We start from the raw sequence: 72,089 nt of genomic DNA, 5'->3' as shown, positions 1-72,089 counted from the left end.
CTCCCGCCTCACCCAAGGCGGGAGAAGTCATTGGATGATTTTCCCCCTCAAAAAAAAAAAAAAAAAAAAAAAAGGTATTTGAAGTAAACGCAGAGTAATTTGGAGCCCTAAAATGTGGCTTTCTCTGTGTGTAATAAAATGAACAGCAATCTTTTATGTTGGTAATGTCATAGAAATTCTGAGAAAAAAATTCTTTGAAGAATTTTTCTTCATAAATTCTAGTGTGAGTAATAGAAATATCTTTGGCGGATTATTTACATATTTTTTGCTATAAACCTGTTGCTTTTTATTCAGTAATATAATATATTTTATTCGCTTTACTTTTTGTATCATTTTTATAGGCGTGATATTGGTGGCAACAAAGCCTACGCCCGCTTGTAGCCTGAGTTCACTGCCTGAGCCTGATACACTATAGCTGGTACAAGTGTGTTGCGGACCATATATTCGAAAAGGAGGGTTTTCCAAGAACGGGGGCGGGTGAGCCATCCGGAAATGACTACATACATATTTACAAGACGAACGGTAGGTTTTTTTTGAGGGGGAAAAATTATCCAATGACTTCTCTCGCCTTGGGCGAGGCGAGCGTGTCAGACACTTACTGACTAAAAACCACCCCGTTCCTACTTCTGCTTTTCGAACCGGAGCCCCAGTAAACCCGCTAGGTAGTCCGCAGCTCCGGAAACGTAGTAGGTTAGGTTACCGCTTTACGCTGTATTTCAAGTTGAAATTAGTTGAAATTTTCGTCACAAACATTATACCTACTCACTTACAATAACTTAAACTGTATCGAACAAATAGTGAGAGTTTCAATTCCCAAGTTGCAAATTCTCAGCAGTATCTCGTGTACTGGTACTGGCTTAGTTCCCGATTGATCAATAGGCTCTCCGTCTGACATGGGATTTAACAACGAAGGATTTAGCATAAAAGGTGCAAGCGAAGGACAGCTTGTCGCAAATTGTAAACCGGGCTCAGATACGTAGATTCATAGTAATATTTGAGGTTAGCAGATATGTGTTGATAAGTATAAATTTTGTTACATGCACAATAATAGCACATATCCATCATAAAAATGGTTAGCAGGCCACAACTGTGCGCTTCTCGCACAACTTTCTGCTTCGCACAGCATGAGCTGTGGAATGAGCTGTCGTCTGCGGTATTTCCGAAGCAATACGACCTTCAAAAGGCCGGCAACGCACCTGTGACTCCTCTGGCGTTGCGGGTGTCCATGGGCGGCGCTGATCGCTTACCATCAGGTGACTCGTTTGCTCGTTTGCCTCCTATTCCATAAAAAAATATATTATATTAATCAGTCAGTTGTTAGTTACAGTAGAAAAAAATCATGTAATGCCGTACTAGTCGAATAAACATTGATAGCGACTCAGAAATGACTGGTGAAAAGCGAGTGTTGGAGGTGCACAATATGCCCATGCACATTTAGTACCGCTCTGTACAAGTGCACTGCGAGTTGTCGACTGCACGGTTGGCGCGGTGGCTGGGCAACCAGCTGCCGAGTAAAGTGTATCAGATTTGATACCCTCACAAATCAACTCTATGTGTGATTCACAAATCAAATGCGTCATGTGTATGTGAACTTGTATGGCTTGTAACTTGTAAACGCACCCAGGACATAGGAGAAAATCCTAAAGCGGGCAACGTTTTTTTTAAGGAAATAAAAGCTTATATGTACCTATATTATTTCAAAGATAAAAAGACGTGACGTTATATTTGTAAAAACAAGGCACTATCTACCTATAGTCCATCATTCAAAAAAAAATAAAGAAATAAAAAAGGTAGGCCTTTCAACAATAAAATAAGGTTCCTACATTTTTAGGCAGCACTGTCTTTCCTTATTTCCACTAATGTAAACGTGATGGATGGACGAAAGAAACGTCACTATCTTTAGTTAGAGCTGTTCGCGTTGGGAGCTGCTGGAAAAACGACCTAAAAGACATTAGTCACAGTTTGATATCGGTCATGCGTGCAAGAACTTACATAACTGTGTGCCTACCATATTTTTTTGTTGATATTTTTGCGTTGCCAACGTCCTAAGTATAACATAGCTTAATGTTATTAAGTAATCTAGTCGTTTTAATTTCTTCATTCCTAAATGTCATAACGTTCGTTTTCCACAATAACCTACCTCAAAAACATTTGCAAGTGTGGGAGAGCCATGCTTCGGCACGAATGGGTCGGCTCGACCGGAGTGATAACACGGCCTCACAGAAAACCGACGTGAAACAACGCTTGCGTTGTAGTCTTTGTGTGAGTGAAGTTACCGGAGGCCCAATAACCCCCTTTCCAATACCCGAATCCCCAACAATCCTCAAATTCCTAAACCCCAAAAAGCCGGCAACGCACTTGTAACGCCTCAAGTGTTTCAAGTGTTCAGGGGCGGCGGTGATTGCTTAAAAATACATTTTTTATATTTCCCGTAGTTCTGGCTACGTGATAGTGTACCTAAACGCCCTAGAATCGAACCCGTGAAATCTAACTCGATAGTCGTGTTTGCAACTATTAGGGTGCTTTTCCTCCAGAGATTTGCTATGTAGCTATGCTGCGATCGTCGTGTAATCGAGGCCTACCTGTCAGACAGGTATGTTACGTTCCCCGGTCACCAGGGCGAGTGGAACCGGCGAGAAATGTCGCGCGGTGTTCCACAGGGTTCGGTTTTGGGGCCGCTCCTGTGGAACATCGGTTACGACTGGGTGTTGCGCACCGACCTCCCGAATGGCGTCAGCGTAATCTGCTACGCCGACGACACGCTGGTGCTAGCGCACGGGAGGTCGCACCAGGCGGCGGCCAATTTAATGGCGAGAGCGGTTGCGACGGTCGTTGCAAGGATCCGGCAATTGGGACTCGAGGTGGCGCTCCACAAGTCCGAGGCCATGTGCTTTCATGGCCGCGGGAACGCGCCACCTCCAGGTGGGTCCCATATAACGGCAGGAGGGGTTACCATCGGCGTCGAGACGACGATGAAGTACCTAGGACTCGTCCTCGACAGTCGATGGAACTTCGTGGAACACTTCCGACGTTTGGCTCCTAAGTTGGAACGGACGGGGGCTGCGCTTAAGCGGCTCCTGCCCAACCTCGGGGGGCCAAATGCCTCCTGCCGGAGGTTGTATGCGGGGATCGTGCGGTCCATGGCCCTCTACGGCGCCCCAGTGTGGGCGCCGAACTTGATGCGGCGGCCAACTCGGACGCTGCTCACGTCCCAGAGGGTCATGGCCATCCGGGTGATCCGTGGATATCGCACGATCTCCGGTGAGGCGGCGAACCTCCTTGCCGGATTACCGCCGTGGGATTTGGAGGCGAAAGTGCTCGCGCGCGTCTATAGTCTGCGCGCCGACGCGCGTCGCCGGGGTGAAACTCCGCTGCCGCGCCAGATTAGTGCGTGGCGGGACGAGCTCCGGCGCGATCTCATGGCGGATTGGCAGCAACGACTGTCGCAACCGAGGGCTGGGCTCGCTGTCATTGCAGCGGTAAGTCCCCTCTTTGAGGAGTGGCTAGAGAGGCGCCATGGCGTCCTCACCTACCGCCTGACGCAGGTGCTTACCGGACATGGAAGTTTCGGTAGGTTCCTGTTTTTGATTGGGCGGGAGGAAACGCCCGGGTGTCATCACTGCGAAGACCGCCCGGAGGACACGGTGGAACACACGGTTGCGGTCTGCCCTGCGTGGGCTGAGCACCGCCGTGCCCTCAGGGAAGTGATCGGCGACGGCGACCTCTCGCGTCCGGCTTTGGTTCAGGCCATGGTGCGGAGCGAGGGGGACTGGGATGCCGTCTCCTCCTTCTGCGAAGCAGTCATGCTAGTTAAGGAGGAGGCGGGACGCGTGAGGGAACGAACTTCCTCACGCCCCAGCCGACGCGAAAGACACTCCGGGCGTCGGGGATCGCGTGACGATCTCCGGCCACCGTAAGTGCGGGTCTGCGGACGGCGAGCAAGGGTAGCTCGCCGCCCGACCAGAACCAGACCCGTGCGTGCGGCGCGTTGCGTTCCGCGCGCGCCTCAAAGAGCCATCAGACCACCACAGATGGGGCCCAGTAGGGCTGATGCTTAATCCGGAGCTGCGGACAACCTAGCGGGTTTACCGGGGCTCCGGCTCGACAAGCAGGAGTAGGAACGGGGTGGTTTTTAGTCAGTAAGAGTCTGACACTCCCTCTCGCTTTGCCCTGGCGAGAGAAGTCATTGGATGATTTTCCCCCTGAAAAAAAAAAAAAAAATAGCTATGCTGCGAGGAAGTAATAGCTAAGCTGTGGAACCGCGAAACTATGTGACCGTTTCCACTGATACTAAGCTATGTAGCTGTGCGAGGAAGATGCGCAGCTCAAGTATGCGATGTATCGATAGTAGGAAAGCCATCCATAGCGCACACCCATAGCACGCATCTTTCCATATAAAAAAAATATCTTAGTTGAATCCGTTTTCACCAGTGCTAAGCTATGTCTACCGATGAACATGATTGGTGGATGACTGGATGCCAACCGCAAACAGCAACGTAGCATAGCACATCTGCGCTCGAAAAGCACCCTTAACTAAGTTTAGGTAACCTAACCACTTCAGTCGATCCTTTCAACTTAGGACGACCAACGAAGTTAGAAAAAATCGTCAATAACAGCTCCCACTTATGTAGATGTTGAAATAGGACTAGGACCAACCATTACCTATCCACTGTCTAGGTACTTCACCAAAAGTAAGTAAGTGGTTAGATACTTTATAGGGTTTCTACTTACCAGGGCGGCCATTACGTCGGAACGGTACCTACTCATACATTATTATCTTTCACGAAACATAAGAGTCAATTAAGAGATTGAAGTGGAATGAACTACGACTCGTCATTACCTAATGCACCTTCGCAATGCTTTTAAATCCAACACGTTTAGTTATACGTGAGTACAAAGGTTGAATGGATACCGCTAGGGATATTTCTTTAGCGCCAAGAATAAAAGCATTGAGATTATGATAGCGTGAGTGAGTCCCGTGCATAGAGTGGTAGAGAGTTAAGTAACTGGCTTTTGTTTAATTTCTGTATAAAAGTTTACCGAAATTTAGAGATGGTATTACGTTTGGGCAAATAATACAATAACTTAAACGTATTGAGAGCACTGTATGAAGCACTTGTAAAGTCATTTAGAGTGTGTGTAAATAAATAAATTCTTTGCAATTTGAATCTTTGAGTACTCATTAATGTGTATAATAAATACTCATTTCGCAGCTGTCTAACTTTAGGTATACCACTTGAGTAGCTAACATTTTTTAAATTCCAAGATGGATATTCCTTATCGACGAAACGGTCTGTCAGACTCTCACTGACTAAAATCCACCCCGCGAGTGTCTCGTCTGGTCGTCTCACATGTAGGTAGAGTCTGGAGTAGCTAACACTAGGTCGTATTATCATTAGTTACTGATTGAAACCATAAAACAATGACACTACCCTATCCAAGAAAATAAACCAAGACGTAAACTGTTCAACCAGACTACAAATAAAAACTACAAAACATAGTCAGTCCAATAAATAATGCCTAGGCATCTGCCCTCTCACAATTTTTACCTATCTAAGAAGATACGGGTAAAAAAACCAATGAAATTCAAGATGGGTAAGTATTGGCATAAAAATTTATTGTCCCATTTCTGTAGCAAATAAATCGCAGCTGGCACAAAGCATTCGCCCAGTCCAATTTATGTCGATATTGTCGCGAAAATATTTCATTTAGTTTGTTCAGTACACGTCGCGACTCGCGAGCCTGGGGCGAAGCAAGCGCGGACCAAAGGAAGGATCCTAAATGAATTCAGATATTTTCCGTTTTATACTAGTGTCCGTAAGTAGCTATGTCTTGCTTTAAGATTTGAATTCTAGCTTTGCTTTGAAAATAAATAGTATTTTTACCGAATTTTAAACATAAATAAAGAAATCATCTCAATCTAAAAATTATCAGATTTTGTTTTCATCTGAAATTATTTTATTAACTTTTTACAGGTATTCTATGACAACCATACTGAAAAAGAAAGAAAATCTGCTATTTTGTCTGTGGTTCAATTGCCGTTCATTCGTTCAACTCATTCAATCATTCATTCGCTCGCGTCACTGCGTCAGTGGCGCCGACGTTGACGTTTTGTTTGTGTCAAAATGAGATGCGGAATTATTTATAACCTTGCCTCATAATTTTGTTTTTGAAATAAAATGTGTAAAACCAATTAAAGTTAATCATATTTTCATTCTAAGATCTGCGATGATGTGAAAGTCGTTCGTGAAAAATAGGGATACTTTGATCTAACTAAGCCAGAAATTACAACATGGAGGCCAAGAAAATATCGTTTGGTTTTATGAAAACCAAAAAAGTTGATAAGCCAATTACGCCGGTTGTGAATGAAGATAAAAGGGAATATATAGAATGTGTGGAAGAACAATCAATTAAAGTCATTGGGTATGTAAAACTTTTAAACTGCTAAAATAACCTGTAATGGGGTAACAACGTTTGTTGATGCAAATGTGCCATTTTACATAATAAAGTAGCAAAGCATTCCGTACTGTTTATCTGATCTATTTAACTATTGTAAGCGCCCAGTTAAATATCAATTACCGTGCCCTTAGCGCGCGGCTACAAATCGAAAATGATATCTACACTAAATAAGGAGGAGCAATCGTGTGAATAGAATGAAAGTATCATGCATGTTCTCTGTCGCAGCAATACGACATGAGCGGCAGGAACACGGAAATATGTGTCGCATATATGCAACACAGACAGTTAATAAGTTAATATTGAAGCGCTAGTGGCTTTCGTTTTGTTAGTTTGTAATGTTATTAGGGTTGGCTTTTTCTACTCTTTCACATCAAATAATTTTATCTTTTATGGTAACTATCAATAATTTGTATCTAGTCTGAGGTTGGCCTAACAATCCTTGTCTTTTCATCCGCAGAGGAGAAACAGCAACAGAAGACTTACCATTAGTAATCCCGATGAAGCCAAACACACTTATCACAGCGGAAAAACTGAAGAAGATAGCCGAAGAAGTTGAAAGTGCCGTGCAAGAGCCGGAAATAAAAGAAGAACCAGTTATTAAAATTGAGAATGTCGCTGAAAATGAGACCCTAGAGCAGATGGCTGTTAGAGAGCTGATGCAGGAAGCTAAGAAAGAAGTAAAAGTAGAAGTTCCTGATAATTTGGCTATACCTACACCTGCTAAACCTGTCTTGGATGGAGAGAAAGAGGTGAGGGTCATATAGTTTTACTGTAGTATTCTTAATACTTATGTAAAAATTACATAATTCTATATTCTGCCCGTCTACCAAATTTCTTTGTACAATTGGGTTATAAAAAAAAATACAATCACAATAATATTATAAATGTAAAAATGTGTTTGCTTGGTCACTAATCAACTGACACTCCTGAACATATTTTGATAAAATGATTTGTATTTGATTTGTCTTGGGTGATAGGATACTTATTATCAGCGAAGCCACTGGTAGAACCTAGTAAAATATGATGTTAAAACTTAATAGAAACTAATACTTCATTATTCAATTTATATTATCATTATAAAAATAAAAAAGAGATGTTGGTATTAAAAAAATTCTAATGGCATTTGACCGTCTTCATGATGTTTTTTTTTTTAACTTTTAACACAATTTATTAACAAATCAATTTGTATGTTTACAGTCAACCTTGGATGATTACGAGTCAGTGCCTATTCAACAGTTTGGGATGGCAATGCTAAGAGGAATGGGATGGACACCAAGCAAAGATGGGTATGTACAGCTTTCCTATGAGTACTTTATTTTTTATTTAATCTTCTTAAAATCAATCCAATATTCTAAAAGTGCTATAGTCCAGCAGAGGACTTTCATGGGCTGTTGAATGATGATCTTTGATGTAAATACAGGGTGACTTTGAATTCGACGTATTCCTCTCGGGAGGTGATAATACAACTAATTTCCTACAAAAATAGCCCTGAGGTCCTTGGGCGGAAAGTAGCTAGTTCCTGAGATATTCAACATTTTTGGTTTTGGTAAAAAAATCCCGAATTGATTACAAAAACATCAATAAATAAAAAAATACTGGTTGGATTTTAGTTATTTTTGTTTTAAACAGTTGCCAATACATCAGTTATCATTTATAAATACTAATAATGGCAGAAATATCATTCGTTTTAAAATAGCAAGTGATTTTCTATGCAATTTTGTTTTGTTTCACTAATTTGGTCAATAGATAATTGGATTTATTTCGAAAAAAATATATGACACTAAGCGTACAAACTATTAGAAAAACTTCCTTGGTTTATTAGCTACCCAGAAACGTAAAATTATTTACAATATTCCCAAAAACAAATGAATTAATTGATGATAAGTAGAGTGTGAAGAGAAAAGCGCAATTTCAAAAACATCTTAATTTACAAAATGTTGTTCAAAATTATCTTCCCTACGACGAATACATGCCCGAACACACTTCCTTATCCCTATGATGTTCACTCTTGGGCTAAATATGCGTTTTATTTCGTCACTATGTTTTGGAGAAGAATTTCGATATTCTGCCTATTCCCTCTACATAAACAAGGGACTACATGTAAAAATCAACCAGCGTTAGATTCTGGACACCGCGCTTGCCATGTAGTTGGACCCCAATGCCAATATAACGCCTGGGAACCAAGGTATCCAACCATTGCCCCACAGTAGTTCGATAGTGCGCTGGATAAACTATCACAATATCCATTATTAGCCCCAAAAAAGTCAACGAAATCCGAAAAAAGCAAACCATCGTTAGCGCATCGCGGTTTTAATTCAAATGTTTGCAGGGGTATCATAATTAATTATTTGATTGGACCCTACTTTTCATCCAACAATTTAAATGGTGAGAATTACGAAAAAAAATTAAGGAATGTGCTAGGGTCATTGTTTTAAATTTGAATTTAGAAACAAGATGAATGAACTTATTCTACTTATTGAATTAATTTATTAATTTGATTGACGAATTAATTCCACACGACGATTGTCAAGTGCATTATCGAACTACTGTGCGGCAATGGTCGAAAACATTGATTCTCAGGCATTGAATTAGTAGGGCGGTCCAACTACATGGCATGCACAATGACCAAAACCTAACGCCGGTTGATTTTTACATGAAGTCCCTTGTTTATACAGAAGGAATTGGCCGTGTATCGTAATTCTTCTCCGAAACAGATTTGAAGATAATTACGAAATAAAACGCATATTCAGCCCAAGAGTGAACTACATAGGGATAAGGAAGTGTGTTTGAGCATGTATACGTCGTAGGGAAGATCATTTTGAACAAAATTTTGCAAATTAAGATGTTTTTGAAATTGCGCTTTTCTCTTTACACTCTACTTATCATCAATTAATTTATTTGTTTTTGGGAATATTGTAAATAATTTTACGTTTCTGGGTAGCTAATAAACCAAGGAAGTTTTTCTAATAGTTTGTACGCTTAGTGTCATATATTTTTTTCGAAATAAATCCAGTTATCTATTGACCAAATTAGTGAAACAAAACAAAATTTCATAGGAAATTACTTGCTATTTTAAAACGAATGATATTTCTGCCATTATTAGTATTTATAAATGATAACTGATGTATTGACAACTGATTAAAACTAAAATAACTAAAATCCAACCAGTATTTTTTTAATTATTGATGTTTTTGTAATCAATTCGGGATATTTTTACCAAAACCAAAAATGTTGAATATCTCAGAAACTAGCCACTTTCCGCCCAAGGACCTCAGGGCTATTTTTGTAGGAAATTAGTTGTATTATCACCTCCCGAGAGGAATACGTCGAATTCAAAGTCACCCTGTATACTGCACTGTGCGGTATCCAGGCAACTGGCTGCCACACAATGTGTCACGGGTTTGATTCATGCAGAGATCTACTCTCTGTGTGATCCAAAAATTGTTGTTTCGGGCCTGGAACTGTCATGTGTATGTGAACTTGTTTGTCAATGCACCCATGACACAGAAGAAAAAGCTACTGTGGGGCAACAATCAGAAAAAAAGATGATATAATAAAAAAGACATATATTATTAATTGTGGAAGAAAATGGAGGAGGCTTATACCCAAAAGGGATCCATTTAATATAGGATAAGATTACTAACAAAAATTAAATGTACTAATTATAATGGAATTAAAAGCTTTATAAAAAAAAATAAAAATGTTAATTTACTAAGTAGTTAATATTTTTTTTTATAATTTTTAGGTCCAAATACAAACAACCAGAACTCCGTCCAAAAGGCCTTGGCTTAGGAGCTGATAAAGTGGTGAAAGACAATCAGAAGAAACAGGCAAAGGATAAGAAAGAAGAAGAACTAGTTATTGTTAAGAACTCCTTTGTTAAAATTACTACTGGGAAGTACAGCGGATATTATGGCAAGGTAATTAAATATTAGTTAATTTTTTTACTGATTATTCTAAATTGGCGACCCGCCCCAGCTTCGCATGGGTGCAATGGTGATATATTATGCATGTATTGTACATAATATAAACCTACCTCATGAATCACTCTATTTATTTAAATCCGTTGCATAGTTTTAAAGAATTAAGCATACAAAGGGACATATGGATAGAGAAAAAGCGACTGTTTCTTACTATCTGACCGTGTCATTAGTTGCACAATGATACTTATGAGTATGCATCTAGCAAATAACTCAAATTATCCTAACAACTACACAAATAAACAATAAACCATAAATAATCCAATACATGCCACGAAAATCATAATACAACAAACTGATTACCTAATCTAATATATATTTTCATCTGGCTATTTGTTGTATTTCAGGTAGTAAGCCTAGATGAGGACAATGGGAGAGTGATGGTAGACATTACAGTGAAGAAGGAGACAGTAAGCCTCAGTGAATTCATGATGCAAGCTGTGTCTAAGTCGGAATACGACCGAGAATCCAAAGTTATAAGTAAGTATCTTCATATAAACATATTTTTGTAATAACTATCGAGAGACATACTAAAAATCACGGTTTACTCACGTATGTTAATGAAGAAAAGCTCTAGTGCTCGAAAGTAGTAGTACTATTCTCCATTAATATCCCTGACTAAACCGTGATTCTTAGTTTATATACATAAACATACTTCCTAGACAATTTACTCGATCCAAGTATAAAAATTCTTCAAATAGAAACTCTAGTCAGATAATTTCTTTCACAGATGCAATTGAAGGTGTCACTAACAACTTCAGATGCACTTTTCATACAAACCCCGCCTCTTGAATGGCCCGCAAGACAACACTTTGACAACCCATACATTTTATTCATTACTCTAATATAAATTTATTCGATACAATTCTAGACGCAGATTCGTATGAAGAATACAAAAAGAGCGAAAAGGTATCGCAAAAGCCACCAAAACAGGAGGAAAGGAGTTCTACCAGCCAGAGAAGTAATGAAATTAGTACGAGAAATGACAGAGAAGCAAGTAATAACGATTACAGAAGAAATAGAGAAGAAAAATCATCAAACGGCAGAAGTAGAGACAAGATTAGAGAAAGAAGGAATTCTTCTAGCAGTGAAGACAGGTCGAGACGTAAGCAGAAAAAAGACAGAAGGAGATATAGCAGTAATGATTCGTTAAGCTCTTCTGAAGATGAGAGGAGAAGAAGTAAGCATAAGTCTAAGGGCAGAAGGCAAAGAAGTAGCTCAGATGACTCGCCTAAGAGAAGTTCTGAAGTTAAACGAGATATTGACAAGAAACGAAAAGGGAAGAAAAAGAAGAGAGACAGAGATCGGTCTCCGAATTATAAGAAACATAGAAAGTAATAAAGTGTAATATACTTTTTTAATTTCTTTTTTATTTCAAAGGCCTTTTAACTCTTATTTTGTAGTAATGTTATGAAACCCATGTTCCTAGTAGGGCGTGAACCTTTTATTATATCAACTAGCTACTTCGTGTTCAGCCGCTCTGGTCGGCTCCTAATTTTATCATAGCGTGATTTTTATAGCCTTCCTCGTTAAATACACTATCCAAATATTTTTTCAAATCGGATCAGCCAATAGTATTGGTAGATATACCAATAGTATTGGTAGCACACGAATTTGATCCAAGTTCAGTAAAGTGACATCTGTGTTTATTAATATCAAACACTTAGCTTTGTAATTTTGTAGTTCACCACCACTGAAACCTTGCAGTTGATCATTTTCAGTGGAAAGATGGCGTTGTACAAACATAATATTTACACAGATGGCGTTAAAATCGTTTTACATATACCTACCTATAGTTTAAAGTTGGTTTGTACCAACTCCCAACGTAGCTTGATTCACACACACACCCAGTGCGTTTGGCTTAAGGGTCATACGCTTCATATAGATAGGTACTGAGGCACCGGCACGCATCAGGTCTTGGGGTGGTTAAAGGTACGCGTCCATAGGCCCGCATCGTACGCATCGCACGCAACGGATTTTAGTTTCTCTTGTATAGAAATCGTACAACTGCGTCCATTGATCCGCATCGTATGCACCGCATCAGCAATGCGTACTGATGTAGTCATACGGAATCGGGAATGCTATGCGAATAATAGTCTGTCAGTCTGTGCCGCCATGAAGGTAGGTGCTCGTTCCAAAGTATTATATCCTTTATCACTGCCTAAATGTTTGACAAGGAACTCGATTACTTTCAAGTCACTCTAGGCGCCCATTTCATTAGCAGCAAAATGCAAAAAATGTTACTTAACAGGGAACTATTATAATATCTACTCATACCATCAACGTCCACAGTATCTACCTATGTATTTAGCGTCTTTATTCTAAGTATATGTAAGTAATCACATACCTACCCATGTACTAATGAAGAAGGAAATTCCACCGCAGTCGATACACTGCAGTGAGCAGAAAATGCGTACTCGTTACCACGCAACAGGCGTTGACACGTGAGTGACATGAACGCATCCTAGCGTGGGTCGATAGGTTCCCGCTCGGTTATCATAATTACCATGTACCTATGTACAATCGATTAATTGTAATCATGACCCACTAAATGACAAATTAAAACTTTCTGCCTCGCAAAACAAAATTGTTGTGGAATGAGCTGTCGTCGTCGGTATTTCCCAACCGATACGACCTTCAAACTTCCAAGAAAAGAGCACCTGTGACTCCTCTGGTGTTGCAGGTGTACACGGGCGGCGCTGATCGCTTACCATCTGGTGACACGTCTGCTCTTCAAACGATGCGTTTTAAAGGAGAAGGGGACTTCTCCATACATTTCTGGGCCCAGGTGTTAACTGAATCAAACTAGCCTTATTTGTAAGAGGATACAATAACAAGGCCTCACTGAAAATTTGGTGAAAATTGGCTATCCAGGAATCAAGTTATATGTACCTATTGTAGTAAAAGTGAGGTTATGTTATAACATTGCAGTTTTTTGTGTTTTTTACGAAATACTTTTGAATAGTTTTGGTTGTGTTATGGTTTTAAGCAAGGAGCGTGTGTGACGTGTCGAAGATTTGACACGTTTGGCTCTCCAGTGCCCCGAACAGTCGCTACAGTCGAAGACAAGTTTTTACATTCAATATTCTGTACTTAGGGCCTATGCACACCACGTTTTATAAACGTTTTTCTCCTACAGTGCAGTTTGTTGTCGTTTGTATCGATACAAACGCGCGGCACCAGCGCGTGTGTATCGATAACACGCGCGTTTGCATCGCTTCCGCATCGCTACACACGCGTGTCTGTATCGCTACACACGCGCGTCAGGTGTGCAAAGGTCTACAGGCCGCGTCTAACTATCGCGTCTGTAGCGATACAGACGCGATACGCACGCAAGTATCGCGTCAGTATCGCTAAAAACGCGCGTCGACGGCGCGTTTAAAAAACGTGGTGCAAACATAGGCCCTTAGAAGCAGTAGGCACTAATCTTTTAAAAACTAAAAAACGGACAGGAGGATATATAAATAAAACACCAATTATGTATAAAATATGTATTATTCATCTTCAATAAATTAGGAGAATGTCATCTAAGAATTGTGTAGGGGGCGGGGTACGTATATTTTCTTGGTATCTTTCCCAACTGAGATACCATATGACGCGAGATGCACGCCACTGACGAATAACTGATAAAATCGCCTCATCTTCCAAGACTCTTCTGCCAATAGAGTTACTGCGACCAGTCGCAATCGTACAATCTACACAGCGATCCATGTCGTCAATATCCGATTGATAGGCTTAAACAGTTGTCCAAAATAGAGAGTAAGGTAATTTAGAGATGCAAGATCCGTCAAAAGTCCTTTATAAAGCCGAGGTCGTGGGGTTTAACAATAAAACATGGAAAATACGTGCGCACTCAGAACGAAACACAACGAACGAGTGTCATCTGTCAATCGATGACTGACTGATATCAGACAGAAGTGTTGTAAGAAGTTTAAATCACAGAGTACTTATACGCATAAATGATTAAATAATCATTAATGATTTATAACTTAATTTAAGTTTTCTCGCTTCCCAGATAGAAACAAGGTACCATATTTTGTGATTTCCCTTAGAAAAATATGATGGTTTTTTTAATATACATTTCAACTAGTTAACTGCTGGGCCCAAAAGTCCCCTTCTCCTTTAGGTACCATTGGAACATGTTAACGTGAATAAAATTTTTCAAGAAGAAAACCTAAAAATTAGTGTCAACATACAAACTTGCCAATTGTACCTATTACCTATGAAGGTACCTTACCTCCACATGTAGATAATGTACTAAGAACCTACCCTACCTATTCTAAGTAGGTAGATACGCTCCGATGCATAATTCATTCGTCGACACAACGTTGCTGTACCTACTGCTCGTTAATTGAACTGTCACTTGCATCGATGTTAAACTTCGTGTAAACGCAGTTGAGTTGAACATTTTCACCCCCTTTTTTAATTTAGGTATTCAGTGAGGATAATCGAAGTTGTTTTGTTATTTAAAGAGTCTAGAGAACTTTTGCCCACGTCTTTGTATTTTTTAAAGAAATTTATCAAAATCCTTTCTTAGGGTACCTATGCCTATGGCACAGTAGCTCTATGCATGCAAAGTCTCATCCCGATCGGTAAAGATCGGTATAAAATTGGCAAAGTTTCATACAAACTTTCATCCCCTATTTTATCCCCTTACGCGTAGTATTGATCAAAATCTTTTCTACATCATAACAACTACGTGCGTGCCAAATTTCCCGAGCTGTCCAGTGGTTTGGACTGTGCGTTGATAGATCACTGTCAGTCAGTCACCTTTGAGTTATATTTAGATAGATGAAATATTTTTTCCCTCCCTAATCCCCAAATCCTTACCCCCAAAAGGTCATCAACGCACTTGTTCTTAAACCCTTTGGTGTTTCGGTTGTTTATGGGCAACGCCGATTGCTTACAGGTGATCCGACCTAGGTACGTAGGTTCTCATTTTACCACAAAAATGAATATCAGTATTTCAGTCATAAAGGCATTAGGTACGTGCCGTAATGTGCACCTCTGCCTACACCTTCGCGGATAAAAGGCGTGACGGTACGAAGATTTCAGTAAATTCTCGACATTTTCTCACGTTTTCCAATCACGATTTTTACCTGCCCTCCCTGTGATTGGCTCTCTCGCTACCTCCAAGGCTTCGAAGCTGTCTATATTAAAATATTGATTGCCGCTCAAAATATCTTTTAGTTCCATGAATACCTACCTAGCTGTTTAATATACCAACACAGGTACCTATATTTTTAGCTTAGAAACAATATTTCTACAATATACAACGTCACGCCTTTTATCACCGAAGGGGTTGGCAGAGGTGCACATTACGGTACGCAATGCCGCTAAACAATGTACACCCACTTTTCACCATTTGTGTTATAAGTCCCATGTAGTGAGCCTATTGATTGCCATATACCGGGCACAATTCCAGACTCCATGCTATTACCACAGAATAATAAGTAGGTACACTATTACAGAGAAATTTTCGAAGATCCGAAAAAAACCCAGTAGTTCTTTGCCTGACCCAGGAATCGATCCCAAGACTTGCGACCACTCGACCACCGAGACACTCATTCTATACTTACCTACCGTTTTAGCTAAAAAACAAAACTTCTACAATATTTTCCTACAAAAAATCCAATTATATTATCAAAACAACACAATTACAAATGCCATTAGCATGTACCGTTCGTATTTTACCTTTAAAACAACTTTGTACATACCTATCGAGTTTGCAACATAATTAGGTTACGGTCTGGCTCAGGCGAGGCAAAATATACCTTACTTGACTGGTCTGACCCAATTGATGGACCTCGTGGTGTCGTGTCAAGCCGACTGGCCCGATGAAAATAATAATTATTTTGCGGAAAACATCTCAGCCTTGTTAATGGAAAATGATGTTAATTACCTTATTGGTAAGGTTTAAGTGCGATAACACCTCGTTTTGGTCGCTTTTGTTGTTGTAATGCATGAATAAATCAAGTTAGTAAACATAAGATTTATGTACTTTTATTCTACGTAGGTACTTAATAAACTAAACTTTGCTAGCTACTCACAAGTGGCCCTATTCATTTCTATCCTTTTGAAGGAGGGGATCATCCAATGACTTATATCCCCCGTTTTGGGTGAAGCAGACTTTAAAACCCACCCTGTTCCTACTCCTGGTCTTTGAGCCGGAGCCCCGGTTACCCCGCTTGATAGTCCGCATTAATTTTCTTTTTACATAGGCCATAGTAAATAGGTACCTAAATGAACATCTAAAAAAATCCCTCTAATACACCTACCTTATTACTTTTACTAAGTAAAATCTCGTCATAACATCAGATACAAGTTCTCAAGACTACACTAAGCTAGCTTCGCCTAGGAACGCTTAAAATTTCTCTCCAATATTATTTATCTCGTGAATAAAATACGAAGAACGTTGCAAGCTCGGTTTATCCGAGAAGCAACATTTTAAAATCCCCTTCAGTTTACATTATAAATGCAATTTTCTATCAAGAATTCCGCTTGGATTCCTCGCTTCTAAGTACGTGGTTTATCTTGCTCTGGACTTTGAAGGCACGTTCCAATTAAATAAATAAAATCCAATAAATATGATAGAAGAGTTGTTAGTGTACATAAAGCAAATTTTTTCACTAGAGGACTGACCGACAGACAGACTTTATCAATATTATAATATTTGCTTTGACGTTCAAAAGTGCCTTCCTGGTCTATTTAAAATAAATAATTTTGGTTTTGACTTTGAAAGGAATTTCGCCATAATCCCTTACGTTTAGTCGGTGCGCGTCCACAGGTCCGCATCGTACGCATCGCACGCACCGCACGCAACGGATTTAAGTTTGTCTTGTATAGAAACTCATACAACTGCGTCCACTGATTCGCATCGTACGGACCGCATCATCGGCAATGCCTACATGCGATGCGTACTGATGACGTCATACGGAATGCGTACGATGCGGGCCTGTAGACGCTTACCTTTAGAGAGCGGAATTAGGTCTAGGAAAATTTATAGAATCCTGATGTAGGGCAAGTGACCCGGTTGTGGCCATCGACCCCTTTGTGGCCATTTGGGCCTTTAAACATTTATTACTAAGGCATGGACAAATAAATTACTGTGTGATGTACAGTATTTAAAATATTGAATATTGTAGATACTGATACCGTTGACAGCTTTGATGTGTCAAACTTCACTTCGATGCAACAAGTCATTCTTTTTAGTTGAGGGTGAAATTGTTAAGATCTTAACAAAAAGGCTAAGGCTCGCGGGTGAGAATTTGGTTTTTATTTTTTAAATCTTTGCTTATTGTTTGGATGTTTATGTTAATACTACATGAAGAATATATTGTCTAAGTGGAACTAAAGTTATTTTGTCGCCATATGTTTCTGAAGTGAGATTATTAGAAGGTGGCCACTAATGGAGACAAAATTATGAATTTCTCCATCTTTGGCCACATGGCTGGCCAAAAATTTTGTACATAGACGCCCCACTTCTAGTCATTTATCGTAATTTATTTATTATTTTTCCTTGGCTTTACATATCAACAAATACATATTTTTCATTTTCAGAGATGCAATAAATTGCCTTCACACAAAGGGGAGGTCAGTTTACTTTGCAGCTTTTACCAACGTCATATAAGTGTTTTCTCTTTATTTGTAAGTTAAATTGAAGTGAAGTAATAATATTAAATATTTTCCAAACTAAATGAAAACCATTGTTTCTAAAATGTCAAATATAATTAATAAATTTTGATTACTTTTATTGTATTTTTTGATGGCCAGAACTGGCACACGACCGTGGCCAGAAATGGCACGAATCTGGCCAAAAATGGCACAAACTCCCTTTTTTTTTTTTTTATACAGTTATTTTTCTATTGGACGTTCTTTTAAAAAAGGGGTTTCTTAGGCAAGGTTAATACATGTTAAATGACTTTTTACAAGAAATATGTTCGTGATAACAAAAACTATAAGTTAAGAAAGCCTCAAAGTCGACAAAATTCTTAAAGTGGCCACAACCGGGTCACTTACGATATCCTCTAAATATCTATGGCACCCATATATCGGTAATAATGGGCCACCTGTATATCGCTACACGGGTTATTATATCAGTGCTTGAGCATAGTTTTCGGGACCTGTGTTGGTTTAAGTATTAAATAATTTCTTTTACTTTCGTGTGAGTGATATCTACCTAGTATCTAATAGAGTAAGTGAAGCTGTAATAATGAAATCATGATTCCAAATTAGGTAATCTTTGGTTTAGATTATCAAGTTCAAGTATATTCTACTAGAATATCTATTACCTACGTATTATCATCTAAATTTATGGTAAAAAAACTTTCATGAAACTTATTTAACATCGACATAAAATTTTACTTTTGACTGCACGGTTGGCGTGGTGGCAGGACAACCGGCTGCCGTGCAACGTGTAGCGGGTTCGATTCAACTCTTTGTGCTCATCTCCCGCACGGAGCAATTTTTTGTGTGATCCACAAATTGTTTTTTCGAGTCTGAGTGTCATGTGTATGTGAACTTGTATGTTTGATGACCCAGGAGAAAAACCTAGATTTTGGACAACGTTTGAAATAAAATAAAAAATCAACAGCTTTGTAGATAACAAAGTCCACTGTTTAAAAATAAATAAATACCTAAGTACCAAATTACAACCTTCAGTAATTAGTTATATTTTATATCAAACTTATCAGTAACTGTCAGTCATGAGAGTTTTATAGTTTAGTTGACAAATTAGTAGCCACTTATTTACTCAGTAATGGAAATTAAAAATGAAATTTACAAACTTTCTGACTCATTATAATTAGCACGATTGATGTCATTTCCGAGGCTTTTAATCAAATAAATAGGTAGACCTACCTTTTTTACTATTTTTGTTAGCACAGTGACTAGTGAGTGATCGAGGTGAATGTGTAGGTGTGAAAATGAATTAATTTGTCGTAAGTACGTACTCAGTGTAGCTAAGTATTACCTAGAATTTAATTATTTCGGTGTATTTAAAGCATACAATTTTATTTTTATTTTCTTCTCCTCTAATAATATCTTCTAATTTATTTCGTTGCGGGATCCAAGACAGTCATTCATGTCCCTGAGACGCGCCGGACTTCAATGTTCCGGTGTTTTCATGGTTGTATCTACTGTAGATCCTGGCTTACAGGCGTTGCAGCAATATGGGAGGTTATGGCGGACTTGTCCCAAAAAAAGGCCTCCCCTAGATTTTGCCATGCTTTCCTGTCCTGAGCCCTTCTACTCCAAGTTACCCCTACTGCTTGCCGGATATCATATTCCCATCTTAGACGTTGTTTCCCTACTATCGATATATCGCATACTCCAGCTCCGCGTCTTCCTCACACAGCTACATAGCTTAGTATCAATGGAAATGGTTTTGTAGTTTTACAGCTAAGCTATTACATCTTCGTAGCACATATCTGGTGGAAAAACACCCTAAAACGTACTATATGTATATTTGTATAACAGAAAAAGTGGTTGGAGGCAGGTAATATTTTATGACACCTAATCTATAAAAATATCTACTCTGCAACATGTAACATAACGTATCTTCACGTCTTTATAGGTAACTATATATAAACCCAGCTACTATGAATTAACATCCACATACGTGGATGTGACTGTATACACCAATTAGCGTAAACACTCAAAATACAGTAACCTCTAGTACATAATATCGCTCAAAATTATAATACTCCACTTGGTTAGTTCATTGACCTGTCAGAATCGTGACTCGGAAACATTGTCATAATTGGCCTCCGATATACGTAAGTAAAATAATATAAACAGCATTAATTTACACTATAATGTTAAGAAAAATATGAAATACTAGCAAACTCGGCGAAGTCTGTTTTACCACCAATGATTTTCCCTGTTTTCCTGCTTTATGTACTCTTGATTTTTTCCTGAATTTTCTATAAACCTCACGGAGACCGAGACCTTTTTAACGAATGCAAAACCGTGAAAATCGGTTCATGCATTCTGCAATTATAGCAGGAAGGAAAACCCGACTATTTTTTATATGATAGAATAAAATAAATATCGTCACGCCTTTATCTCCGAAAAGGTAGGTATAGGTGCCCATTATCCAATATTGAACTGAGAATCCGAAAATAGACGATACTCCCAATGTTTATTGAATTATGAAATAAAAAAGTTCTTTAAGATCCTTAGATGGAAGCCGTTTCTGATTAAGTTTCATCGGCCGACCTCAATCTATTTGAAAACTCAAGGAAATTATTTTATTAGTTTAAAGTTAAAATTGTGTACCTTACCTGGACATTTTCGTTTTATAAATAAAGATAACGAAGAAGTTAGAAGTTTCTTCTAAATAAAACGGGTGAATAAAAAACAGTGTTTTACGAGAAAATAAATGTAACACAACTAAAGTTCCTACCGTTTACAACCTAATATTTACAACTAAGTCGTAAATGTCAGGTCGCACGCAGAAAACCGCCTAATGACTACTTTCCCCCCACAAACCTCTTATCATGCCCAATTTATTATCACTGAAGGAAATTATGTGGGTGTGGGAAAGTATTAAACTTGCCTCTACTACACATTGGCATAGTTTAGTGTTTTAATATAAAACTAGTATTTCTCCACATTGCTTACGTCACTTGTCATACTGCGTGTTCTGCATTATAATCACTCTAATCAAATCACTTGAATTCAATCATAGAAATCAATATGGTCTACAAAGTGTGGGAGAGTCATGCTTCGGAGTGGTACCACAGCCTCACAGAAAATCGACGCGAAACAACGCTTGCGTTGTGTGAGTGATGTTACTGGAGGCCCAATTACCCCCTTCCCATTCTTCCGATTCCCAGATTCCCCAACAATTCTTAAATCCAAAATGCCGGCAACGCATTTGTAACGCCTCTGGTGTTTCGTGTGTTCATGGGCGGCGACGATTGCTTACCATCAGGTGATCGTTTCGTCTGCTCGTTTACCAGCTTATACCATAAAAAAGAATGAACAGAGAGTGCACCTGTGTGTGGGCACACTTGTGCAGTATAATATCTCCTGCTAGGCTAATATACGTTTTTTAATAACTTAAGGAGTTTTGTTTTTAGATGTGTAATGCTTATTTCAAGATTTGTAATTTGTAAAAATAATACTATACTACTTATACACGTCACGTAAGAAAGCATACTTCTTGTTATGTTCGCTACGAACCTTTCGTGCGTGATAATCCAATGCTACGATACCTGGCGTAGCCTTGCGTAGCCGCGTAGCTCTGTGCTACGTAGCTACGTCATCAGGCTGTACGATAAGGGTGCACGAGCAATCGATTAGTAACGAGTAATTGGCGTGTAACGTGACTTGAAACATAACAGGGGAAAAAATATTATTACATCAATACGTTACCCTTCTTGTCCAGAAGTAGGAACGGGGTGGTTTTTAGTCAGTAAGAGTCCCAACACTCCATCTCACCTCACCCAAGGCGGGAGAAGACATTGGATGATTTTTTCTGCTCAAAAAAAACTCTTCTCGTACAGTGTGCACCTTCTATCTGCTCTTGGGGAATATTAGACAAGAAGTTATGTTGTATAATCTAAAAATACAAACAAAAATCGTTTTAAAAAATCGCTTTTATTTTTAGAAGAAAATTTTCTGTAGAATCACACCGGAAGTAAGGTTTTACAGGCAGGATATCACATTGAACATTTATCTTTTATTTAAACACTTAACGTTACTCGTGAACATTTAACTACAGAAACTTTTACACTGAAAATATAATTATTTCATATATTTCATAATCTTTTTCCAAAAGACTACAACTGCATTTCATATTTGTTCGTTTCATGAAATACCTTTTTTATTCTCTCTCAAGTTAGACAAGTAAGATTATATTTATTATACATATACATACAAAAAGGTTCTTAAAACTATTGCACGAAAATATAATAAAATATCATGAAGCAAGTACGAAGAGGAGATGTCTTAATGTGATTGTGCACTGTGACATAAAAAAGCGGCTCTGCCCAATGATATTATAAGTAAATAAAAAGGTGTATATAGGTTATAAGCGCTCTGAAAATGGCACATTAAAATGTGGACAATTGGCAATGTTTTTGTAGTAGTTATGGGACTGTTAGATGGAAAATAGAGAGGGGCGTGGTTTGAGCGAGTAGTGTCCCGCGCTCTCCGTAAAGAGTCATGCATTATGTTTAAGGGAAATCCAGTTATGAGATCTCCTCTTTTTATTTGCTTCATGTAAAAAATATATGACCTACTAATTTGCGCTTATTTCGTTATTGTGCATTTGCAATTAAAAATTATTGAAACATTCGTTATGATGAAAATATTTGCGCCACTAGAAGCGCTAGTGTACCTAAGTCTATTGACCAATAGAATATTTATTATTAACATCAAGTCATTAGTCAGTCAACTTGTAACAATTAAGCTGATTGGACTAACAGGATCTTAAGTGACACCAGCGCCATCTAGGGAGCGCAAAATTGGAAACCCTCATTGAATAAAAATAAAATCTCCATAGCAAGATCTGAAACTGTTCATAAATAAAATATTTAGTATAAAATTCCACTGTAGAAAATATTTCATATAAGTACATACATAGAAATATACATAAAGTATTACAATATAAGTAGATAGTATAAAAGTTACATATTATTAAGTGGTACAGGTAAAAATACATTTTATACAAATCCTTTTTTCCATTCAATAGTGATGTATATTACCGATATTGAAAAAGAAAACAATAGATTTCCAAAATAAAATATCATACAAGGGTGATATACATACATAGAAACATTTAGTATTTAATATACAAATAGCGAAGACGTGTTTCACATACATAAAAGTTTAAAACAACTGCAAGCCAAATGTTGTGATCAATTTTTGATATATTTAGTGAATGCTAAAAGAAAGTAAAACGATTTAAAAGTAACTATAATTTGACCAACAGGACATTTTACTTCACTAACGCCATCTACTGAACGCAGAAATGTTATACTTCATTACAAGCAACTCAAAAATTAAAACAGATACAGCAAAACATTGCTAATTATTGTTTCCTATTACTATTATAATTATGAAATAATAATTTTGCACGTCTTCGCCATTTAAAAGTATCCGAAATACAGCTCGTAAGATAAGTATTCAGATATTTTATTAATTTTATTACTAAAATACACCTTATGAACTATAAGCGTAATCACACCGATCACATAACACCATGTTACACCGTTTTAAGGATACTAAATAGGAAGACTAAGGTTTTAGGATGAGGCATGGGCCTAGCCAGGATTTTGGGGTATAAAATACCATAACTGATATGATTATAGTGCCAGTAGTTTGATTTTCAACTACATAATTTCGCCATTTTGTTTAAAAGTCTGTTCGTTTATTTTACTTAACATAATACTGATGTATCGAACAATATTGGCGCCAAAATACTTTTGACATTACCTACACCTGTCAATTTAAGTCTTCCTGATTGGTCGACGATACTGGCTCGGTGCTGCCATCTGTAGTTTTGCTTTTAAATTCTACAGAGTAACAAATCCTGGCTCTGCCCATTGAAGAAATTAACAGTGTTCCTACATCGTGAATTTTTGAAAAACAACTACTATGATACGTTTGGTTTTCTTTATTAGATATTGATATTATTTTAGGTTCTTCCTAAAATTATATATTTTCATCTCATTATTTTGAGAACAGACACAAAAATAATGACGTAGGTAGAATTAATTATACAGAATCACTGGAACTCTGGTTTCAAATTTATTAAGGAAAACACACACGGTATTGTTTTTTTTTTTGATTAAGTATTATAATTACATGCTAAACATCTTTGGTCAACTACACATCGGATAGAAGGAGTCACAGGTAAGATACGTTGACTATTTTGTCGAAATTATGAAAACAGAATAATAATAACATTTAATTCTATGATATTGTATTTATAACACTTATTGACACTACGATATAATAATAAACCTACAAAGTTTGAGTGTTATATAATTACAATTTGTGAAATAAAGTACTAAATCTTAAAGAATAAAAAGAAAATCTAACCTCAGTAATTCTTTTATCCCTCATTATGAACTTTCGCTCTCGTAAAATGCTGTATAACAAAGTTTACACAACTGGAATTGTTTCTTTGGGGCAAAATATTGTCATTGCTCGAGGCATGCCCCAAGCCCGCCCACGGAACAACTTCTTAAAAGCAAAGAAAACATCAAAACTCAACGTTAAAACAAAGGCCCAATTAAAATTAATGAAAGGAAAGAAAAATCAATATACCTTTTAATCTTTGAAATTCATATCTCAACCTTTGCTTAGAAATGAGGAAAATGGTCTGAGCAGATTTCTTTACACAATTATAAAGTTCTTATATTTGTACGTATCTAAAAATTGTGAGAGAAATTAATCGATCGGCTGGCAGTTTCTAGATTCTGAACAGTCCTTATTACCGGCTGAGTAGACATGAAGTATAATTTTTCGTTTCTAAATCATCCAAATGACGCAGAGTTAATTTGCATGAAGATAAGAAACTGAATGGCAGCACTATCGCTTTAAGTCTCTGCAAGAGAATTTTTGTCATTACTCAAACCATTACTAAGGTATTGAACCAATAGAGGTGGTGATGGTAACTTCGTTAGGTACTTCGCGTATCGCAGCTTTTTTGTACAGGATGTTATGTTTAATAAGATTGTATAAGAGATAGTCCTCCCACCAGGCAATAATCAGGAATAATCCCAATATGCAGGACCATACCTAACAGATTAGGTACTGCCAAACAGTTGCAATTTAGTCATCACGTTGTCGTGACGTTACGTCAGAAAATAACGGCTTTCACTTTGAAATTAAAATTGTAACCACACTGTACACTATGGATGGATGCATTAAAGTGATTTGATTTGATTTGAAGTTATGGCTGTCGATAGAAAATTGTAAGAGGCAAACCAGTAACCTGGGGTTGCAGGTAACATTCTAAGCAAAGGTTGAGACAAAGAAATTAACGAATACACAATCCAGGTGACATTATGTGATCGGGTTAACGCTTCGTGAAGGGGTTGTTTCGGGCCGTGGTGCGGGCCGCGGCCGCTGCAGTTTGTGTGCAGTTGCACAGCGCGTCGAACATACGAAGCACGAAGCCTCGCGCCCGGCCCAGTCGCCTCTTCAAATTACCTGTAACAAATAGAGATTACTTTAAATAGGTGTGTCAAAAGAGATGGAGGTAAGTTTTTATATGGAAGAGTCATGGTTTAACAAGAATGGGCCGGCTCAAACAAAGGCAAGAATCTCATAGAAAACTGGCGTGGAACAACGCTTGCATTGTACTTATTTTACCACGTCGATATGCCATATCTGACTTGTTGATATTGCCATATTGATTGCACGGTTGGCGCGGTGGCAGGGCAACCGGCTGCCGCGCAACGTGTAGCGGGTTCGATTTCCACACGAAGCAACTCTTTGTGTGATCCACAAATTGTTGTTTCGGGTCTTTTGTAACTTGTATGTTCGTAAACGCACCCACGATAAACGATAAAATAATGCCATATGCACCATGTAATACCTCTATAAAAACTTCATCGACCAGTAAAATCAACAACTAAAGACACCCAACAAAACAAACAGGACCTACATACACATAACATAAACACGATATTCCTGTAACTACATACTGCAAACTGCATTCATGTAACCAACCATTAATAACGAGAACTGCCGCCATTATCCAGGCGTTGATCAAACAGGCATTGTTTGCAGACGTTTCGAACAGCACATGACGTGTGACGTCATCAACCAATGACACGCGAGAAACTACTTTGGGTAGAGGGCGTATGTTGCGTTTTAAAGTTTATCTTTAGTAATAAAATCAATCAGTCAGTACCAAATATAATTTTAGTATATTTTTCATAAAAAATTGAAATATAACAGCTTAATGTGCCTCAAACTAGTTCTCTAATATACTCTATTCAACCCTGACTGTGTTGTTCATTGTGTGCAACACTCCGCCCTAATCTACATTGGAATCACGTAAGTAATAAATAAGAATCACAGCACCTATTAGTTACCTACTGACCAAAGCCTCTGCTCACATGAAGAAAATTTTAAGCATTAATCACCACGCTTGCTCAATGCGGGTTGGTGATACGAAATTATAATCCCAGATATCCTTACGATGTTTTCCTTCACCGTTTGTCAGTGGTGTCTAAATAAAAACTAGCAGATTTTGTCTTTATTATTACACATAATATCTAAGCCGTTATTTACCTACATTGTTTTATTAACATTTAGGTTTTAGCATACCTACGTTTTGTACTTTCTAGTAAAAGAGTAGAAGCGTACATGTTTAATAAAAATGGCTTGCTTGCTTGTGGTAAGCGTACACAGGCCCGCATCGGACGGATCGCATTAAACGGATTGATTCTATACAAGGCAAACTAAATTCCGTTGCGTACGATGAGTCTGATGCGGGCCTGTGGACGCTTACCTTTAGCCTCCACTTCAATTTGAACATTGTATAAAGTACTACAAGGTTCAAGTTTCAAAGTAGATCTTAGGTTGAAAGTAAAGTTGAAGTAATAAGTTGTATTGAGTACTTTAATGAAAACTGTAATGACGGCAACTTCTTCGAGTACTCAACAAACTGTCTAAAGTTTTACTGTTAATTTCAAATATGAACCCTTTGCTTGTTTAAATATAAAGTCGAAATCTGAACGAAGCTAGTTTCTTACCATAGAAGATTTTTAGAGTAAATAGAGATTTGGTTTAAAATAAAAAACGAATGAAAACAAGGATACAAAGCTATCAGCACTATAAAATATTGAAATGCCTAAAATACGATAATTACAGCGTTCTAACTCTGATTGGTTGATTTATTCGAGCCAGCCAATCAGAACGCCGAACGCGCCCTCATTTCTTTACTTTAAACGTCAAACACACTCGTACTAAGGATACTGAACAACATAACCCGCTTCAGGGAACAAATGAAATACTATTATCACATAAGACATACAGACAATCAATTTTCTCAGTAGTGTTTGCTATAGCTTCAAGTTAGTAGATAGCAAACATCCGAGCCTTAATCAAACAGGCTTTGTTTGCACTGCGGTTGAAATACGAGCCGTGACATATGACGTCATAATATATGTGAGCAGAACTATAAGATTATGGACTTAGTAAACTTTCACGTAATGTGTGGTTTAGATTCTAAATGATCGTTGTAAAACCTCCTTGATAAATGGTCACGCCTTTTATCCCATATTTTACAGCATAAAGGGGTAGGTTGATGCACATTACGGCATAAAATGCCACAGTAAAAAATGTTGGGCGCATTTCCAGACTACGTGTTACTACTGAGAAATTTTCGATAAAGACTCAGCAGTACTTTGAACGATTTGTATTTAACCGACTTCCCAAATCAGTGGTAGTGGCTGAGCAACCGGCTGTCGTGCAATGTGTAAAAGATCCGATTTACGTTTAAAACATTTTTTTTGCGGTTGATATGTTTTTTTTTACTATCTAGGAAGAAAATCAATTTTCCTCCTTCCTGATTTATAGCATTTAGGTACCTATCTACTAACATACTATTTACCTACATCTTATAAGACAGTTACCTACTATACCTGTGGTTAAATCTACAAACAAGCTGCATAAGCAAGAGCGATGGCTTGTAACACGCCTGTCACATGACGTCATCACATTCTGTTTGAAGTAAATCTCTACAAAGAGAAGAGAGATTATGAAATTTCAGCTTAATTAAGATTCTCATTATTTCGGTGTATACCGTATAGGAACATGAGTGATATCGCCCTTTATGTCATGCCAACGTAGGAACATGGTTTCCGTAAGTAAATGAGTTACAAAATGTGATAGTGAGTTTGGTCATTTATTTATTTGAATGCCTTTTCTTTCATGTTTCTGTTTTTCATGACGTAGCATGTAGTTACCGTAGTGTATCTACCTATCATATTTTTTACCACACCTAATCTTCCCGAGACAACAGTGTGAGTCGGAAGAGCCGACTGACTACCGATTTCAATAACCGATCATTGAGATCGGTTATATGCTGTATGCCAAAATGCTCTAGGGAGTTTCTGTCAAAAATGAAGATTTTGAGTTAGATCGGTTATTATAATTACCGCTGAATGCAGGTTGTTTCCAACCGGTCTATCTGGAAGTAATTGGGGGATATGTTGTTCCTATGTTCAGCAGTGGACGTCTCGTAGCTGATATGAAGATGATGATGATGATGATGATTGAAATTGGCAGTAAGATACTACACGTTTAAGAAAGACCGGGTAGCAGCGCTATCTTACCTGCCCAAGCTTATACGACATCTATTTACGTACATTTCTTACAAATACAAATAAGAAAATAAATACAAATGTTCCACTATTACTCCAAACAATACAAAGGGATTATTACTATCGGGAATATACAACCATAGAAAACCCAATGTGGTCAACATTTTATTTACAAAAAAGGTCTGGTAGAAAAAGTTTAATATACTTATGTGTTGGCCTGTATATATCTATTATATTCTATTCTTAGGCTTTCTCGATACAGCCAGTACGTGGATAACCTTTTACGACTTGGGGTCGTTTCTATAATCGGTATAAAAACTTTTATCCCAAATCCTACTTTACTTGAATAGTAAATAAAAGAGGCGTACTCAGTTATTTTAGTCAAATTATAATCCGATCTTAGGCTTAAAGTAACCCTGAATGATAAATCGAGTTCTTTTCGTTAAAGTTTCTAAGTGTCGGCTAAAATTACTTAGAGAAAATATATAAAGAAACAGATTTTCAGATGAAATCCAAAACACTTAATTAAAACAATATACTCGCAAGTAGGTAATTTACTAGTTCCACATTGTTGAAAAACTGGTTTTATCCAGATAATCTAGTGTACAAGTTGAAGTGAACAAGGCACTACTTTTTTGCAATTTCAATCCAATAAAATCTCCATAATCATTTAATGTCAAGAACTATACAACTCCAACCGAAGTTATTAAAATAACATTTAGAGTATGGAATATAAAGCAAAACTCAATACCATTTGATTCATTCAATATACCAATGTCCAATATCAATGTCGATCAATCGGAATTGGATTCAAGAGTAAGCCCTGCTGATCTTTAATAACACGAGTAAAACCACGTTCCTGTAACACTCATGAAAAGTACAAACCAACACGCAGGGTAAAAACTAAAGCCAAGACAGAACGCGTTTAAAATAAATGAATAAATAAAACATGGCCGACTACACCATTTACATTTCACTCAAGAGAATATACAGGTTGTAACAAAAAGGGGGTATACATATCAAGTGCACGGTTCCTAGACAACATAACAAACGATACGGGAAGGGTTTTTTAATTTTAAACTCATGTTTACATGGAACGAAGTTATGAATTTTTCCAATACATAAAATTCCAGAAACCGAACATCAATATTAGGTAGTATCAATACAGGTACTAGGCGATCAGATTTACAGAAGAAATGTTTCGTCATATTAGCGAGTAAACACTGTAGTGTTGTGATACGTTCGTATGATTTAAAATCAAGAACTATGCGACACCAAATATTTGGTACCATTTTTTTTTTTGAAACTTATTTTGAGCTGAAACTTTGTGTAGAGATTCTATTTATCCTGTATCCTTCAGTGCGTCTTGATGTATATGGGTATTTTCATAGGCTTAGCAAGGGAGCAAGGGAACAAGAGAACACCACCCGAAAAATGCGTACCTATACATTACAGAGCGTTATTTTTCTAGTTAGCATAGTACATCCCCTGTTTGGCAAAGGTCTCTATGACTACCTATGAATATGTTTATTACATACTAGCTTTTGCCCGCGGCTTCGCTCGCGTTAAGAAGTATTATTATTAATTAGGTATGGTTTTTGCGGCTTTACTTTTGTTTAGCGTGTGTAAAAAATTAGGGCCTACAAAACTTCTTTGTACACAATATTCTTTACTAATCTGTCATTAGGTGCTACGCCTAGTAGCTTTATGCATGCAAAATCTCAGCCTCGGTTAAAAATTTACCAAGTTTCATACAAACTTTTATCCCCTATTTCATCCCCTTGGAAGATTGGATGAAAATCCTTTCGTAGCGGATATGCCTACGACATAAGATCTACCTGCATGCCAAATTTCAGCACGATCCGTCCAGTGGTTTCAGCTGTGCGTTGATAGATCACTATGTCAGTCAGTCAGTCACCTTTGAGTTTTATATATTTAGATTACATATGTAAATAGATTTTTTTTCTCATGAATGAAGGAAGTTTTGTTCGTTTTACTTTCTTGAACCCTCCCGATACTAAAACCTGGCTACGTCTATGGGTATTTTGTTACACGCTGTATAGAATGTAGTTTCTCTAACCGTACACAGGAAGACACTCGTTTATTTAATATGTATGTATGCGAACATTTTGTACTGAAATGGACAAAGTTCCCTAACACGTCTGTTTATTATTCAAATTCGTAAAGTTTGTAAGCCTTTGCTAGGTTCCGAGTCACGAATACAGTTCGCTACTCGTACGTAGTTTAAACTGGGATGAGTAATGTTGTGGAGTTTGTGTTGCGATTTTGGTTAATGAGATATTTAGGTGTAGCCTGGTATTAGTCGTGGAGATGAGTTATTGTGAGAGATGTTGATTGAATCTTTATATCAAAGATCAATAACCTGTACAGTATGTCGATATCCTCTAAGTGAGAGGGTTTGCTACAATCTCTAATAAAAACTATCTACTCATAACTTTAGCTTATTTTGTCTAGATTTTGGTTCTTAAACAACAATTGTCTAATATATGTATTTCATATATGATCTATGAAATGGATGAAATAAATCTGTATTTCCCATTAGCTTCTGCCAGCGGCTTCGTCCGCGGTCCCGGGAGATAAAAAGTATATTTTCAACCTCAACCGAGTCAGCTCATACCCTGTTAGTATACAAAGTTTCATCAAAATCATCTCACGCATTAGTGTAATTTACAAAAAATAGGTACAAACCTTATAGCAGTACAAATTTCACTAATGCATTTGTATGCATTTTCACAAACATTTAATTGAAAATGTCTTTCAACCTTATAAATAACAAGAAAATTCCATTTAAAAACAGAACGTAATTAACTCCAATGACCTTCAATAAACATTCAATGCACAGGACTGTGTAGAACGAGCACTGCATTGAATTTACAACAAAGAGGAACGCGTTCATGCGAAAATTGATAAAAGCGAATTGTTCTACCAAATCAATATCGCAAACAATAGTGCAAATCAAAAACAATTATATTGCAGTGTTAATAGAGTACATTTTACAATATCATACTCTGTACATAGAAGAGGTAGAAATAGGTATCCACTGCTGAACAATGGACTCCCCCTTAAGATGAGGTTTGCTATAATCTGTATAGAGAACCGCTTCTCTCGTAAGGATTACATTTATCTGTCGACTCCCGCCCGGTTTCACCCGCTCTGCTCAGCTCCCATTGAACGTGATCTTTTATAGCTTATAGCCTTCCTCCATAAATTGACTATCCAACACAAAAATAATGATTTGCCTGCCTGCACGGCTGTAGTGGTGGCGGGCAAACGGCTGCCACGCAACGTGTTACGGGTTCTATTCCCGCACACACACTCTTTGTGGGATCCACAAATTGTTGTTTCGGGTCTGGATGTCATGTGTATGTGAAGTTGTATGTCTGTAAATATACCCACGACACAAGAGAAAATACTATGTGCAGCAACGTTCTAAAATCTAAAAGTCGAAAAGAAATATGTTACTCACGAATTTAGGCGCTTATATTAAAAAGGCAACTAATAGATTTATGAAATCTAGCAATCAGACTAGATTTTGCCGAGCAACGCTAACGAAAGCCTAAAATGAGAGCAAGTGCTTTCTAATCTTAAAGATTTTAAAACTCTAACAAAGTCGGTAAAAGAAATATAAAGTAAACGTTCCACGGTATCTTTATAATCTGATACTAACTTAATGAAGACTGATAAATAAAATTGGAATGTCTGTTTGTAACACTGAAATAACTGCTTTTTACTACATGCATATTAATTTACATACGATACATCAAATCACATTTTTACTACGAGTATTTTTGTCTGTCTGCCTGTTTGTTCCAGCTAATCTCTGAAATGGCTGGACCGATTTTGACGGGACTTTTATTGGTAGATAGCTGATGTACTAAAGAGTAACTTAGGCTACTTTAATTTTAGAAAAATACCTAATTCTGTCAGAAGTTATTATTCTATGTGGGCGAAGTCGTGAGCAACAGCTAGTTGGACATAAAATACAACTTTACTCCGCTCAAAGTTTTAATAAGAGGGAGAAGTTTTTCGACGTGGAGGATTGGAGGCGGTGTCTGATGTAAATAAACTCGAAGACTGCCTTCTTGAAAGGAGGTCATTAAAAGCTATCAGCAAATATTTACAGAAGGAGAAATAATATTCCACATTTTTATACACTTTTCCATAAAGTAAAGCGAGCTGGGATTTCCCAGCGACACTTCACTCAATGTATCGATCGTGAAGCAAGTACGAAGAGGAGATGCCATAATGTGATTGTGCACTGTGACACTAAAAAACGTCGCTCCCAAAAATATAGTTTACTTGACTCCGTTTTCCGGAACTGTGGACAATATCCGCAGCTGCGGACAACGTAAAAGGTTACCGAAGCAGGAGAAGGAACAGGGTGGTTTTTAGTCAGTAAGAGTGTGACACTTCCTCTCGCTTCACCCAAGGCGGGAGAAGTCATTGGATGATTTTCAAGCCAAACGCATCCACAGCAACGTAGCATAGCACATCTGGGAGAAAAGCACCTTAATCCAAGTGTCAGGCAAAGTTATATTGAGTTTCTTGATTTAGGAGTCGTAACTATTTTATTACTTACAGTAGCTAAACTAGAATGGTTCTCAATGAATGGCATTAATGTCTAACCCTTCAGGGGAACAATAGGTGTAATAGCATGAAGTGTTAAGTAAAGTCAACATAATTTGGAAACAATAAACATCGAAACTTTCACATTATTAATATCTAATCACGTAATATTAGCTTAGGGGAAGGCCTTTAATCCCCGAAGGGGTACGCAGAGGTGCACATTACGGCACTTATTGCCACAGTAAATGTACACACACCTTGCACCATTTGTGTTACAAGTCCCATGTAATAGGGGTTGAGCCTACTGCCGTACACCAGGCACAAATCCTTTCTTTACTTCATACTTACTAAAATTTAGTAAGAAAACGAAAATCTTCATGTAGATATGTATTTATAAAGACTTAAGACATCAATTTCATTACATTGAAAATACTCCGAACTCCCAGAGCAGTTGGAAAATAATTTCACCATTAGAAGCTGACTTTTTACGAAATTACTTAGCCTACTTTTCATCCCAATATTCCTAGTATTCCTACGAGGATACTACTACGTATGATCAGAACAAAACCTACTCGACAGAAATCTAGATTCCACTCAAGCTAAGCCGCAGATCTAAAGTCTAGTTTCCATTAAACCTACGTATAATAGAACCATTTCTGCTTTCAGTAGGTAATTTATGACGTCATAAAACAGTTCTAAATCCGTCGCTTAAGTCTAGGAAGGTTATCAGTGACTCATTGTTTGCAAGACCTAGTAAATCAACGTAGTTGTGTTCGCACGCATTGTAAAACAATGTCATCAAGTTGTAAATCTTTGTTGTGGGCTTTAGAGGTAAATACACCTGTATTCTGTATTGTGTTAAGTATTGAGAGTAAAAGTAGGAGATTTGTTGTAGTAAATTGTTGTGGTGTCCCGGAGGCTTGAAAAACCTGATTCTCATGCATAAGGGCGCGGGCTTACGTGACTTCTTCCGAGTTATATGTACTTTCTAAGATTAAGACGCAACTGGCGAAAAGTGAAAGAAAACATCGTGAGGAAAACTGGGATTACAGTTTCTAATTATAAGTTTGAAATCGCAAACCCGCATTGAGCAGTGCATCAGGAGTGGCCACTTATACACTTTATCCATAGTATTACATTCATACGCACTATAATAGTATACGGCACGGTTGGCGCAGTTGTTGGGTGATTGGGACTTTCTTAGTAAAATGATCATTATCAGGAAGTTCAGTGGTGTGTCACCCCCGAGCCTCGGAAAGCACGTAAAACCGTTGGTCCTGTGCCTGATCTCTATCCGATCATTTCAGTCTGCCATCCCATCGGATTCAGAGAGTGAGGAAACAGAAAGTGCACCTGTGTGTATGCGCACACACCTCTGTACTATAATATCTCCTGCGTACTGGGTTAGTCTAGTTAGACAGACTGACAACCGTGATGAAAATCGATCGGGAAATATTTACTAGTACATACATGGGTAACAAGCAGAATAATCGATGATACATTCATGCGACGAGTTTCCTTGACCTATTATGTGATTTGCATACATTACACACAGCCACACAGCCTGTTATTTACATCCAAGTAAGGTAAATGCTTTCTTTGATGCAGAATTAATTATTCAGTCGGCTATTGTAGTTAATTGCCAAGTTATGCGTATGTGAATTATACTTTAACAACGAGCAATTAGAGTTTAATTCGTAGTAACGTGGAACGGGAGATTCCTTTGGATATGTATTATTTACTTTGACATTAAAGTTATTACAAGTTTTACTCACGTTTTACGTTATTATTACCGTATTGTATTTGCGTCTTATAGATTTCATCAACGGTTTATGGTATTTCAAGCTTCGCAACTTGACAAGGGAATTTTGTCGTCGTTTTCTTGAAATTCATCCTTATTATTCCCATACAAATCTTTTTCTCACAATAACGCTTGTAATAATATAAGTGAGGCGGTTTTCTTTTCTAAAATTTCAATAAGTTCGGACATATTCAAAAACATTAGTAGATAATCTGCCTCTTACCCAATCCACGATAGAACCAGAGTCTAAACTCACAACCACTTAAAAGAACTAGAACCAACAAACTTAAGAAAGAACATCCCAAACGTTACAATAATAACACGTTCTCAAAGTAAATAATACTATAAGTATAAATAAATAATACGCTCGCCCCGAATAATACGAAGCCTGACATAATACGCTACGCATATCAACCTGTAATAATACGTCGTATCACGAGCCTCGAATGTAATTTGTGTCTCCTCAAACGTGTAATGTGATCTGTATTATGTAAAATACTTATATTATTCCTTTCTTAATATAAAATTGAAACCACACACATTATCAGGCCTATGACAATCTATCTCTCACATAAACGGCACGGCAGCGCGACAGCGGCACAGCGTTGTCTGCTTTGGGGACAAAACTTTTTTTTATGGAATTGGAGGCAAATTATCCGACGGATCACCTAACATAGTATCTAGCTATCAGCATGCCTGCGATGTCAACTCCTCAAAGATCTCCCCATGGCATAATGATGTAAGCGCGCTGTCAGCGCGGGGACCGCTCGCTTGCAGCCTTTTAGTATTAATGTTATGAAATATATCTATCCTACGAACAACATAAGATTTAATGTTCTATGACAAGTTTATTGCTGAGCTGGAGCGGTGCCGTTAAAACATGTTATGTCTTTTAGACTATAGGGCTCCTCTATTAAAGAGCTTTTGTCGTCGCTCGGTTGGTGGGGTAATTAAAGATTGCATTTAAATATGTTCATAGGGTCATATAAAAAATATAACTTAATGGTCACACTTAATGGTAAATAACTTAATATTAGATATCTATAAAGGTTTTAAATAAATAATTTTGTTTAGCCTTTAGGTTTAGGTTATGCGTGCCAAGCAAATATGGATAAAACCAAGATAATTCTAAGGAACTGTCTATGCGAAAGAATATTATGGACATAACAAAAGTAATAAGCGTACGTGTGTAGGAATCCCCAACTGAATATTAAGAAGATCCTTTGAGAATTTGAACGAATTTCGGAAGATTCCAAGCCTGATATAAAATGGAATATAAGCATACCATTATGCTTTTTATGAGGCAATAATCATTCATTTAGATGATCTCGTAAACAATTAGTATATTACAAACCTACGTACCAGTTTGAATTTGAAGGTAGGTACTGTACTTAAGTTTAATGATAAAGGGTTCGATCTAAAAATATCTTTACGTATTGATTTGTCTGTGCTGCTATTTGAGTTTGAAAGCTTCCATAAAGGTGTCCAATACTGCGTTCTTCGATCCAGACGCAATAAATAATGGTAAAGCATATTTATTGCGACTCAAAGTAATTGGTACATTATTTGACGTCCTTAGTAAATGTACGTAGCAAATATATCATTGATTACACAGTAGCTTCTGCCAACGGATTCGCCCACGTTTCCGTGAGCTAAAAAGTGGCCTATGTGTTATTTAAGCCTCAAAGAGCCATCAGACCACCACAGATGGGGCCCAGTAGGGCTGATGCCTAATCCGGAGCTGCGGACAACCTAGCGGGTTTACCGGGGCTCCGGCTCGAAAGGCAGGAGAAGGAACGGGGTGGTTTTTAGTCAGTAAGAGTCTGACACTCCCTCTCGCCTCGCCCAAGGCGAGAAAAGTCATTGGATGATTTTCCCATCTCAAAAAAAAAAAATGTGTTATTTGAGACCATCATCTACCCTTATTCCAATTTTAATCTCAGAATTCCGATCAGTGAAGGAATAACAAACAGACAACCAAACAAACATAAACTTTCGCATTTACTTATATAATATTAAAGTAAGATTTATTTTAGCACGTATCACTAGTACCGACATTATCAATTACCTACTCAGTCAGAAAACGTCCATTGCTGAATGCCTCTCACACAACCTATTTTCTTTACATCTTATTTATGTTAAAGCCAACGTAGACTTTCACGTTTTAGGTACATTTCTTTTACATCGATCAATATCTTAACGTATCCTTGCCGACTTTGAGTACCTTCCTAATTTATTTGCCTCTTTTGCATACTTCACGAAACTGACTGATGTATTCCTCTTTTAAAGGTACTTCTTTCATTTATTTTCAAATCTGAGTGGAAACATCTCATTAATACAGAATTCAATTATCGACTGCACGGTTGGTGCGGTGGCTGGGCAACTGGCTGCCGCGCAACTGGTAGCGGGTTCGATTCCCGCACGGAACAACTCTTTCTGAGATCCATAAATTGTTGTTTCGGATCTGGGTGTCATGTGTATGTGAACTTGTATGTTTATAAACGCACCCACGACACAGGAGAAAATCCTAATGTGGGGCAACGTTTATTAAAAAAAAACATTACATAATGACACTGTAATAAGTAAAATTTTATTACAAACTGACTGACTGACTTATGTTTTACAAAACACTTGAATCAGTACCGCTCAAAGTCAAAGCATAAAGTATCAAGTATCAAGACTCAGACGTCAGTCATTTGTTTCCGTTCTTTCTTTGAAAATGTGGTTCGAGTTGAAATGCTTTGGAAAACATGTTGCGAGTTCTTTGAACGAACTGAATTTTTTTATTTTTCTTTTTTTAGTTAACTTTGTGGCGTGTGGGCTTTGTAACGGAATAGTGAAGGAATCGGGACTGTTTAAAGTTTGTTACTTCTTTCTTTTTCTTTAGCATAGCGTGGCTCTATGACGCTTGTTGAATTTTTAACTTTATGTCTTTTGAGTTTAGGTATGAAATTGTGTGTGTAGTATCATATAATCTTACATCAAGCACCGTACTTTAGTTAGTGCATTATTATCTTTCTTTATTAAATTATGTTTCACAATACACTATATTGTATATGTATTATATCGTTAACATATACTGTGTTCAAAGTTCACTGTACGGTTGGCGCGGTTACTGGGCAATCGGCTGCGACGTACCCTGTAACGGGTTCATTCCCGCACGGAGTAACTTTTTGTGTGATCCACAATTGTTATTCCAGGTATGGGTGTCATGTGTATGTGAACTTGTATGTTTGTAAACGCACTTACGATACAGGAGAAAATCCTAATATGGGGCAAAGTTTTTAAAAAGAAAAGAATAAGTGTTGAATCATTATAAAATCTAGCAAAACTCATAATAACTAAGTAAAGTTACCTCATACTTAAGTCTACCACATTACAAGTGACACACAACGATTATCACGCCTCCCCAAAGTGGTACACCGCGTTTAAAGTACATAATGAGAAAAGTTTTTGTTAAATACTTACTCAAGTACTAGGTATGAAAGGTTGCTGTAAAACAGTTGTGCCCAACCTTTTATAATTCTTACTAAGTTGGGGAGCCCTATCACTATTACCTACTTTGTTTATGTGGTCCTACACTCTGATTTTATCATGTTTATTCTATATATTATATTATTGGTAGGTACCAATACTATGATATATAAAGCTGAATAGTTTGTTTGTTTGAACGCGTCAATCTCCTAAACTACTATTCCGATTTGAATAATTATTTTTAAGTTGGATAGCTCATCTTCGGCCACATCTTCGCTTCGCTGTGCTGGCAGTAAGCAGGTTGGTGGTCAAACGTAGACTTATCAACGTTAAAAAATATCGAGAAAGTCTATAAAACGTCACACTTCAAGCAACAGGAGTCGAGCAGAGTTGGGTAAAACTGCGCGAAAAATGTATGATATAATTTACCTACGTTATATTATGTGTGAGTATTTTCTCGTCGCTGTCGATGATATTATTATCGGATCAGATTTACGCCAATCAGAGCGGAGCGTAATTAATATCGTAACGATATACATAACAGGTTACTAAATGAAGCCATGTACCTACTACTACTACTACTAGTTATTACTTATACCTTGGCTATGTACAGAAAATATTATAATCTAGAAAGAAGAATTCCTATTTTAAGTGTATTTAAAGAGTTTTCTTAATGGTTGTATTTTCTTAGTAAATAACAGCACGGTGTTTGTAATCGTATCCTATTTATTTTAGATGACCATAACGTAACAAAATTGGGCCTATCAATGGTGAATAAAAGTTATGAAGTGTGAAATATAGTTAATACTAGCTGTTGCCCGCGACTTAGTCCGCGTAGAATAATGACTACTGACAGAAATCGGGGTATATGATTTTTTCTAAAAATTAAATTTGCCTAAGTTACTCATTAGTACATGAGCTACCTACCAATAAAATCGGTCCAGCCAATCCAGAGATTAGCCAAAACAATAAGACAGACAAATAAAAATTGTAAAAAAATATTTTTGTGTGTATCGTATGTATATTCACAATAATATGCATGTAGTAAAAAGCGCTTTTTGTAATATGACAAACAGACATTTAAATTTTATTTAAAAAAATACCTAAGCAGTTAAAACAAAAATAGCAATATTCTCTAAGCCAGTGACATCAACCTCGTTACAATTTCTATTTGATTACGTTTCAATGTAATTATGTTCCCATCTTGACTGGAAACCACATTTCTCTATTATTCAAAGGTTAGCCGTCAACTGTACCCTTAGTACGAGTTTATTTTACGTTTAAAGTAATCGAAATGAGAGCGCGTTCGACGCTCTGATTGGCCGGCGCGAATAAACCAACCAATCAGGGCGCCGAACGACGCTGTCGACAGCGTTTCGATTACTTTCAACGTAAAACAAACTCGTACTAAGGGTAGTTGACGGCTAACCTTTGAATAATGGAGAATTGTGGTTTCCAAAGCAAATTCGTACTAAGGGTACTGATATCTGCCAACAATGAAAATCTTCAAACAGAGTTACTGACTGAGTTGGATAGGATGTTATTATATCAAAGACAATGATGTCCTTTTGTTTTTTAATTGTAGTACAACTATGTAAGTAGTCTATTATAGTCCATGTTAGTAAAATAAAATTAAGTATGTATAAGTTTAATACACCATATTTTTTAAAGTAGGTATTAGTATAAGCCGGTATACGAGTAGACGCAATACCTAATGGTAAGCAATTGCTGCTGCCTATGGATACTCGAAACACCAGGTTAGGAATTTAAGGATTGTCGGGGTATCGGGATTGGGAATTGGGCCTCCGCTAACCTTATTTATACAAAAAACCACAACTTGCGTTGTGGTTTTTTGTATAAATAACGTCGTTTCACGTCGGTTTTCTGTAAGGCCGTGGTATCACTCCGGTCTATACATTTCTGCCAAAGCATCTCTCTCCCCATAACTCTATTCATCCCTATATGGTGAAATGTCATCTAAATCGGTTCAGTAATTTTCGTGTTTTTCAACAAATAAATAATGTTGCAAGAGGGTGCCAAATTATTTCTTCTAAAGAAAAATCTTTGCATTAATATCTACATACAAAATAAACTGTCAAACCCAAGTCAACTATATCAAATACATACATACAATATCACATACCTATAGAAACGGTTTACATATAAAATGTAAGCAAAAAAGCCGACATGACAAGCACACACCCTCCGTCGCATTATCGAACGTTCATTTTCGATTTAGCAAAGAAAGCAAAAAGGATAGCATACCTACGCAGTTGTTACAGTAGCAACCCTATTAGACGCGAGATCTATATATTATCACAGGTATAAGTAACAGATATCACGCAGATAACAGTTAATGAACTGTTCTTCAAAATAACAGTCTTCGCTCACTCAGTCTCAAATGCTACGCCCAAATCACAATCACATTTCAAATTACAGACAAGGATAAAATACTAGCCTGTTAAATCATGATCTGTTATCGGAGTTAACAGATAAAAATAACTGGCTAACAGAATACTGTTAGTTATTAAATAACAGCTAAACGACATTTGCTACCTGTTATTTAAAACCTAACAGTATTTTGTTAGGTAGGTACCTATTAAAATTTTTCTCTATTCATAATGTTTTCTCTATTGAGAAAATTTTCAAAGAAAGAGAGAGAAGATATTGAAGAGAACTGTTATTTTTACGGAACAGTGACAAAATATAACAGGTATCATATTCGACCTGCTACAACCCTAGTTTCAACCCTATCGTGTCTAGGGGTAATATTCTCAGTTCTCGACATCACAAAGTGTTCATACCTAGGCTTCCCTCCCTTCACGAAGCGACAACGGTGACGAAATATCGATTTGGACCCAACCGTCTCGTTTCGCCCGAATTCAATGCATAATTTGAATGCTTCGGGCTATCCTATTAGTATCTTTAGACTTGTCGAAAACGTTGATTGCGATTTATTGAAGAGGCTGACAAAAAGGTGTACCTTCTGACAATTTTCTATATTTTAATGCCCGTCTTGTAGATTATTTTAAAATATTAGACACGTATTTTTTATTTTGTTACAGAAACAAATACTTTCAAAGTTATATCGATTTGAAATATCACGTGACAACACTTCTAGGTACATTTTATACATAGAAATGACGTATTTGCCCCCACTCCTAAATTTAGATATATGACAAAATAAAAAATACGTGTCTAATACTTTTTTAATTACCAACTGACGTACTAGATAGATTTTTAATTTTCGTACCCCGTCATCATTCCTATTAAAGTGGATTTCTCACAAAATGTCTCTAGTTGATTGAATTGTAACAGCTGTGAGTGCTGAGTTGGGAATTCTAGATTACTGAGAATCTTTTGAAAATTAAGTTTCTTTATTCCCTTTCGATAGGAGGGATTTGCGTTGTCAACATTTTTAAAGTAAGTGTAGTCCTAATTCGGATCTAAAATGTGCCTTGTCATTCTAAACTAGACTAGAGCGATCTGGAAGTAATTGAGCTTAAGGTTTTTGTTAAATAAAGAAACTTCTTGTCTAGTAAACCTTTAGACGATCCTTTATATTTTACATACCTACATATTTTCTTGTTTTATTTTTAAACATCGTCCAGCTCTAGGATTTTCTCCTGTGTCGTGGGTGCGTTTACAAACTTAGAAGTTCATATCCACACTACACTCAGACCCGGAACTTGTAAGTGTGTAAACGCACCCACGATATATTAATTTATGGATTACACAAAGAGTTCCGTTGCGCGGGAATCGAACCCGCTACACGTTACATGGCAGCCAGTTGCCTAGCCACCATGCCAACCGTGCAGTCTAAACTGGTATGTTAAAATTTGTATGTTGTCATTCAACTTAAATCAATTTTCCGCCACACGCCATAATTTCCTACATAGGTTAGTACGATAAACTTATGGTAACAGTTTGACCTTGAGTCTTATTTAGAAAGCAATAAGGGTAATTTTCATAATTCAATTTATACCACGAAACTGCGTTGTCATACTTCATGGAATAGCAAAAACAACTTGATGTTTTGCGAAGTAAATTGTGACATGTAATAAATTATTCTACAAGTCAATTATAAGCTTCAGTGCCTAGTTTAGAGGTTAATTACGCCAAGTGTTGTGTTGAATACAAGAGTCTGAATTCGATTATCAGTTTAATTTTTTTTTATGAAGTCCGTAATTTTGACCTTGTGCGACTGCGCTCTCTGATATACTGATCCAATTTAATATAAAAGAAAAGGTTTTTAAGAGGGGGTCATTCAATTACTTTCCCGCCTTGGGTGAGGTGAGATGGACTGCTTCTTTGACTGTCCGTCCCTACGAACGGGGTGGTTTTCAGTCAGGAATAGCTCCAGCTCGGAAAAGAGAGCCGCAGCCCCGGTAACCCGCTAGGTAGTCCGCAGCTCCAGACCTGTCATGGACTGCAGTACAAAATAACGCATATATTTGGCGTAAATTCAGTAAAATATAGCTTCACCTACCGCTACAGAAAATATAAGCTACAGGTACACAACACCAACACGGTCGATACCTTTAACGAAAATAGAAGACCTCCAAAATTAATTAAACCTACAAACCTCATGTGAAGATAATAATTGAATTCCAGTCGAATGAATGGGGGAAATTAATTTATCCTTCGTCGTTAATACGAATGGTATAAATATGACGTAAAGATACGAGTGTCTATAGTATTTCTTTCACGTTTCTTCGCTTCTTACTGGACTCCGTTAAAAAAAGATGACAGGAATGTCTTTCTTTTCTCTTTAAAAAAACCGTTTGTGCACCTCTGCCTACCCCTTCGGGGATAAAAGGCGTGAGGTTGCGTTGCTTCTTTCTCTTTGTTAAAACCGTTGCTCAGCAGTGGACGTCTCTCGGCTGATGATGATGGTGATGATACTAGGATTTTCTCCTGTGTTGTGGGTGCGTTTACAAACATACAAGTTCACATACACATGACACCCAGACCCGAAACAAGAATTTGTGAATCACACAAAGAACCCGCTATACGATACGCGGCAGCCGATTACCCAGCTACCGCGCCAACCTTGCAGTTGAGTTAAAAAAAAGTAAAAATCAAAGTATTTCTTTTAACAAGCTCTCTTGAATAGAGAGAAGTTAATTAACTGTGTTCATTCCATTCATTAAACCTGGCTAATTGACTGGCTGACCAAGAATTTAATAAATAAAAGGCGAGAATATTCACAAGGATTTATAAAAAATAGACGCTAGAGAGATCTTTTAGTAATATCCATCCGAAATGTGAAAAACATTCTGTAGGTAGAAATTATTACTTCATTAAGGTAAGCGTCCAGAAACCGTCGTACGCATTCCGTATGACGTCATCAGTACGCATCGCATGTAGACATTGCTGATGATGTGCTAGAATGCGGATCAGTGGACGCAGTTGTATGAGTTTCTATACAAGACAAACTAAAATCTGTTGCGTGCGATGCGTACGATGCGGGCCTGTGGATGCGTACCTTTAACTTAACTACGTATTTCAAGAAAAATATATTAGAATATCACCTTCATACATGAGTTCTCTTTATTTCATTATAATAGAACCAGCCAGTCTTAAATTATGAGCCATAAACAAAGATGGCTATCGTTGAATATGCAAATAGTATGATAACACAGGCTGGAGAGAAAACAGCTTGAGAAAAAAAAAATGAACACCGATTCGAAATTCAAATCTTGATGGCAACGAATAATGTGATTGCGTTGTTATTCTTATTTACGCGTTTGGTATAAAGAAATTGTTTTGTTTACCTGTGATGATTTTGAATTACCTAAATACCTATATTGGATCCAGAATATCCTAAAACTGAGATCAGCTATAGAGAGACGGATAGCAGGGTCTTCTACATGTATTATCGGTGATCAAACTTCGTCTACTATCGCCAAGTCGCCTGCCTACCTAGCATGGGGATTATGGCAACCAAGTCCTCTCTTAAGCACAAGATTTAGGATGTACCTCTAGCGACCTAAGGGAAGTCGGTAGCATAGTGGTCTTGTGCTGCCGTGCAACTTGCACAGCGAGGTTTATGGGAGACTGATGTCTCCCTAGGGATGTGTCGTAACAGGCGTTGCACCATAGGGGCTCCGGAGCAGGTCTAATTAGAGGACTTGGTGCCCCTTATAGGTGCTGAGGGTGGCCACCGGAGTGGTTTTAGTGAGGTAAAAATCCCACACTCCCTAGTCTTTCTCCCCAAAAAGGCGCCTTTTGAAAGTCTGTCAAGCTAGCCGCCTTTTCAAGGCCTTTTGAAGAAGAAACATACTATATTCCTACAAAATCACGATGAATTCGAGCGAAAATCTTCTAAATTCTAAGCCAGAGGCAGCAAATAGAAGTAATAATACAGAAATAATTCACATAAAACTAGCTCCATAGCCTCTAGTTTACTAGATCAAAGTAGTTAGAAAACACAAGTTAAAGTTTGCTACAGGTATAATGCTAGAACTCTCGGGAATATGAAGTTAGGATATTTTAAGTGATTAAATGTAAACCTGTCCCTTCAGAGTTTAGAGTATAAAGTGTTGTTTAGTTTGTTAGTAAGCTCGGGCTAGTCGCAGTTACAAAGTTTTAGTGTCTAGTTGGAACGTATAACGCGACGTCCTGGTTGAGCGATCTAGAAGCGAACGCGAAGCGGTGCGGTGACACGCGAATTCAACGCTATGCGGGATGACGCAGCGGCTATGTCCTACGTGCATGTGAATCGTTTCGTTTTGTTTCTGTTTCTGACATTATAAGAAAAAACGTGACGGCACAGCGTCCAGTTCGCGCGAAAGTATCAAGCCAATTGATCGCGTTTGCGCCGCTCTGTCCACAGTTAGGTACGTAGGCCACGACATGTTGATGATTTGACAGTTTGTTGTTTTCGCATCACGCCGCACCGCATTGCCATTGCATCTGGATCACTCATCATTAACAAAGTTATAAATGCACTTAGGTCATGATTATGACACCAGACACACTCAGTAACAATCACTTCACGTTTTACATTATCCAAAGAAGTAGTAAGTAAACACTAAACATAAGCAAACACCTTCAAAGTTATCACGAAGAACCATCTTCATTCATGATCAACAAACAACAATACAATAAATCACATAAACCAAATAAAATTTAACGCAAGCAAATAACACAGTACGGTACCTACAGGCAGTAAAGTAATAAAATAAAGTCGAAACGAATGAACGAAATATGAGGATGGGGATAAATGAAATCATCGGCGTATCACTTGAAGGTTTCCTCTTCATATCGGCCGTAAAGGAAAATAAAAATGGCCGCTGACGACCTTCGAAGAGAGATATCAAAAGGTTTATTTATTACGGGTTTAGTGCTTAGGCTGGGTCTAAGAATCTGTTGTATATTGAAGTTAGATTATGTGGGACTGGTCTGTATTTAGCATTCTGTTTTAAAAGGCTTCATTTGGTTAAGAGTTTTTAGGGAATAGAAAGTAAAGTTCCCTAAGTAAAAGAGGGTTCTCTGACCAAGCGAGGTGATCGTGCCTAGCAGGCTTTCTACCTAACTGTTATTCGTTAGAATTTTCTATCCATGTAAACTTCATATATGCGATATAGGATTTATGATGTCGTCGTGATTTGTTCGTCGATCGTCTATGTGCGACATCTGTCATGTGTAGCCACAATTTTATAGAAATTAGAGTCCGAGTATAATATGGCTTAATATTTAGAGATGTTAAATATACTATGTCTATGAGTCTATGAACCCGGTCAGCATCGGTCTCTAATAAACCCGAACCTTTCAAACTGCGATCTCTAACCCGCATGGCATGAGTGAGGACGCAAACGACTCCTGTTTAATCGCACATATGAAGTTTATATGCGAATGAACATGGATAGAAAATTCCTACCAATTTGTTTGTTTAAACGAACTTCTTCAACGTCTTTCTCCTGTAGATACCTAGGTACTTAGATATCTATGTGTTACTGCTCTATTCTTTATCATCATCTAATCAGCTACAATATTTCCACTGTTAAACATAGGCCTCTTTGCATACAAACAACGTATTATTAATCTTCGCTGTGTACCAATTAACAGGATACATGTAATTGTGTTAGTTGGGGCATTCAATTGAAAGGTCAATTTCAACAGTCACTTGGAATAATTTAACCAGGTATTTAAGTATGTGTACGTGTGACGAGAATACACTTAAAGTGAGGACTGGTTTTGATTTGTGGAAGACTTAATGCTCAAATATAGAACGCACTACTCGACAGAGAAAATTCTTTAGATGCTGAAAATTTCTTCTGTGTCGTGGGTGCGTTTACAAACATACAATTTCACATGCACATGACACGCAAACCCGAAACAACAATTTGTGGATCATACAAAGAGTTGCTCCGTGCGCGAAACAAATCCGCTACACGTTGCACAGCAGCTGGTTAGTAACTTAGCCGACGAGACATTAAAAAACAAAAGTAAGTACTAGTAACTATAAGAAAACGAGAAAACACTTCAACTATTAAAACTTCGAAGGCCACAAAACAGTTTAAGTTAACAGAACAAAACAAAAATTTCAAATACCAACGGGTAACTCATTAAAATTATGTTAATGATAACAATTAGTGTAATTACCACTAAAATGGTTACACGGTAATTGCTTCGACTATTTTTAACTGTCGTTGTTACAACTAAGTCTGTATTCTATATTCAAATAACAATGGGACATTTGACAGTTTGTCTTTGGAATGTTTATTAATCTGTGGATGATCGGGGCCAGCCATTCATTTTTGTTTTGTCTATGGTATGTTATGTAGTTATGGTTAGCTGCTTAGGTAGCCGCTATTAAATGCAAGATTTGGTCTGCAAGTAATGATGATCTATAACCATCTCGTAAATATTTTGGCAAACGTAATATTATACCCAAGAGACAGTGTAACCTATGAAGTCTCTTGATCGCACGCTTTGAAATAAGAAAAGAGAGTCTGTGCTTCATTAGAGCACTGACTGATAGACAGATATTTTTTTTATAGGTGTTATAATATTTGCTTGGTATTGAAATAAATAATTTTGACTTTGACTTCGACATATATCTCTATATATGTCGAAGTCAAAGAGGTGTAAGTCCAGATATAATAATATGAGTCCTTCCACGCCGTTTTCTGCTTCGGCGACCGTTTCTTGACTACTGGCGTCTATCTTGCGCATCTTGATTTACTGATTAAAGCACTTAAGATGTCACTATTAAGTGCTATAATAGCATGTTAAATTCACTATTGATAACGTTGATTAATAATAAATCGTCCTATTTACTTACGCTTGCAAATAGATAAGATTGTTTTATTATTAACCATTATTTCAGTTTCTATCTAATTGTTATATAACATAGCGTTATTTTTATGGTTACTTAACACAGTCCTTAGCAATTGTTTTCGGGACAAAATCGTTACTAAGAAATAGTTTAAGTAATCATTAAATGTCTCTGAGTGCAGAAGTTTTTTCTTGGAATAAGGGCAAACGAGCAGACGGTCACCTGATTGTAAGCGATCAGCGCCGCCCTTGGACACCCGGAACACCATAGGAGTTACAGATGCGTTGCCGGCCTTTTAAGAAGACAGTTTAAGGTAACTTAAGAATGCCTATATCCATTTTACAAAATAATCTTTGATTTAAGCTATTAAATTGAACATCCGAAAAATCAAACAGTAATCTAAACTATCTAGCCAAGGTTTTGTGGTCACGACCTATGATCGTACCTAGGACTAACGAAAGTACATAATCCAAAGACCCTGTTAATAATGCTTCTGTTTTGGACATCTCAGTAGTTTTGGTGAGCTTTAGTTAGGTTTAAGTACTTAGTTAAGAGTACTCTTAGTTCGTATCTCTCAAATATCTTATGCTAAACCCGACTATTTGGGTCAACCCTTGCTTGGGAGTTTGTTGAACAAAGGACACATCTTACTATGAGTGGTTTCAATTTACTTAGTTGATAAAATGTTTTTGTGATTGTAAATGCACTCACGATACAAGAGAAAATCCCAGTGTGAGGTTGCGTTTATAATGGTGTGTGGTGACAGCAGAATGGAATCCATTTCTTTTTATCACGTCTGCTCTTGCCGTGTCATAAGAGCTGAGTAAAGGACGTATCTAACTTAAACGGCATCGCTTTAACCCAGCAAATAACTTGTCATTTAATTTGGAACATTAAATTTTACATCGTATGAGTAGATATGATGTATTTCATAACGACAATACAAAAAGGCAGTAAGCACGCGGTCCACGCGCTGACCGCGTGCTTACAGCATTTTCGTATTGCTGAAAGCCGTGCTATTTATGTGTATAATGACCCTGAGACCATATATTTGACAAAAACTGAGCAAATTGAACTTGAAACGGCGATCTTCCCCCACCTGTTTGGCGTGGAGTTTATGACAAGCCTCCTCAGAGGAGGTCCATAGTCTAGCAGTGGACTGTCACAGGCTGAAGAACAAATAAGCAGATCCACATTAAATTACAGTTTGAGTAATTAATTTTAATAAGCAACCTCATTAATAATACTAACTATAATAATTACAATCTTGGCAGACGTAAATTAACTTGGAGTCATTAATTAGAAGCTGACGACTAAAATCTTGATTAGTGAGGAAAATTAAGAGATTGTTTTATTAGTTGGTTTTGGTATACGAACAATTTGACTTTATTATAACTTTGTAATCTTATGAGACCTAAGTTTACAAGGATCTTTACGTATAAGATTTTGAGGAGCAGAATAGCTTATTATTCGGTGTTTTGGCTGTTACTAACAGTGAAATGTTCGCTAATGGATATAGTGATTCTTTAAGAAAATTTAAGCGAATAATAAAACGTTTAATTATGAGTATGGGAGATGCTTCGGCAAGAATGGTTTGATCGGCGTAATCGGCCTCACAGAAAATCGACGTGAAGGTTACCGGAGGCCTAATTACCCGGCTCCCCTATCTTCCCAATCCTCGATTCCCCAGCTAGCATACTTAATATTGCATACATTTAAAGAAATGTATTAACTAAAAATTTACCTTATCTAACTGCGGGAGAGCTATATTATGGTATATATTTACAAAATGTATTAACACCCCTATATTAATTTACCTTAACCAAAAAAAGTCATACTAATATAGGAACTCACACAACACGTTCATTCAATTGAGAATTTCCATGTAAAGCCCTAATCACTGGGACGGAAGAGCATTGTGACAGCGCAAAGCCACTAAAATGGATATTGTAGGTCAAATCGATATTCTGACTTTCATGGGTATTTCCAAATAGCAGGTCAGGTATTCATAAAGTGATGAAGTTAGTAGCTTTATGCTAATTTGATTCTGACTGCCTGACTTTCAAGTTTTTCGTAGATTGATTATAAGTAGTTGAAGTAGTAGTGAGTTGGCCTCTTTTTATGGGTATTCCAACATGCGAAATTCTATAACAGTTAACCGTAAAGGGGTGCAGAGAAATAAAGCGATTGGTGCTAAGCCTTTACTCATAACTTTTCTCTAATATACCATGCCAAAAATCAAAAATTAACTTCCACCTAAATCCCATTCCTGTCATACATAACACGATTCGGAGCTGCGGGCTACCTAGCGGATTTACCGGGGCTCCGGCTCGAAGATCAGGAGTAGCAACAGGGTGGTTTTTAATCAGTAAGAGTATGACATTCCCTCAATAGCAAAAATATCACACAAACACACACATGACCCTCTCTCACGAAGACATTTTCCATACATCTACAATTCTATATAATATCACATATCTAACCCTTAAGTTGTTCACTAAGGCATAATACCAGTCTATCAAGCGTAAATAAAAGTCCTTTTCTATAGAATTCCGACTCGTGCTTTCCGCTACACAGATTTTCACACCTCATTTCCTATATCCTTTCGGATCCCATCTGATTTCGTCTTTATTTCGACTTTGGAGAATTTCTCATTCAACATTCATGGATATTGCCGTGTCATCATCCATCTCATTAACTCTTTTGTTAACATTCTAATGTTGAGTAGCTATGTAGTAGTTTATTATGCTATTGTTGGTTGGTAGTGTAGATCTACATATTGTACAGTTACAGATTAGTACGCTTTTGTCAGTAATGTACCTAAAGATGTATCATACAACGTTATAGGTTAGGATGGTTCATAAAGATAGCGAAGTTTAAAAAAATATTTTTGTGGTGACTTAGTAATCTATTTTAACTTCTATTTCATGTCTTTCTCGCTAGTTACATATGCAATCGGACTTAGATTCTTGGGTGAACAATATACTGGGCGTTCTAATTCTTCAAATGATTCTGGAAATCCGGAATAGTATTCAGTACCCTTATTACGAGATTGCTTTACGTTAAACAAAAACAAAACGAGAGCGCATTGGGCGCTCTGATTGGCCATCGCGAATGAATTAACCAATCAGAGCGCTGGATACGCTTTCGTTTTGATCTCGGTAAACGTAAAATAAACTCGTAAATAAATAAAACGTTAATGTATAAAATATGGAAAGCTTATACATATTAACAATAAAAATACGTCTACATCAGACTACATACTTGAACAAAGCGACAAAAGTAAGACAAATCTTGAATCCCATAATGTAATCGTGGAAGTGTAGGGGAAACAATTGTCAATGCGGAGATGAAGAACTTCCGTTCACAGTATGTTCCTACGTTTCATAATAAAACGAAAGTAGGGTTGTCTAATACTATCAACACAATTTATACCTTATTGCCGCACTCATAGACATTTAATGGTTACTTTAACTATTTCTTCGTAAAGATTTTGTTTTGAATACAATTGCTAAGGACTGGGTTAAGTAACCATTAAATGACTGAGTACGGCGGTAAGTGTAATAAAAATTATGTTTGGTATATTTAAGATCGGTTTCTCATGCATGAGGGTGCGGGTTCGAAACCTACCAACGGCAAGTACCAATGTGACTTTTCTAAGTTATATGTACTTTCTAAAATGATTTAGACACCACTGAAAAAATGGTGAAGAAAAACATCGTGAGGAAACCTGGGCTTATAATTTCTAGTTAAGTATAGGTTTAAAATCACCAACCCGTATTGGGCTAGCGTGGTGATGCTCAAATTTTCTCCGTACGAGAAGAAGCCTTTGGTCAGCAGTGGCCACTTATAGGCTGTTGATTTGTGTATTTCCCAAAGCAAAAATAGAACTGAGGAACTGTATATGTTTGCAATTTAAGCTTAGGTCAATATAATTCCACTCCATGGCTTAGTTAGATATTTACAAGTAAATATAAATTCATCAATGAACAAGTAATGCTAACAACCTTTATTTTCCAAATAAACTGCTTAAATAATCCACATGTAACCATAACTACAGACCCGACCCCCAATCAACCCTCAAACTTTGGTCTACCATTAGACAAAATTGGGGTAGATAGCGGTAAGTCATTAAAAAGTCATCTCAGTCATTATTTGTATTGAATTAAAAATGTACAGGTCTATAAATAGAAGACACCCAGTATAGCTTATTATATCAGGTAAAAAATCAATATGTTTTGGGTGGGATTCCATATTATAAGGTTTTGACCTTGAATGGTGTATGAATAGATATTCATTTTTCGTGTTACCTATATTGGCAGAATGTTTTACCATGATTGGCTTTACAAGGGTTGGTCTTAAATAATATAAGTCTGTATATCTTTAACTACATAGTTTTAGTATATAACGCAAAAGAAATGAAGTATTATATTATTAGATACTAGCCGAACTCCGTTTCGCCGCCAATGACTTTAACGAGACCTTCGCAACGAATGCAAAACCACGGAAATCGGTTTGTGCGTTCTGGAGTTATAGCGTCAAGAAGGAAAACCCGACTTATTTTTATATAATAGATAAAAAAATATTTCGAAATAGCTTCTGCAAGCGGCATCACCCGCGTTTCCGTGGGATATAATAGGGAATATAGTATCACTCAAGGTAGCTGCCCTATCTGTATACCAAATTTCATCAAAATCCGTTCAGTAGTTTTAGCGTGATTGAATTTCTAATTATGAAACACGATCTAAATCCAGAAAGTTAAACTATAAACCATTTTCAATATTGATTAATAAAATATAATAAATTCTACAAATAAAACCATAGTCTACAATTTCAATCAAAATTTCAATTTCCAATTACAACGTTACCTAAAGACGACTGTATAATCTATTGCCGCAATAAAATTGCGATATTATGGATGATAACCATTTTGTTTTATTTTTACATAATAACTCTCGTGAGACATATTAAGTTAATTATGTTTTACGACTTAGGGATTCACGCAACTGTCTGATTCCACTCTTAAACTTTAGTTAGCTTTATATAGATAGATTTTTATCTTAAACAATACTTGTCTTATATATTTCATTCTCTATCAAATAGATTAAATAAATTTTTATTTCCCACCAGCTTCTGCCAGCTGCTTCGCCCACTTTCCCAGGGGATAAAAAGTATCCTATCACCCAAATTAAGTATACCAAAGTATACCAAAGTATATCAAAGTATACCAAATTTCATCAAAATCTGTTTAGTAGTTTCAACGTGATTAACGGAAAACATTATCCCTATATTTACCTTGCAAAGCGACAGCCCTGAAACACCGGCAGCCATATTTAATACTTGTATTTATAATGGTAGGATAAAACGAGTAGCTCAATTAAATGCTGCTTCTGTTATACCGCTGTTATTATTGTTATAAAACATTTAATTGGAACATTAATTTACTATGGTATAGTTTATTATACATAAGTTTATTTTAATAACCTTTGTGTATAGGTATGCCAACTCTTATTACATATTGGGGTTGGTGGATTGGTAGGGTTGACTCAGTCATAACATAACACACATTCAGTAATAAAACTGATCGATAGCAAAGGCAGTATTTTCCTGCAATTTGTTGTTGCAACTGCAACACAGTGGCCAGCACCATCAGACACATTATCGTGTAATGACTTCTCCCAGTTTGAGCGAGGCGAGAGGGAGTGTCAGACTCTTACTGACTAAAAACCAACTTGTTCCTACTCCTGCTTTTCGAGCCGGAGCTCCGAAAACCCGCTAGGAGGATCAACATCAGTCTTACTAGGCCACATCTGTGTTGGTCTGCCTCAAAGAGCTACTCTTTGAGGCTCTGGTTCTGACCGCAGAAATTATTTGCCTACAATAAAATCTTGGTTATTAAATCTCAAAATATTTGGTACGGCCGAATTGAGTACACAATTAGTGTTATAGATATAATAAATGGTAACTGCAACGGCCACACTGCGCAGAAAACTTATGCACTTTGAGAAGCCTTTTTCAATATCTCTTTTCATTCATGGAATAAAGAGCATATCTATTTGTGATGATGATAATACATACTGATATAATGATTTAATAGACTTCAAAAATAAAATATTATAACAGAATATCATTTAAATTAAAGAAAAACCTGGATAAAACATTGTTTGTAATACATTAACTCAGAGTTATTAGAAAGAAGCTTATGTTACCTTCGTTTCCGAATAAAAGGTTGGGTCTTTCCCTATCTCCGTTTACACAGAGAGATTTCTACCCGAGTATTAAAATATAAAACATACCTACATGTGTAGTATGTAAAACGTTTTCATATATTTTCATTTTTCGTTATACAGTATGGTCAGTACTAAAGCACAATACAACTAAATATATCAATGAAAACCGAAAATTAAAAAAAAAACATACAAAATAAATAATAAAATTAATCAAGTATTAAATTCTGTGGGATCAGCTTCATATTTCTTGACCACCGAAGAGCTGTAATGTTGCAGGTTGTCTAGGAATGTTACGGACATGCAGCGCGGCTGTTATAATGCCATATTTGTGAAGAGTATTCAAATTAGCTCAAAGAGTGCACTTTTGGTTTAACTACTGGGATATTTCGCTCATTTTACGTATATCGTCATCCAAAATGATAAGTAACAAATATGTGGTTTAAATTAAGTCATAAGAGGTTACCCAATATGGTAAAGAATAGCTGTAGATAAAAATAAATAGCCTACTCTTGATTCGTGCAGGCAACTTTCATTACTTTATTTTTATAAAAACTCCTTGGAACATAGATCGATGGAACACCCAAGTGATAATTTTAAACAGCCACCCCACGGCAATCATTACGCTCTGAATAAGTATTATATTTTCGTCTCACTCTAGAGTCCTAATTAAGAAAGAGATGGCGAAACCAGTTAATCACCCTTTTGCAAGGATTTGGCAAAGACATTTTTAAAGAGATAGAAAGAGAGCGAGAAAAATGGAAATGAAAAGGAAATAAGGACACCCCTTTGCATTTTATTAGTGGCGTGAGTACTTACATAAAAATCTATTAGTTAAGTTCAATTCGTTGCAGACAAGTGAAAGCACTGAGCCGTATGTATATGTGTCATCATTTAATAAGTATTAACTTCGATGATTCAATTATTATCAATAATTGAATAAATATTTAATTCGAAAGAAATTTGGAAACCAAAGTAAACGCCATAATCGGTCGTTCCTACAAAAATTAATTAATTATTATTGTAGGTACGACCAAAACCTACCTCCTAACATATGCTACTACATAATTTTATTAATCACTTAGGTAACTCACGTCACAAAAAACAAAAGCCCGCTCTTGTAAACATTAGCTACAGGTAAAAAAAGTCAATGAAATCTAGGATGTATTGACCCAGTTCCACACAAGTACTAAATTGATTTCCAGAGGCCTGAATATAGGTCACTATGTCGTGACCATGTTGTGCTGTTGTAGGTCAAAAACGGTATCAAATAGAATACCTTTAGACGTGTATTTTACATATTCAAACAGAGGAAAAAGGATTTCCTCCAAAGCGAACAAGACTTAATACTTTTCAAGGTCATCAAAACGTGACCGATAACTCTGGAGTATGTATAATTTGGATGATCAAAAGTCTGTGACAACTAGTCTACTACTAAAAGAATTTCCAGATTCAGTTTAAAAATGCATAGTTTTATCAGACACCACTGTTGAATTATAAGTTTGCGAGAACCATTCTTCAGCACGAATGCGCCGGCTCGACTGGAGTGATACCACGGCCTCACAGAAAACCGACGTGAAACAACGCTTGCATTGTGTTTCGTCGTGTGACTACCGGAGGCTCATTTATCCATTACCCGATTCCCCAACAATTCTGAAGTTTCTAACCCCAAAAGGCCGGCAACGCACTTGTAACGCTTCTGGTATTTTAGTATCCATGGGCAGCGACGAATGATTACAATCAAGTGATACGTATGCTGGTTTACCAACTTATACTATAACAAAATAAGAATATTATCTACCAAATTTCTCTAAATCAATTTAATAAATAACTAGAACGAAAACTAATACATTACATATACCTAAAAATAGACTCCTCGACTAAAATTAGGTACTCAATTACTATTACTGTCTAACTAGTTTTGTTCACAACTCTCTCTACATTAACTAACTAGTATCTAACTACTCCTCCAAACTCCTTGACTGACTCCCACACTTATTTGTCAAAATATGAACATTAATGCTCTTATAAGGACATTTATCCTCGTCACAGAAACCTGACCTTTGTCATTGTCAGCTTAGCTTCAGGAAAGGCTACTATTATTAGAAGGAATTTTCCTAAACGCATCCACTATAAATTGATCAATCTATTTTTTCTAACACATAATTTCTATGTGTTGCGTGAGGAGATAACATTTTTCTTTCTTTTGACGGCTTTACACCAAGTAGATAAGTAATAAGATTATACTAGCCTAAACCTATGTATATGAAGTAAGCATAGTTTTACCCTTTGCAATAGTTATTTTACTCGGCCCTGGAATCACAATGTTTTCTATAGCCCTACATCTGACAGATTTATTTTCTAAATTTGTAGGTACACACAAAATAACTAAACAAGAAAATAAATGCATTAAAAGTGAATTAATAAGGTAGGTAAAAAAAACGTGTTTCATATTTTTCATTATCTAACTGACACGGACTAATTCGATTTTTAATTTTCAGACCCTGTCTACTACCCAATTTTAAACTACTACACATTCTCTACCAATCTATGTAAGCTACCACTCACCAGAGGACTTACGGCGTATTCCAATAACCTACCTATCGGTAGATTTGCCTACCAGAGGTAGAATTTTGACATAAGCTCCATACAAAATGTGTCAAAATTCGCGCTCTCGTTTATTATTATTACTTTAAACGTAAAGCGAGCTCAAACTAAGGGCACTATGCATATTTACCACCACCTTTTATTACAGGCTTTACCCCCATCACGGTAAAGGGGCCTGTCTTTATCATTGTCCCACAGAAGTGGGCGCTATTATAGGCTTACACGTATTATAAATTGACTTTGAAGCCCTTTCAGTCTCTTAAAGGCCGACAGATGATACGAGCAGAAGGACCATTTGTTTAAGAAAACAAATGAAGCACAATAATTTCTCGTTTAAGAGTTTAAGATTGGATATTATGTCAGTTATTTTTAGTTTGTAAGTTGGAACTACCTATTAAGTTATGTTTAAATGGTTTTATTGTGTCCAAAAGTTTACAAACAACCTATAAAGGTTAGGTGTGCTCATTTATTATTATTAGCAAAATATTTTGCCAGTATTAGAAGACTGCTGCTTCATAACAGTATGCACTTATTTACTTAAAAAACACAATGATTAGTGGTTTATTTTTTTACGTGTTAGCTAAGGCATTATCACTGCAATATTCTTGCTAATTTTGAAAACAATAGAGTGGCCAAAATTTTTATTGTAAACTTTCTAACTTGGTTTCGAAATAAATTGGCAGTTACGTTTGTGATTTCAGTCCATGTGATAAAATTTTACATGGATGAAGTCAAAATATCGTATTAGGTATTCCCAAATTTAAATTACCAAACCAAAACCTAAGGGCAACCCAACCTAAACCTAAACGTAATTGCGGAAAAACAGGACTCAAATATCCTGAGAGCATTTTTACGTGCTCAAATTTTGTAAATGGTTCCATGTAAAGATGTATAATGTCTAGTATATTTTTATAATTTTTCATTGTTTTTGTAATTTTTGTATGGACATTGCTCTGAAATAAAAATGTATTATTAAAACGCCAAACAAAACTAACAGCTTCTACCCAAAAATCGATCGCAATACCAGTAAATACAGTTTCCACTAAACACATAATGCGAACAAATAAATCGTAAAGAAAAACAAAACCCGACCACTTTGTAGATACTATAAATATTTGTTTGAACACTCTATATAAATAGTAAGTCCGTAAATATTATTTGGAAGTAGCGGTTATGTAAACATATTTACTACACTACATATTACATACAACTTCCACAACTGATTTTCAACCCTGATCCTGAAAACTTATGGTTTCAAATCAATTAACGATCTTTGATAGTACAGGGTAGCTTCGGTCTGGTACGGTTATAGGTTGCGCAGGAAGTTACATTATATTTTATTCAGTACCCTTAGTACGAGTGTGCTTTACGTAGAACGAAACGAGATCGCTTTCGGCGCTCTGATTGGCCGGCACGAATGAACCATCCTATCAGAGCGCCGAACGCCGTACTTTCTTTATAGGAAAACGAATGATATTGATTGAAATTTTACATCTAAGCGTTATTGGAAATTCCTTGGCTTTTACAAGCCCTGTATTTTATCTTTTTATCGTATCTACCTGTGATTTTATTGGTAAAAAGGCTTGTAACAAGATAAAGAAAAAGTTTTATTAACTTAGCTTCCTAGTAAAAATATTTATAACTAGCTTTTGCCCGCGACTTCGTTCGCGTGGAATAGTGACTTCCGGCAAATTTTTGGTTTTAACTACATAGTTCCCGATCTCGCGGAATCTCTTCAAAAATGAGATGTAGAAGATATTCCAGGGAACTCTTCAAAAATCAACATAATGAGCTCTGCGTTTGAATTTAATAGACGTATACTCACTTAGGGCATTGAAAAAATAGTTTAAAAACGGACTTAAACTAAAGAAATATTATAATCTTTCCGAACTTAAGATGAAAACTAACTTAAAACTAAAGAAAGCTATGAATTACGAATTTATAACAATTAAAAAAGAAATTATATTACAACCTATCTTCTATGCTATAATAACCAAGCTTAAACTAAATAATTTAAAAGAAACGACTTAAATCTAATCTATCTAATTAATTAAGAAATTAGACTTACAATTTTATTAAAAAACTAACTACAGTAACTACTAATAATCGATATCAAACTAAACCTACGTTAAATAATTTAACCAGAAAACCAGGAAAACCCAACAAATAAACTTATTAATTGACAAATACCACGAAACCAATTTATTTAGAATTTCAATGTACAGACAGCACTTTTCTACGATTTTATTATATGTATAGATATAGATTTTTGAAATAAAAACTATCCTATGTCCTTTCTAAGGTTCTAAACTATATCTGTACCAAATTTCAACCAAATCCGTCAAATAGTGGCGGAGATTAATGGTATAAGCATAGAATAGTGTTCGACGTGATTCTTTAATTTGACATAACTTTTTTATTTATGAACCGATTGACATAAAACAAGCACTAAATGTAAATTGAAGCATACCACAATATATTCGTGAAAACCGCATCCAAATCGGATCAGCCGTTTCTGAGATTAGCGCGCATAGACACACAGACAAACAGACAAACAGACAAACAGACAAACCGACAAACAGACAAACAGACAAAAAAAAAGTTAATTACATTTTTGGGTTCGACATCGACATAACAATAACCCCTGCTATTTTTTTTATTTTTATTTTCAATGTACAGACAGCACTTTTCTACGATTTTATTATATGTATAGATATAGATTCATAAAGTTACTTCTTCATTTCAGTCTGTAAATCCTCGTGAAGAAGGTGACAACGAAGGTGTTATAACCTCATTTACTATTCTGATTGTGATATGCATTATACATAATAATATCGATTGCTACGTATCGGGCACACCCATCATCGGGTGTCAACAAATGTAATCAACCTATGTTATACATTCATGTTTTTTGTTATCTCAAATAATTCCTGCAGCACTTGTTAGTTTACAGGACCCCGCAATAATGCGTTATTTAGTCCTTTAAAAACGTTCATTACAATCAGGGCTGCTTTTCCTTTTCCTAGCTATGCTACGCGGATGTAATAGCTAAGTTGTAAAACTATATAGCTGTGCGAGGAAGATGCGCAGCTCGAGTATGCGATGTATCGATAGTAGGGACTTCATTCATAGTACGCGTCTTCCCATATAAAAAAAAAACATAGCTTTTCCGTATTCCGTTTCCACCAGTGCTAAGCTATGTGTACCAATGAATGTGATTGGGGAAACCAAACGCATCCACAGCAACCCACAATAGCACATCGCAGTTGGAAAAGCACTCTTATTGTGTATAATCCTAAAATCAAAAGCTTCCCAGTGAAAAAAAAACCCCAAATCGCTTGTCAACTTTAAAACATCGTCGTTACAATTTGTAGTTTCCATACTTATTTGAAAATACCAGCGAACAGCTGAACGCTAGATTCATATCGAGCGTACCACAACGTGCCTAGTTCTATGAAATAAAACGGTTATGAAAACTCCAGCACGGAAGGCGAATATTTTGCGGTAGCAACACCACTTTATTTATTTTTTACTGGCAACCGGAACGGTATTTTGTGAGCCAGTTTCGTAGTGCAATTTAAAATTTTGGTGCAATTTCGCTCTTTTGCGTAATAATGTGTGCTTGTTTTCATTTAGGTTCAACTTTAACTTAACTATGTAAAAAACATCAATAAATGGCGTTCAGGCGAAAGCACGTAACAAGCCAAATATTGAAGAAAAACCGGAGCTGCGGATAACGTAACAGGTTACCGGGACTCCGGCTCAAAGCAAGAGAAGGAACAGGGTGGATTTCGCCCCTCAAAAAAAAAGTATTGAAGAAAAAACATTCCATAGAACCCTATTTAAAAAGCAAGAAAAACTGTCGCATTTCTTACAATTTACACCTACAAATCGCAAATGTTTTTAAATTGAAGTTCGCCATTACAGTCTACGGATTACGCGATAGCAATCTCCTGGAATTGCTAGTTGCTACGATTGCAACTGTCTATTTTTTCCAACATTTCTTCTCTACGATTATCGACCTTACTGCTACGACATAGCTATCAACATTAAAGTGCTCCTATTAATGGGACTTACGCTTGTTTTCTATGGAGGATGCGGGCCGTAATGCACCAGACGAACCAGTGGGGGATTGTGACAAAGACCTAAGTATTTAAGTACTTGGGAAGAACGTATTAGGTTTTTCTTTTTTTCTTCTTGATGTCTCCAATACAATGTTGTCGATTATACTGCCAGTGTCGAGTGGTGACGGCAAATTAGAGGTATTAGGTATTATAGATACAGGGAACAGGCACACACAATGGTATAGGTAAATTGATAGAAAATTACATACCGTGTCGTGTAGTGTGCCCCTTTATTTAATTTTTTTTTTGAGTGAGGCTTATCCTATGACTTGAGAAGGAGTGACAAAGTCTTACTGACTAAAAACTATCCCGTTCCTATTCCTGCTGTTCGAACCGGAGCCCCGGGAACCCGTCAGGTCTTTCGCGGCTCATCATGTACAACTACGATGAAATATTCAATAGAACTTGATTATGTATCAAAGTTAATCCTTCTCAATACTAGACGATAATAGTTGGTCTTTCTGTCTGTATACCTACCAATAAATCCACATAAATACCATCCTCATTCAATTAGACGTTTTATTGGACATATAACGTAACTCCCCAGTCTTTCTTTATTATGGGATCTTCCGAGAACTCTATCAATTAGGATCCCAAAGACGGTCAGTCTTTGAGTAACGTCATTAGTTACGCACTTTTCCTTTTAACACTTTAAGGTTTAAGTGGTTCCCAACCGATGGTCCGCAGAAGGCAAAATATAGTCCACAAAATGAGCAAAAAAATGTGTCATTAAAAACACCTAATAAAATACCATTGTTAATCAAATGAAATGTGTAACTATTGAGAGGATCAACTGGTTTCAATAATCAAAAAGACTCTTTTTATGCAAAGAAACCTCACGACTCTAGAGAAAATCTTATGTGAGACCACATAAAAAATGTAATAGTATTGTGTTCCTGCCCTAACAAAAGCGGTCCTTGATCAAGAAAAGATTGGGAACCCCTGCTTTAAGGAATTACGAAACATAAACATGTTATGATAATATTTTATCATTCATCTTGCGTAAAATAAGAGACGACACCAGAATATCATTATTTATCATCGCCTGTCATTCAACATCATATTTTTCGCTTATAAAAAATTCAATTCAAAGCCAAAGAATATTCACCCCAATTTTATAGACACAATAACATTCGTTGACTACCTCATTGATGGGCGTTACTGTGGAGAATCGAATTATAAGTAGATTTCATTCCCAGGTTTTAATAAATATTTATTGAACATTTTCATAGTAAATCAAAATTAAAGTAGTTTTTAGCCGAAAAGGTGTGACCTCTTCGGCTCGTAGTTATTTATTGTATTAAGTTACTAACTAGAGGGCTTATGTAGGTAAGAATTGACACTGATAAGAATTTGTCTTAGATGTTATTAGGGAAGGACGCCCCTTCCCAATCTTCCTAATCCTCGATCCTCAATCCCCCAGGCCGAATAGGATCTCCGGTAATCTCACTCTCACAACGCAAAAGTTCTTTCACGCCGGTTGTAAGGCCGTGGTATCACTCCGATCGACCCGGCCCATTTGAGCATGGCTCTCCCACACTTAAAAAATGTCACAGAAATGACTATCCTATATTTTTTACAGATGCACCTCATAAACGTCTCTATATCCATATGCACTAAATTTTCCGACAGCTACACCTCGTAGACGTAATAAAAGTACAAGTACCAAGTATCAATGTAATTCCATTAAAAGAGTTCCAAAACATTCCTCAAGTAACAAGCAAGTTACTGTTGCATCTAATATCATTCATTATTATGGAAGCCGTCAATGTATTTCACTGAGCGAGTCATATTCTGAATACCAAACAATTCAGGGCTGTCGATGTAACGTGATTTCTTTGGTGTCGCGTGACTTGCTATTTATGTGAAGGTAGCACGAAATGTATACGTTTTCCTTCTATGTATACGTTTAAACTGTGATTAAGGTAACCATTGTAATATTTGAAATCCTGTTTAATAATTCTCTTTGTAGTATTAAAATGTTTAAGTATTAAAGTAATGTCATAGAGAATAGCTACGACTACGGCTTCTTTTTCTCACACCAATCGGACCAATCGCTTGTGGGTCGCTAATGGTCAAGTCAGTGTATTATTCTGTGACAGATATAGTATGTAGTTGGTCCTAAGGTTAAGGTTTAAGACGCACACTTCTCATGCGCGCGTGTGCGGGTTCGAAACCTACCAACGGCAAGTACCAGTGTGACTTTTTCAGAGTTATATGTTATTTCTAATATCATTTAGATTAGAGAGGAAACCTAAGTTTATAATTTCTAATTATAAGTTTGAAATCGTCAACCCGCATTGAGCAAGCATGGCGATTAATGCTCAAACCTTCTCCGTGCGAAAACTGCGAGAAGAGGCTTTTGGTCAGCAATGGCCACTTACAGGCCGTTGATGTGAAGTAGAGAAAGTATAATAAAACATGTGCCTAAGTATAAGAAAATTAAAGACACACTATCAATACTGGAAAAATACTCAGGTCGTACATTTAGAAATTTTATTTCAAGATTATTCTACGGTAAAAAAACTATCACAACATCCCTTTAGGTCTTGTGTCTATCATCTAGGGTTGCATAGGAATTTCTGAGCTAGAGTATTAAGACGTCTCATTATCATTGACGATCATTCCGTAGATATAGTACCTCAGACACTGCAACGACACTTACAACTATAAAGAAACACAATATTCTGTATTAAATCTTCAACTCTCTGAAATAAAACATTATTAGCAAGACAACGAAGAAGACAGGGGAAATAAAAAAAAAATCAAACAACTTACCTGAACTAGCATCAGACGATTCCTGAAACAAAAACAAGAAATAATAAATAACATTAAAAACAAACATAAAACAGCAAAGATATAAAAATTAACGCAATAAGCTTGCAAATCGCAAATCTAATGATTTCAAAAATCCGTGTATCGCACTGCAAATAGCATCGTTTGAGATCTGTAAAAATGAGTAAGTAGTCAACTCGGACCACATGCCTACGGCCCATTTGGGACGAGTTGGGGAAATTAAAAATAAATTAAATTTTTAGTGGTCAACTCGTCCCACTTTTTTTTTGTATGGATCTTTAAACTTTATCAATGTTTGGTACAGTTAGCAACACAAGATTAAAAATATTTTTTTATTGTTTTGTTTCTTTACTTTCGTTTTATTTATAGATTATTTCATATTACAACACCCTTACGAAGTAAGAACCTCTTTTTTTTAGTGTCGGTTAAATAATTTATTAGCTCAATTTATTTTAGCAATCGCACAAATTCATGTGTTATCCAAAATTACTAAGAATAGTAAACATGTGTGGCTTAAACAATGGTCATGGCGGTCACTTATGAAGTAAATGATAACATAGATAGAATGAAGTTCCTAGAAAATCTTTTATTTTCAACAAAGTAATAGAACTTTATTATTTCCAAACTAACTCTTGTGCTACTGTCTGTACCTTATCTCATTGTGGTAGTGACGTGGGACGAGTTGACCACTAAAAATATTATTTTATTTTATTTTCTGCAACTCGTCCCAAATGGGCCGTAGGCATGTGGTCCGAGTTGACTACTTACTCTGATTCTTATTGATGGTCGTGGAAAATCATTGGTGTCAGATAAAAATTGCATGTGCTAATGTCAGAATAATCAGTAGCCAGTAGCTAATGATTGGAGTCACGCAATCTATTCAGTAAATGGACTATAAAAAGTAATGAGAGCATCTAAACGAGCTATGAAGAGGAAAGGTAGATATTACCGTTGATACGATACGGGGAAAATGATAACAGTTCAGAAGGAGTAATATTGGGACTATTAGAAAAGACTAGTATGAAATGGAATTAGCCATTTAGGTAAATAGATATTCGATAAGCAAAACAATTTCTGTTGTAAATGAAGCTGGGTTAATTTAGATGACATTTTTGTTAATCGATAAATATTTGGCAAACAACCAGTTCTTAGTAGGTAACTTGTTGCTAGCAAAAATGTTGCTCAATTTTTTGTTACCATATGATTTTTTGCTCGGTTCAAACGTTTAAATCATAGCTATTACAAAAAATGGCAAGCATTGGAACTGCGACGTATCAAATTAAGCACAATTCTGCGTTGTCATCATAATCACTGGATACCATTTACAAGTCTCTATATGATAAGTAATATGATGACCCATTTTATTCGATGAAATACCTAATCCCATTGATTACTGGCCAAAGCCAAGTCTAGAATATCGACCAAACACCAATTGACTGCATTATAAGTACTTCACATCACTTTTATCTGATAAACATAAACCGATTGGTCACTATAATCACATGAACATCAATAAGGTTTTACCAAAAACATTATTCTGGAAGTTTACATACGAGATAAAATCCTAAAATCACCCAGTACAGGCGATGAAGGTAGACGATTAATCAAAATCTCGATCGTGTTTACAGAACGAGGGATTTATGAGGTTGTAATGGAAGAAACGCTTAATATATTAGCTTTGAAACTGTATGAAAAATTGTTTAACAAAATCTCGCCATGTTTAGCTTGCAGCATCAATCGAAAAATATGAAGTATCGATTAAAATATCATTTAAAACTAGATGGCTCGGTGAACGATGAGTAGTGGTGAAGAGATTGTCATTTTCAATGCCAATGTTTTATGAAAAGCATGCAAATGTATTGCTTGAAGTTGATGTGTTTCAAGACATACTTAGATGAATAGGCTTGCTATTTGGAAGAAGCCAAATATTGCAATCTACAGCAGCACTACGCCACTTTTAACACTTACCGCCCTATCAATTCCATTTATTGCTTTTCCTTACGGGGATAAATATACATTGATACTTACGAATTTACTTCTGTCTTTCTCTTTTTGTTTTAGTTCAGCCTCTTTCTTTGCTTGCTGTATGAGTTGGTCTACAAATTCAGTGGCCTCCCGGAGTTTCTCTGGGTCGCTCTTGAAAGCGGCAATTTGCTCAGTCAGAGCGGAGTTCTCGCTGTCCTGTATCATTTTGAACAGAGTACTTTTCTCTTGTTATAAATTTTCTCGGTATTTCAAACTGGTATAGTATTAACGTCTTTTTCACAGAACTCAAACAAACAGAACCACTATAATTTATTGGATTTTAAACCGTGAGTTGTGAATAGCGCGCGCGTTCCGGCCATAACTTAACGTACGGAGGGTTGTCGCCCTTAACTTATTTGGGGAGCCGCGTTTCGGGGGTGGTGTCAGTCATTATTTGTGCAGCCCGCTATGAGGTGGCGTTGGAACCGAGAGACGTGCGGTAGCGTCGAGGGCGTTGGAGGTACTGACGCCCGGCGACGGTGACTGGATGCTCGATCATGCGCCGACGGATGGAGCAACTCACATACTGCGCCCGACAGATTACCGCTAATCATAAACGCAACCTATGACCGATCTTGAGGTAACATCTTCAGGTTAATAGATGACCCCTATTGATGCTTCAGGAATAATGAAACACAATGTAAGTACGTTGGTACATTGTTCTGAAAATATCATAGAGTAGTTAGTGAAGTTTAATTGAAAATATGATTCTGATCGCTTTAAGTGATTAAATCTGCAATAACAAAATATTTTTTAATTTATTTTGTTTATTTACGTTTGTATCTTTGTTTTGACAAGTTCAAAATGACATTGCTAAGGACGATACGTATAGATTTGCAGACAGATAAAAATATTATCAAAATTGTTTGTTAAAGATTTTAGCTAAGTCGCTTATTATTAAAATGAGGTCTACAAAATAAAACGGGATTATTATAAATTACTTATTTTAATGTAAATTGTACTCTTTTCGGAAGTAATAGGGGCGATCTGCATTCAGCTATCAACATCTTGTAGTTGGTATGATGATCGTGATACGATTTATCATAACATCACGCTTTATCGCGCTAGAGCAAACAAAAGTGTACCACAGCTGTAGAAGCAACGATTTTCTTCTTTGCTTTTCGGTTTATCCTGCCTTGCACCTTATAAACTGCGATCTCATACTCTCCTGTGGATTATAGCAAGACCATTTTTTCTGGACTAGTCAAGTGGACTGTCACGGTCTGTTAATAATGATTGAGTGTATAAAATAATAAACAATATTCATCTAACTAGACTAGAATCCAGATGTACTCGATCAAAGTGGCCATGTTACATCTAGACTAGACACGACCCGAGGCGCAAGACCAACGGCTTTACGTGCTTTCAGAGGCACGAGGTTGAAATACCGCCGAACATCCTGACTCCCGCCTAATGATGGTCATTATACTCAGAAAATGCCATTATCACTAAACCTTTAAAAACACATCACACTGTTACCAAAGTTATTTTAGAAATGTCATTTGTTTGCATACCTAAACGTTATCATTTTTGCGTTATCTCTAAAGAGAGCATTGGCTTTAAGAAGCGTTTGTTTAGTGTCTGTTTATTTACCTATAAAGCATTACATTTTTTATTCCAAGGTTAGGCTTATTAATTGCAAATGTTAAATTAAATGTTTGATGACCAGCCGTTATGTTCTGACACACCTTGTTGTCTTGATATCGTTGGTTCGTCAATGCTCTACACAGTCTCACGGTATTTCGGAAATTATTGAGATATTATAATTCAGTGATTACAAATTCTTACTTTTTTTACTCGGTATGATTTGGGAATCGCTCATAGACAGCAATTAATCTAATTTACCTCTCACTACATGGCAACTGTCGATTTGATTTGAGTTGATTTAGATGGTCTAGTTGTCAGTTGTCACTAGCCGATCATGGAGTCTCAGGTTTGAATTCGGTTCGGGCAATACGGGTAGATAACATTTTTCAGACTTCAAAAATATCTGTAAATAGCATGTAACTTGTTATTGTGGTGTGGGAGTCGTTTCCTAATACTTATGCCTATGTAGAAGACACTTATTTAAATATCAATACGTAAAGGTCCAGTCTTTTGAGTTAGTTTAATCCGAGTTCTAAGAACAGTCATTTTGAAAATGCTAAGTATATCTAAATTTTTTGTAAACGTATATAGTGCTATGTTGTATCGTATTTAAATATCAATTAGGTACCCAAATATAATTTTTCTGTTCATCCTTTTGGGGAATAAGGGAAGAATTTTATCATTTTATATTACACACGAGACAGGTGTTAACATCGCGAAACGACCGCATCAAAAATGTATTTTCTCTGAACATATCTCTCCTTATAAGTTTTTCATAGCGGCCATTGTTCCGTGAAATAAGGTTAGGTTAGGTAGGCACTTGTTTATGCTGATGTGAATCTCTTATTTTGTCCGTGTAGACATGTAGATAAGTTGGTAGAATAATATATTATGTAGTTTACTGGTAGATGGCCAATCTTGTTTCATTTATTTTAAAGTAAAATACTTTTTTTTAGTCTTTGGATCGATCTCGATGGTATGAAATTTTAAGCAAAATCTTAAAACCTTCATGAAAAGGGTGTATTCCTTATTAAAAGGCCGGCAACGCGAATGTGACTCCTCTGGTGTTGCGGGTGGCCATGGGTGGCGCCGATCGCTTACCATCAGGTGATCGGTCTGCTATTCCATATTCCATAAAAAGGCTGCATTTTTGGTACAAAAGTACCTATCAAGTCACCTCACAAAAATGTGAGCAAAAGTCACAATAGGTTGTATATTAAGGTATGTTATCTTTGTATTACGTAATAAATGATTAAATACAGCAGCCAATGTATTATTTATTCATTGATAACAGCATGCAACTGATAGTGATAACAGTATCATAATATGGTTCTTAACTCATTCAAATAAAATCAATTGCAAATTGCCTCCTTATACCTTATTGCTACCTTCATGAATTGCATGGGACCAAAGACCGGGGTCATTGACTTTAAGGTCTACGATCAGCTATAAGAAGTGAGGTTACCCCATGAAACAAGTACAAAGAGGAGATGCCATAATGTGATTGTGCACTGTGACACAAAAACGCGGCCTTGCCCCATGACAAGTAAAGAGGTGTAGATAGCTTATAAGCGCTCAGAATATAGCACATTAAAATGTGGACAATTAGTAACGTTTTTGTAGTATGGGACCGCTAGGTGAAGCAAAGAGGGCGTCGTGGCATACCACGACGCCTGTGACGGAACGCGGGACGTTACATATAACGTCCCGCGTTCCGTCACGCATTATGTTATTCTGTAAATACGCTTAAATACAAAGAGGACTTTGTATATGCTTCATGAGTTACCGGATACCCAATTCCCCCTCTTTAAAGGCAACGGAACAGTAACATTTCTTGTGTTGTGAGTGTCCATAGACGATACTAAACACTTGCCATAAGAAGCGTCCACTGCGTGCTCGATTAAAATAGTTAAACAATTTATCGGTTAACCATAAACATTAGGGCAACAAGCGACTTTATAACAGACCTTATAAAAAATACCTTGTAATAAAAGGACACCAAATAAAACCACATTGTAAATGTCCTGCCACAAAAACAAGCAAACTGATTCAATATGGCTACATGTATACAACCTCGTAACGTAAACACGATGTTAAATAAAACGAATTCGATTATTCGACATCGACATGCTGTCGTTGAAGAACTTGATTACCATTGCAAAGAGATCGCTCTCGACGAATACCATAGATGGTTGTAAAAACAGAGATTATTAATGATAAGTACCTATGTGTGCTTGAGACCGCTTGCTCTGTAGTTCAAAGAGTACCTAAGTATAGGGTAACTGTAGTCGCAGTTAAACACTCAACTAACGATACAGTCAAGACTGGAATTCAACCAAAATTCAGTCCCTTATAGTAAAATTGACGAAAAATAGGTACTTATTAAGACCATTAAAAAACAATGAAATTGATGTGGAACTCTGTATTAATACCCATAATATACATATGTTGTATGCAGATATAATATTATGTGAATTCTCAATACAGGTACAGCTAAAGAAAATAATGACGATGATGATGACCAAATAAGTTGAAAAAATTGCACAAAAGGAAAATGTTGCGGACGACCTAGCGGGTTTACCGGGGTTTCAGTTGAAAAAGCAGGGGTAGGAACGAGGTGGTTTTTAGTCAGTAAGTGTCTGACACTCCCTCTTCCATCCCGGCAGGATGATCTTCCCTCCTCAAAAAAAAGTATGATATCTCTGTATTGTTACTACTCTGTGATGCGCCGCCATAATGTTGTTTCCATCTATTTATGATACAATGGGAAAATCTAATGTATTTGGAACACATAAATTATTGAATTTTGTTTCATCTTACTGACATTTCGTTCTTTGTTGCTCTTCTGAATAGCCTGTATACTTATAATAATACTGGGATAAGTACCGCATAAAAATAAGTCAGTTTCATGCTGCGTGCCAGCATGAAATAAGAATTTTCCTTAGCTTTTTCTGGTCCTTTAAATTTTTTCCACGTAAGTATGTATTATTTTTTGTATGTTAGCCGGTAAGCAAGCTGATGGATCACCTGATGGCAAACAATCGCCACCACCCATAGACAACAGAAACACCAGAGGCGTTACAAATGTGTTGCCGGCCTTTGGGGGTTAGGACTTTAAGGGTTGATGAAGAATCGGAGATTGGGAAAGTTGGGTTCAGGTAACCTTACTCACACAACAAAAAAGGTTGTTAATCCTAATGGTTCTATGATTTTTCATCATAAGATGATTGATGATTTTACTTTGCCTTTATCTTTTGCCCTTCGTCATAAGATTTGAACTGCTGCCAACGTAACTGAAACTAATCTTATAAACAAACAGAAACACTGTTATATCAATGTAGATATTATACACAAGCTAACATCTCCATCTCATGAGCTCACGGACCTTTTCGTACCTACGTATGAAATTTTGTTTGACGTTCAATTTCTCATAACATGTTCCTTTGTATAACGAGAATCAGTACGTTCATATTTTTATGTAGGTACCATATCTAATTATGATAATATGAAGACAGATTCAAGAGCAGTTTTAAATGTAAAAAATAATGTAAAACATTTCTAACCTTGTATCTCCTAGATATGGCTTGATTATTTAAAAGTCTACTAATCTATATTCAGTGGCTTTCAACCTACTTTTACTTTTACTACTGTACAATCTCCCATGACTCCCTAATGACCAATAAATTCCATGTAATAGGATTTGTTTTAAGAGGGTGAAAATCATCCAATTACTTCTCCCGCCAGGCCGAGGCGAGAGGGAGTGTCAGACTCTGACTGAAAACCACACCGTTCCTACTCCTGGTTTTCGAGCCAGAGCCCCAAAGAAGCACCCTATGTAGTCCGTAGCTCCGGATGAAATAGGGGGTGAGCCTATTAGAGGATCTACATATGTGCTGTCAAAATCAAATTATCTATAGGTATACAGGTCCCTGAAGCCGACGTTCAGGTGGCACCAGTTGATCGGCAACCAGGGACATTTTGTATAAAAGTGTAATCTACTTACCTACTCAATGCCAAGAATACTCCTATAAGTAACTATAGTTTGATTTAGAAGCCTTTAAACTTTTAGTAGCCACTAAAACAGTCCACTTGAAACCGTAAACTGCTGTCAAGAAGCAATTCTCCTAATGAAGAAATTGTAGAACGAAGAATTGAAATGAAAATAGATTCGAATGAAGGAACAATAAACAACGGGTCTTAAATAAACAACTGGTTTGAATAAACAACTTTGTGTTCTTTTTGTTACAGCTTATTATTCAACGTTCGCTGAATTGTTTGAAAATTGTTGTTTAGCGCCAACAATTTAGCCGTTAATTCTTATTTCGAACTCGTAACTTTTTTTTTGCATTGTTTGTTTCTTTTTTTAAAAGAATGTTGTCTGTGAATTGAAGAATTAAATTTTAAAGACGTTCTGTTTTTAACTTTACAAAATTCTTATTTTTTTTATAAAAAGCAATATTTTTCTTTTCATGCGGTTAATAATTTTTGTTTCACGAAATTATTTTTTTAAACATATTCTGCCTACTTGTTTTTTTTACAAAATTGAAATAAAACTTAGTAAAAAACAATACCCGTCCTACATATGACTTAAAATTGTAACGGCTTTAGAGTTCAAAAATAAAGAAAACAAGACCCTTTTCTAGAGCTCATCACACAAAATTGTTTGTTCCCTAAAAATACGCACTACTTTGTAATCCATATGAATAGAACTTCCAATCACTTACTGTGGTTCTGTGGCAACGAGAATTCTATGTCCGTAGGTAGGTATAGCGCTGCACAAAGTAATTGAAGCGCTTGTGTAGACAGGTACCAGGGTACCTGTACCTAGGTAGGTAGGATCAGG

General features: G+C 36.7%; 2 protein-coding genes across 2 annotated transcripts; one reads left to right on the top strand and one right to left on the bottom strand.

The window, feature by feature from the left end:
• The first annotated feature begins 6,080 nt into the window (after positions 1 to 6,080).
• LOC118274211 (G-patch domain and KOW motifs-containing protein) lies at positions 6,081 to 11,800 on the top strand. Its single transcript, XM_035591642.2, has 6 exons — positions 6,081 to 6,423; positions 6,917 to 7,208; positions 7,657 to 7,745; positions 10,205 to 10,379; positions 10,787 to 10,919; positions 11,311 to 11,800. Exons 1-6 carry the CDS (start codon positions 6,293 to 6,295, stop codon positions 11,775 to 11,777), a joined length of 1,287 nt encoding a protein of 428 aa, XP_035447535.2. The 5' UTR covers positions 6,081 to 6,292; the 3' UTR covers positions 11,778 to 11,800.
• Positions 11,801 to 25,394: 13,594 nt separating this feature from the next.
• On the bottom strand, positions 25,395 to 66,458 carry LOC118274227 (uncharacterized). The gene is made up of 3 exons (XM_035591657.2): positions 65,663 to 66,458; positions 63,617 to 63,638; positions 25,395 to 25,607 (listed from the first exon to the last, which is right to left on the bottom strand). The coding sequence occupies exons 1-3, from the start codon at positions 65,822 to 65,824 to the stop codon at positions 25,474 to 25,476; spliced, it is 318 nt and encodes a 105-aa protein (XP_035447550.1). The 5' UTR covers positions 65,825 to 66,458; the 3' UTR covers positions 25,395 to 25,473.
• Positions 66,459 to 72,089: the final 5,631 nt, after the last annotated feature.

This window comes from Spodoptera frugiperda, chromosome 3 (assembly GCF_023101765.2).
Source record: "Spodoptera frugiperda isolate SF20-4 chromosome 3, AGI-APGP_CSIRO_Sfru_2.0, whole genome shotgun sequence".
Lineage (NCBI taxonomy): Eukaryota > Metazoa > Arthropoda > Insecta > Lepidoptera > Noctuidae > Spodoptera > Spodoptera frugiperda.
Note: the sequence above shows the minus strand (reverse complement) of the source record. Positions and strands in the feature narration are given on the sequence as shown.

Excerpts from the sequence above, each read along its gene's own strand:
- LOC118274227 (XM_035591657.2), bottom strand. The coding sequence starts at position 65,824 with ATGATACAGGACAGCGAGAACTCCGCTCTGACTGAGCAAATTGCCGCT. Across the intron at positions 63,639-65,662 it reads AGAAAGACAGAAGTAAATTC|GAATCGTCTGATGCTAGTTC; the intron begins GTAAGTATCAAT and ends TTTTTGTTTCAG. Across the intron at positions 25,608-63,616 it reads ATCGTCTGATGCTAGTTCAG|GTAATTTGAAGAGGCGACTG; the intron begins GTAAGTTGTTTG and ends TATTTGTTACAG.
- LOC118274211 (XM_035591642.2), top strand. The coding sequence starts at position 6,293 with ATGGAGGCCAAGAAAATATCGTTTGGTTTTATGAAAACCAAAAAAGTT. Across the intron at positions 7,209-7,656 it reads TCTTGGATGGAGAGAAAGAG|TCAACCTTGGATGATTACGA; the intron begins GTGAGGGTCATA and ends GTATGTTTACAG. Across the intron at positions 10,380-10,786 it reads ACAGCGGATATTATGGCAAG|GTAGTAAGCCTAGATGAGGA; the intron begins GTAATTAAATAT and ends GTTGTATTTCAG.